At 41.8% G+C, this 61,899-nt stretch overlaps 1 protein-coding gene across 5 annotated transcripts; it reads left to right on the top strand.

Moving 5' to 3' along the window:
* Positions 1–2,776: 2,776 nt before the first annotated feature.
* Positions 2,777–58,514, top strand: LOC105932807 (SH3 and multiple ankyrin repeat domains protein 1; the record flags this gene model as incomplete). Of its 5 annotated transcripts, none has more annotated exon segments than XM_036133895.1 (23): positions 2,777–2,980; positions 4,104–4,175; positions 4,296–4,404; positions 8,234–8,388; positions 9,068–9,235; positions 12,180–12,296; positions 12,515–12,592; positions 13,268–13,334; positions 13,909–14,078; positions 14,267–14,388; positions 15,167–15,321; positions 17,851–17,964; positions 19,141–19,216; positions 39,052–39,134; positions 39,253–39,377; positions 45,026–45,161; positions 45,255–45,335; positions 51,050–51,058; positions 51,284–51,310; positions 51,402–51,458; positions 51,660–51,751; positions 53,201–53,321; positions 55,078–58,514. In XM_036133895.1, coding segments are annotated over 23 exon segments (5,604 nt in total), but the record flags the coding sequence as incomplete, so codon positions are not given.
* Between the last annotated feature and the right edge of the window lie 3,385 nt (positions 58,515–61,899).

Here is a 61,899-nt window from a genome sequence, read left to right as displayed (position 1 = left end):
TTGGAGAGGAGAGCTGCCAAAAACAGGCTCTCTGTGCTGTAACTTACTTTGCTGACTGAGCCCCTGAGCTGTTGGCCATTTAGTCTGTTTGTAACCCCACAAGAGACACGAAAGCAGAACCGACACCGGCCTTTCTGCTGACCGGTGGCACCAGAAATCACCCAGTTTACCTCGACGCTGTCTCCTCTCCCTGGCTAAATCCATCCATCCATTTTCTAACACGTCTATCTCTGTTGGGGTGGCGAGGGGTTGCTGGTGCCCATCTCCAGCGTTCACTGGGCGAGAGGCGGGTAGAACCTGGACAGGTTGCCAGTCTGTCTCAGGGCAGCACAGAGACAGACAACCATTCTCACACTCACACCTAAGGAGAATTTAGAGAATAATTAACCTAACAGTCATGTTTTTGGACTGTGGGAGGAAGCTGGAGTACCCGGAGAGAACCCACGCATGCACAGGGAGAACATGCAGACTCCGTGCAGAAGGACTTGAACCCAGGACCTACTTGCTGCAAGGCAACAGTGCTACCCACTGTGACACTGTGCTGCCCCTGGTTTATTTAATTCTATTTTATTTATATAGCACCAATTCATGGTGCATATCATCTCAAGGCACTTTACAAAGTCAAATTCAATCAGATTTTACAGATTGGTAAAAAACAGGAAGAACCTCCAGCAGAGCCAGGCTCAGTGTGAACGCTGGTCTGCAGCCTGCTGCAGTCACTGAAAGGATCTACTGACACGGGTTTTTTGTTTGGTTTAGTGCATAAGATCCAAGTTTGAGGTCAAAGTATGGAGATACATTAGCGCCACAAAGTTTGTTAATAAGAGAAAATTACCTGAAACTGAAAAATTTAAAAATACTGTGATAAAAGTATACAGAGATAAAGCCACACATGGAGCTAAATTCCTCAATCTGAATACCTGAAATTGTAATATGAAAAAATATAAATTAGCAATTGGAAGCTAAATAAGCATCAGATACTTAGTATTTTTCCAAGTTATATTAAACTAAAGAATGTGATTAAAAAATAAACAGAATTGAATTTCAAGCTTAGCTTCACTTCACAATATTTTGAAGGTATTTGTTTGCGTGTTTAACGCTGTGCTACCAGCTGGAGGAGTCATATTTCTCGGTGGACTGGAATTATATCAGAGAGCCTGCTAATAGCCGGCACATCTGCCACAATAATAATCCTCTGTCTGCCTGAAGCATCTTTATTTCTTTTGTCTAATATTGCAACTGTATTGTAAAAAATAAATAAAATAAAATCTGAACATATTTAAGTGAAACTTAAAAAAATTTAAAGTTTGATTAAATAAATTAATTTAATATCAATTGATATCTAAATATATTTTCGTTTCACTACTTTTTATTTAAACTCCATCTTTTGTTTTAGATTTAAACTTCACGTTTCAATGCTTCGACTCTTAATGATCTCAGTTGCAAATATTTCTGTTTTCCCCTAAAACACCAAGTCAGAGGCTCACAGAAGCCTTTTCCTGGATGACAACACAATTTGCATTCCTGAATATTTTACATTTATTTTAAACAACGATGATTTATCGTTTCACTTAAGCTTCACGTAGAAATATTTTTTTATAGAAAAATCCAAACATCACAGAAAGTAAACTGATTTAGTTTAATTCTAAGAAATGGATCATGACCCGGAAAGAGACGTACCATTTTGTGGAAACGTCAGAGCAGACCATAAACAGCGTAGCAGGGACTAAATCCTTTCTGCCCATTCAATATGATGAAGTTCTCTTCAATCAGCCTCTAATCAAGACGTGTGGGTTTCCCTCCTGAAGCTCTTTCCCCCGCTGCCCAACCTTGTGTAAGTGGAAATGGATGTAATCAGTTCCAAACCAGGCGTTGCAGCTAAAGTTGCATCAGGAATCCACATTCTCTGCAGTTTTGACCAGCAGTAAATACCGCGGCCTTAAATCAGGTTAGACCATTTAAAGGGACGGTCGGTCCAAACTCTCTCAAGACGCCGCGGCGTGAAGGTGTTTCTGTGGCGCTGGACTTCATGTCTTTATTCTGCCTCTGATGAGAAATTAAAGAAGAAACACAAACATAATTCTTTTCTTTGTCAACTATATGGACTTTAATAAACCTGAACTAAGACGGTTGCACTGGAAATCTTTGAAACACGTGGAACACGTCTGAAATATTCCTCAACTAGTCCCAAAAACTCTTATTAGCATATGAAAGGCGTGAAAACTAATGAGCTCAGGAGAAATTCATCACTTTGAGGACTAAATGATTTATTCCTCCTGCAGGCAGAGTGAAAAGCCTTAAATGTTTCAGATTAAAAGACATTATTACTCTGTTTGGCTCTAAACAGCTGATCATTTCCTTTTCTTCCTTTGCAAAGCAACGATTGAGTTTAGACTTTTTTAGATCCCCGAAGGGAAATTTGTTTCCACAAGTAACCGTCACACAATCACACAATCACACAATCACACAATCAATACAGACTACAGACAAGACAGAAGAATAAGAAGCGACTAATAAAATTTAAAAGAGATCAATCTAAGAGACACATTTGTAAAAGATATGACACTGGAGCTGAGATTAACGATGAAAGCTCAGGTTGAGGTTAAAGTTAAACCAACACGTTTCTGGCTTTGGTCACTGATCTAGACTTGAATAGGTCCATAACGTTTGATTATTATGAGCATAATAAACACATTTAACGCGTTTTTAATTGCTATTGAAATGTTAAGAGCATGCATTGCCCCCCACACTGAGCTCACATGTGTCTACCCTGCAGAAATGTCTGCGGTTTAACCCCGACGCCACCGTGTGGAAGGCCAAACAGCAGGTGCTGTGCTCCCTGACCGAGTCGCTGCGAGACGTCCTGAACTACGGCCTGTTCCAGCCGGCCACAGACGGACACGATGCCAAGTTCCTGGAGGAGGAGAGGCCCCTCAGAGAATACCCGCAGTCCTTTGAAAAAGGGGTGCCGTATTTGGAGGTACGCGGTCAGCCTCGGCACAGTGTGAGGTTCACCGTGCTTCCTGAAGATGTCACTGCTGCTCCTTGGTGGAGCCTCAACAGATGAAGGAGTGTGTAACTAATAAGAGACACATTCCTGACCAATTACGCAAACTACAATTAACTGCATTAGATACAAGCCTCCACATTTATCAACATCCTTGATAAAGAAGCTCAAAGAAGCCACGAAAATCTATGCAATACAGTCTTATTTATGCTACCTGAACCTTTTTCACAGTTTGTTACTTTCTTCCCCTTAATCTAATGTACTTTTTAGGGATTTGATACCCTGCAGACTCAGATAAGCTCCACTACAAGCAGTCGCAGATATATGTAGTTACATAATGAATAGATATAGTCCACCTGTGTGGGACTTAATATCAGCATAGACCAAGTTTTTAACTCCTCGCAGAGCTCTGTTGAGCCCATCATCTGAAAACCTAGAGAGTTCAACGCAGCTGCAACCTGCCAAGAAATGGCCACGCTCCAAAAATAAAGTTAAACATTTAATCACGGGCATCAGAGCCGTTAATGACTGATTCTGATCAACTGAACCTCTTTTATTATCAGTTTGTTGAGTTGATTTAAGGAAAACTAAAACGGATTTCATTCCGAGATTAATAAACAACTCCAACCAATTCGTAGTATGGATGATTTTCCTGATCTATTTATAACAAGCTTCTTTATGCCTGGTATTGATGAATGAAACAGTCAAACCAGACAAGGTGGTTTACTTTATTCTGTAGTTTTGTACTAAGAAGGCCTCATATTGTTCAGCTGAACACATTCAGATTCCACAGACTCTAGTTGTCTTTTGAATTAGTGTGAATATTTCTCTGGGTTTAAGGCACAAAGAAGTAAAATTGACCCTTTAATTTCCCCCATATTTTAAAAGCTATATCTGTAAATTCATCTTTGAAGTCCTACGTCAAACACAAAAGGAGGCAGACAGTTTATTTCCCCTGTTTGGCATATAAATGCTGAACCAGATAAAATGTGTCTCTACATTAAATCTGTTGTCTCCATTTTTGTGGCTGTGTGTCATCAGTTGGAAAAATCGAGGCTCTCTGACTTTCTCTTCTCTGTTTCTGTGGCCGGTGTAGTTTCGTTATAAAACCAGGGTTTACAAACAGACCAATCTGGATGAGAAGCAACTGGCCAAGCTGCACACCAAGGTATGAAATCTCTGCCTCTGACCTTCAGGTGTTTAGAAATACTGTAACATTTATGAGAAATCTGATGCTTTTTCATTTGCATTAGAGTTGACGCTTTGATTGCTCCCTCTTCTAATGCAGGCGAGTCTGAAGAAATTCATGGATTACATCCAAACCAGCGCTGTGGACAAGATGGGCAAGTTCTTAGACAAAGGCCTGGATCCTAACTTCCAGGATCCTGACACTGGTGGTGAGGAGAGCTGCACAGCTGACATTTTCCTTCATCCTTTACCAGCTTAAAGCTGAAGTAGTGACAACTGACCTGCATGGCTTTTTGCAAATCTTTGCAAGAACAAATCTTCCAAAAACTCTGAAGAAAAAGAATTTATAGCAGCTTTCTTTGAACAAATCATTTTAGGCCTTGCATTAACAACACAGGCTTAGAGCTGTGCAACAGATCGAACTGTCAGCGTTTGCAATACCACAATGGCAAAGGACTCCTTGGACACATTTGGCAGGATGCTATGTATCAGGTGTCATCAATGCTTTACCTTCTGAATGTGGATAACATATGTGACCGGTGGGATAGACTCCCCTTAATGCCCACCTGGTCCACACCGTCAGCTGCTGGGATGCTGAACCCTGTGGAGGATGCTGGGAACCTGATATACCGTAAATGGGACAGAAACACTGATTTACAGTGGCTGTCAAAAGTGTACACACCCCTGTTTAGAGGCCCGCTTTAGGTGATGTAATTATAGATCATGATAAATCATTTTAAAACTTTTTCTGTAAGAATGTGTCTTATCCTGTATAATTCAACCACAAAAACAATCAAATCCTCCAGGGGAGGACATGTAACACATTAAAAAGCTGCAAAAACCTGTTAACACTCTTAAACTAATACCTTGTTTGTTTGATTTCTTTGGGTTCTGCAGGGTAACCGCCTGACATCCATTATGCATTAAACTGAAATGAAAGTCAGCTGTCCTGGCTGCATTTCCCTGACATTTGCTTCCTGTAGCTAAAACCCAAACCTGGCTCTAAAGGAGCTCATTGCACAAAGGTATCAGTCAGGAGAATAATTCACAAAGCTCCACAGTGTCGTTTATAGAACATAACACAGCAATCGTCAATCATTAGAGAAAATATGGTATAAAAGGGACATTTTTAAAAGTATTGAAAAGGCAGGATGGAGGCAGATCGGGGAGTTTGGCGGCGACACCAAAGTTCTGTTTGTGTTCTGCATGTGGCGACAATCTGCTGAATACTTCATATATCTGGACTGGAGCTGCACCATATGAGCACAACATGACACTGATAATATTCTTGAATCTTGCAGACACCCTACTCTTTGATTTTGTGCATCATAATGTCCTGAAGCTGTTGGATCCTGGCCAGTTTGATAATTATCACTTCAGGGCATCCAAGTGGTCAGAGTTATTATTGGAAAGCGCTAATTTGATGCATGGCACTTGAAATGCTCTTGCATCAAGCCGATTCCTTGCAGCTGTGTTTTTGCACATCATAATATTGAGATCAGGTTTGTGAAAAGACATATTTTGCAGCTATAGTCAAGACTGACCGTTTTCTTGTGAAGAAACTATTCAGACCGTTGGCCTGGTGGGAGGCAGTGATTGGTGTTGCAGTTTCAAAAAGCAACTCTGGGCGTCAACAAAGAAGTGAGATACCAACAGTGAAGCATGGTGGTGGTAGAATCATGCTATGGGGTTCATTTTGTTCAGCCAGAACTGGGATTTTTTTAAATAAATGTAATTAAAATTATGAACTGTTTCAAATACCAAGAAACCTGAAGACAAAGATAAAAATTTTTTAGCACTACAATGAGTCCGAGCTTAAACCCAGATTAGCAAAAGAATGGCTTCATCAGTCCTGATCCAAACCTGAAACAAGCTCCACATGTGCCGCGCTGATAGACTCCCACCTAAAGGCGACTGAGTGCTTATCAAAAGATCATTCAATGAAGGATTAGTTCAGGGATGGGAAAACGTTTGCCTTCAGGATGTTGCTCCTGTTTTTTCTGTTCAAAGTTGTTTGGATTTCTGGATGCATGTCAAGTTATTTGAAGATGTTGGAATTATTTGTCATGTTCTGATTTTTGACCTCACACAAACCTGCTATTTAAACTGGGGTGTGTATACTTTAGAGAGCCTGAGTAGATGACCAGAAAGCAGTGCAATGGCTTTTCATTACCTTTAATAAAAATTACCTTTAAGAAAACTTAACAAATGACCTTTAATAAACAATTAAAGCTGTTTTGGCTTAAAACATTCAGTTCACTCAGTGACCAAAATCTAGATCTATTGTCAAAGAAATCTTTCTTTCTTTCTTTCTTTTCACTTTATTTTTGTAAATGATCCAACATTAAACACTGGAAACAGTAAAAAAAAAAAAAAAAAAACAACGATAAACAAACAAACCCACAATTTACCAAAAAAAGGAATAGGCTGAAGCAAAGCTTATTATTGCCTACCCTGTTTTATACTTACGACCTTTACAACCTACCAGGTTCTTTACAGTACATATATAAATATTATCAATCTAATTATAAATCTAATCTAATAATATAAATCTAGTCTGGGTATCCCTTTAACCTGTAAATAGTTTTAAGCAGCTAAGTGACCGGACGCCTCTGCTGTTTAAGCTTAACCTTTAAAGCGTTTCTAAGCCTGGCCTGGCGTGTTCTGCCCCTCGGCCTGTCGGATGTTGTCCCAGCAGTTTGTAGGGGATCAGAGCCAGACGCTGACTGGGGGCTTTTCCCACATCCTGTAGGTGTTTAAAGGCCACGGCACACGGCTCATTTACAGCCGGGGCGTGATGCTCGGATTCACTCCAACCGCTCTGAGAACAAGTGTCAAAACACAGATTCAGGCCTGTAATCAGGGGTGTGAAGCGTGCTCCCGCTGCACAACACCAGGGGGCAGCAGAGAGTCACAGTGAAACAGAAACAAAGTTGTTTTAAAGTCGCCAAAGAAACACACCAGCAAGGCGCTGATGGATAGAAATGAGAGAAAAATGGTCTCCCCCACCGACCCAGGCTGGTTTGTGTCAGAGGTGCCTCATTTCTATCTCATGGAAACAAAGTCCAGTAAGAGAACCATCAGAAGAAGTCCAGACCAAATATTAATTAGTTGTTTACCTGAGATCCACAGAAAGTGATTAAAGACAAAGTCTGCTGTTGATGGATGCCATCACTGAACACTGACCGCCTTTAAGTCCTTAAATGCTGGTCCAACATCATCCGTCTGTCCGTCCATCTTTGTAGGCTCTGGATTTAAGTCCCACAGTGCAAAAAAGGGAACTAAAAGTAAATTAAAAACTTCTTGAAATGAGTATAATTTCCCTTAATTTGAGCAGATAATAAGACTATTTGCTATTTTAATGAGTATTTTACCCCTAAAATAAGATAATTAGATACCCTGCTCTTGAAATAAGACGATGGAGATGAAATGCTCTTATTTTAAGTGCATGAATCTTATTCCATTAGCAAATAATCTTATTTACATGCGCAAATCAAGGACAAATACACTGATTTCAAGAGAATTTTATATGCTTTTAGTTCCCTTTTTGCAGTGTAATCCCTCTGGAAAACAGAGATTCACTTTTGTCACAGCCGAACAGTGATTTAAATGTTTATCGTGGATCGTAGGAAAAATAAATTAGGAAAGAACGAATGTTTGACTGAGAAGGTGTGTTATCTGTGGGTGTCTTAATGAGCTGATGTTTGGCTGCCACTGTAAACTTGCTGCATTTCCTCCTCATCTGGCGAGGGTCTCAGGTCATCCCTCAATGCAAACTCCTTCAAAAAGCACAGAGAACCGTTGATCGACACTTTGGCCGTGATATTCTGGACACACAGCTGGTTCATTCAGATACAGACCCGTGAGTCACCAGGAGAACAGGTCTCACCTAACCGCCTGCTTCTTTTCCTGTTAAGGAAAGCGAATGCAAACTATTGCTCCTTGTATGAAATGTAGACATTTATTGGCTTTGCAAGAGAGTACAGCATTAAAACACCTTCCAAACCAAAGCAAACAGCGGCCTTGTGTTGTGTGCAGAGACTCCTCTGTCGCTGGCAGTGCAGTGCGAGCCAGGTGGAGGAGAGGCCATCCGGGTCCTGGTGGACAGTGGCGCTCACATCGACTTCCGTGCCAAAGACGGACTCACGCCGCTTCACAAGGCTGTCCGAGGCCACCGCCATACAGCCCTGCTGGTAAACACTCACACACCGTTTTCATCTGATGTAACAGAACAGATGAGTTTTCCCCTTCGAATGCTTCAGCGTCTGTATTTGTGACATCCATGTTTGTGCTGAGACTGAAACAGGATTATCCTCGTTTGTTCAGAAGTTGAAGCCAGAAACACACAGACAGCAAGCAACGCTCCCACACTGCAAAAACAGATCTAAAAACAAGTAAAATTAATGTTTTTGTCCTAGATTTGAGCAGGTAAATATTATCTGACAATGGAATGAGTATTTTGACCCCTAAAATAAGATAATCAGACATCCTGCACTTTAAATAAGATGATGGAGATGAGTTGTTCCTATTTTAAGTGCAAAAACTTTATTCCATTGGCAGATGATCTTATTTACCTGCTCAAATTAATGACAGATACACTAATTTTAAGAACATACTACTTAATTTTAGTTCCGTTTTTGCAGTGCACAAAGAAAATCCATGTGATAGAAGATGAAACCACCTGTTTTAAAGAGCCTTTTACACATTAAGTTTTTTATTTTGGATGAAAATTCAAAGGAGAAACCGGAGACGGCATAAAAATACCTGTTGCTGTTTTGTTTTCTCCTTTTTTAAGACACTAATAAATGCTGATGATGTGGCAGCGTAGCGTCTGATGCTGCCTAACAGCTCCTGTCTGGGTGCACCCTGCAGGTCCTGATCTCTCTGGGTGCGTCTCCAGACTACAAGGACCGGCGGGGGCTGACACCGCTATACCACACTGTGCTAACGGGGGGCGACACCTCCTGCTGTGAAACACTGCTGTACCACCGCGCCAAGCTGGGCATCAGGGACGAGAACGGCTGGGACGAGACGCATCAGGTACATTAGTGCGTGCTCAGAACCAGAAGGTAACACCCACGGGGAGAAATCAAGAGATTCTGAGCAGAGAGTAAAACAAAAAGAAACAAAGCGGCTGCAGCGGTCCGTTTGGACTCAGATGTAAAAGCAACAGAGGAGTTTGTGTGCCTGCATCCCTGTTTCCATGTCTACCTTTCGTTCCAGTGTGTGCCGACATCATTCATCCACCTCTCACCCTTCATTCCAACCATCCTGCTTCTGTGATCATGTAACACGTATGAAGTGGACGAACCGGGAAGACAAGAAAGGTATCCAATGTTTAATCTTCCTGCGTTCGCCGTCAGCATTCATCTCGTCTGCAGTACTTGTCTGTCGCTGATTCGTCCTTCGCTTGATGGATGGATGGATGGATGGATGGATGGATGGATGGATGGATGGATGGATGGATGGATGGAGGGAGGGATGGATGGATGGATGGATGGATGCGTGCCTCTTAAATTCAGCTACTTCTGTTAAGTAAATTAACTTGGAGTGACCATCCCTGTTTTCTTTAGTTTTTCATGGTGTCCAACAAACATAAATAAATCACATTAACCTGTCCCATTAGTTTGTGCGTTTCTCCTTACCATTAAAGTTGTGTTTTACGCGTCCACAGAACTTGAATGGGCATGCTATGGGGTAAGATAACTGTCAATAAAAAGGTTCAGAATTTGTACGCCAAGTCAAAAACGTGATTAAATTTGTGTTTGTTCCTTGTCAACTCATATAAACGTGTCATATGTGAGAATACAAGTTTAGAAGTTACTAATTTACAAAGTTACAACTTTGCAACAATGCAAATACAGCTCACCAATTTACGAATCACAAAATTACAAGTACGACTCTACAAACTCTGATGTTACACAACTAACCAGTTGGTGGCGGTAATGACACGTGACATCAGGCATTTCATCATGTTCTGTTTTCTTTCTCTTCTTCCTCTTCTCGTTTATTGGTGGTTGGTGAACAACTGTCAGGTACAGTACCACCACCAACTTGAAGGTGTGTGACGCCTTCATCAGAGGTTGTAGATTCCTACTCCTAAATTTGTGATCTGTACCTGGATATATTGTAGCAAAATTGTAACTTTTAAAATTTACATTTACATTACATTTTACATTTACAAATCCAGACACCTACGCATACAGTTACCTTGCCCCATAATTCAGGTTCAGTACCACCACCAACTGAAAGGTGTGAAACTATGGAATAAGATAACTGCCAATGTAAATGTATGCACAGGTGTCTGAATTTGTAAATGTAAGTAAATAAATATGAATAAATTCAAGATTTGTGTTGGTTCCTTCTTGACTGATACATGTGATAGCAGATGTTTCATATTTGAGAATACGTTAAGTTTAGAAGTTACAAATACAAGTTACAAACAGTACATACAAGTACAAATCAGTAATTTACAAGAACAAAATTACACATTTACGAGGTCAAATCTACAACTCCTAAAGAAGCTGTTACACACCTTCCAGTTGGTGGCAGTAATGCACCTGAAAGTAATTCACCAACCACTATTAAACGAGAAGAAGAAGACAAAGAAAACAGAAGTTGTATCACTGAGCTATATTATACACTGGATTGCTGATTTTGCGGAAAAAATGAAGTCGCTGGCCGCCATCGCTTGCTACTCCCTACTCTCACAGAATCACATAGGATCTGGTTGCTATATCTATATATCTATATATCTATATATATATATATATATATATATATATATATATATATATATATATATAATAAAAAAATCCAAAATATTTCAGCACATGACTTTCTCAGTACTTGATAGTTTTAGAACATAACATAAAAGTATATGGCATTTGACATTTTAAAAGTTTTAACCCCCCCTGAACATGAGAAAATCCTCGTTATTCGTTGCTGTAGCGCACATATTCCCTGGTTACTGGAGGAAAATAGGGAGTACCAATATGGCGGCTGGTCGCTGTTAGAGCGACTCATTCTAACAGTGGGCTATTAGCACTCCAGTGTATAATATAGCTCAGTGGGTTGTATTCTAACAGATTCTTCAGGGGTTTTAGATTCATACTCATATTGCTGCAGAGTTGTAACTTTGTAACTTGTATTCTCACAGATGATATATGATGTCACACTATGTATGAATCGACAACTAGGAACAAATACAAATCTTAAATTTATTAATGTTTATTGACTAACATGTGCGTTTATATTGACAGTTATCTTACCCCATATAAAAGAACTTAATCAGGGGTTGTATATTTTTACTTGTAAATTTATGATTTGTGTTTGTATGTATTGTTACAAAGTTGTAACTTTGTAACTTGTTTTCATAATTTCTTAACTTGTATTCTCACAGATGAAACATATGATGTCATGTATGAATTGACAAGGAACAAATACACATCTTAAATGTTATCGCATTTATTGAATTACATTTACAAATTCAGACACCCACGCGTACGTTTATAATGACAGTTATCTCACCCCATAGAATGTCCAGTAAATGTAGCTTTGTTTTCTAATGATAAAATGAAAAATGATTTGGGGTTGAAGTCATTGCTTGCTTATAACAGTGTATTCTAGAATTAAATCTCTCTTCTGACTGATAACTTAGGAAGTATTCTTTTCTAATCATACTCTGGCTGCATGTATGCTCCGACAGATTGAAGGTTCCCGTTGTTCCTCATGATTGGATCTACCTTGAGTACTCTCATTGTTTTGTCGCCCGCTCGGATCAGAAGTGGTGTTAATTTAATCTGGTGTTACGTTACACCCTCTCACCTTGTGCCTCTCTCTCTCTCTCTGCTGGGTCCTTTCTTGCTTCTTTCCATTCAACTGTTCCTCTTTCCTGCTTCCTCTTTGTCTCTTATTTCCTCCTCTTTTGTCTCTCGGTGCATCCTCCATTTCTTCTCCCTGCTGCCTTCATGACAATGCACAGGCCTGCCAAAATGGGAACTCGCAGCATCTGGAGCACCTGCTCTTCTATGGGGCGGACTCCTCCTCCCAGAACGCCTCTGGAAACACTGCCTTGCACATTTGTGCTTTATACAACAAGGTATTTAACAAGAAGACACCACAGAACAGTGTTAATTTAGAAGAATCACTGAAAGCTGTACAAAGCTGTCTTCTTATAAGACTATTTTATTTACAAGTTACAGGACGTTTATTTCCTTTTTATTTTACATAATAATATAAGTACACAAGGAAAGGCTAAATCAGTGATTGATAATCATGAACGTATATTTCTCACCCAGAATCTGCTGTTTGTTGCAGGAAAGCTGTGCACGAATCCTGCTGTACCGCGGAGCGAGTAAAGAGATGAAGAACAACAGCGGGCAGACACCTTTTCAGGTGAGGGCTGCGTGCTGATTGGCTGATTGATATTTATTAGCTTCAAACTGTGAAGAGTTCCTAAACTGACTTTAAACTGTTATTATTGTCCGACACAAAGTCCTGGTTGTTATCAACATGCCTTTTAATTTAGATAAATCAACTTTTTTTTCCACAGAGAAGGCACTAATTACAAAGTTTCAATTTGGTTATACTGTAGTCGCTTGAAAAGAAAATGTTTCTTAATTGATTTCCAAAAAAAGGCACATTGGCACAGTAAATTAATCAATATTTACATATAAGTGGTCATTTAAATAAAATTGGAAGCACATAATGAACACATTCATGTCCAACATTTAAATTAAACAAATATTAGTGTCTTTTTGGCGAACTATGTTGACATTTTAAAATATTTCATGATGAAATGAGAAAAAGGGAAAATTAAATAAGATCTGAAATAATATTTGATTTCATCACCTAATGATTCAATTTCAACCTAAATTATTTGTGTTATTAAAAAATTTTTGCTCTGTGATGATGTTAAAAAAAAACAGCTTTTCTATTTTGACCAAAATAGTTCTGAGTTAAGGTTTTTAGAATTTACGCCTTTTCAGAGTTTTTGTTTAGAAAAAAAAAAATAAACAACCCTTTTTGAACATTAGCCATTTTTAAAATGTGCTTATTGTTTTGTATCAGGTGGCCGTTATGTCTGGGCATTTTGAATTGGGGGAAATTATAAAAAACCACCGGGATACAGATGTGGGTAAGTGCTGCACATCATCTGTTTGTTATGGTGATAAACTTTTTTATAATATTTTATTTACCTCATGATCTTCATGAACTGTTCCTTACAGGTCTTTTAGGGTTTTGGGCTGTTTTTTTGGACTTTGGCTGGTTTCCCCCCAGTTTTTTAAACACATCTGATTGTTTAGTGGACAAGGGGGGAACAACAATGGGAGAAAGGAAAAGATGCTTTAGAGAAACAGGAAATAAGTTGAGCAAAGACCTGACAAGGGACCTGAGAGACGCATCATCCTTCATCTGATCATCTACCTATGTGCTATTTATGCAAAGTTTTCAGCTAACACAGCATTAGGCGTTGCCTTATTGGTGATAAAATATTGTTTTCTGTCCATCAAACTGTGTAATTAAATGGTCGGGCACTTAAATGGGAAACGAAGCAGCCAAAGTCCAAAGAAAATGTTGAGAAACGCCAAGGAACTATTGATTAAGAATCTGGCTGCTTGGTAGCAAAGCTTAAGGAGGTGACGGCTAACTCATGATGCTACAGATCATGTCTGTGACTATGTTGAGGATGGGCTTTGTTTGCCTCCTAGTTCCCTTTGTGGAGTCTCCAAAGTACGCTCCCCAGAGGAGGGAGAGCACCCGGACCCTGGGGGTGCCCCATCCTCACCCCTTCCTGCGGGCCAACAGCGACAGCAGCATGAACCTGCCGGACTGGATGGCCGTGCCCAACGCTCCCAGCTCCAACATCGTTTCTGTGCAGGTATGCCGCTTCTGATCAGCGAGCTTAAGTAAAACACTTTGACTGACAAACGAATAGTACTAATTAAAACAAATTTATAGAGATTTACGAGGTGTAATTAGCATGAATGCATTCAGAACAGAAGAGCAGGAGGATGCTAAGCGTAAATATACTAATTGTGCTCACCTTCCTGCTTGTCTTTATCTCAGGGCTATAAACATACAGGAACCCTGCGGAGCTCCAGCAGTCCCAGAGGAGCGAGGACCAGATCCCCGTCCCGAGGCAGGATCGGAGACAAGGAGGACCGCAGCAGGCAGAGTCAGAGACGGGGGTGAGTCTGGCTGCAGGGATGGGCTCCTGGTTCCTCTAAACGCAAAAAGAAAACTCAATCTGACTCGGAGGGAGTTGTACTCAGTCCAAAGATTTATAGAAGAGAAGGGGGTGGCAGGAGATCATCCTGGCGGACTAATCGCTGGAGGTTTCAGAGATAGGAACTCAAAGTGAGGGTTCTGGTTTAGGAAGAACCAAGTCAGTGACGGACCTCTCCTGCAGAGAAGGGAAGATCAAGGGCTCTGCATGAAAAGATCTGAGAAGATGTGGATGATGAGAGGGATGGAGGGGAGAGAAAATGAGGGTTGGGGTGACAGAGGAAGAGGGTGTGGATAAAAGATGAAGGAGACAGAAATGAGGGATGAAAGAGGAAGGAATCAATGAGGGAAGGAAGGAAGGAAGGAAGGAAGGAAGGAAGAAAGGAGGCATGAATGAGGGATGAAGATGATAAAGAAAGGAAGAATAAAGGATGAAGGATTAACGACATGAGGATAAGGGATGATGAGATGGAGATGAGGGACCATGGTCCTGTTCCCAGACAGAAGTAATCAACTCTGTGCTATCGATTGGATAAATTGAGTAAGCATTAAGAAATGACATTAGCAGATAGAATAAGACTAATGAGCTCTAAAAAGCTTATGCTGAGTCCTTAAGTAAAGGTTTTTTTTTTTTAGATACTCCTTTCCCTAAACCTGAGGAGAGTTCAGTAAAGAAGTTAAACACTTGTATGCAGTTGGGGGGCATAAATCCCTCTTAAATCCTCTCCTGACTTTGACTAGGCCTCCCCCCACCACCACCACCACCACCATCCAGACGGCAGGCCAGCGCAGACGTCTCTACAGCGCCGTCCCAGGAAGAGTCTTTGTGGCAACGCGATCGCACTCTGCTCAGGGCGAGCGGGAGATAAGCTTCAGTAAAGGAGACCGAGTCAAAGGTGAAGCTCTACAACATTTCCACGCTGTGACAAATCTTTCTTCCTGATCATGTTCCACAGTTTCCCTCATAGGTGGCTTTGACCTGCTGCAGAGTTTGTAGTTTTCCTTCTTGCCTGTTACGACCATGCCTTCACTGATAAAGTCTAATGAAGAAGGCAGGGATGAAGAATAGAGGAGGCAGTGAGGAAGCAGCTACAATACCTTGTTAAAGTATTCACACCTCCAAACCTTTCATGTTTCATTTCGTAACAATTAATAACATCAGTATATCTATCTGGACGTACCACTGACAGATAGCAGAAGAGGCTGATATAATCCTACCAATGGCTGGAGAGGCTGGACTAGGACCGCCCTGAAGCTCTGATCATGGCAGCAGCAGACCTTCAGCATCAGATCTACCTGACCAGGTGTAGGCGATGCAGAGAGGCCCAGAAACCATCCAGCATCTCACAGCAGGGTGTAGGATACTAGCAGGGAAGGAATAGATGGAGCGCTATAACCAAGAGGCTGGTACAGTGGACAGAAACATCTGTTCAGAACACCTGGAGACCCCCCAGGTCAGCATGGGAGTCACCTCCCCAGGTGGTGGAGAACCACAGAAGATCCTGTGGGACTTCCAGATACAGACAGACTCAATGCTAACGGCCAACCAAGCGGACGTTGTGATCATTGATGAGCAGCAGAGGACAGCTGTGATGGATGTGGCCATCAGGATGGAAACATCAGGAAAAGAAGAGAAACTGGAGAAACACCAAAGGCTCAGGGAGGAACCAGAAAGAGCCTGGAAGGTGGAGACAGCAGTAGTGTCCGTGGCCTTTAGAGCAGTAACCCCCCCTCTGGAGAAGTGGCTCCACCAGGAACCTGGAGAGACATCAGACATCTCAGTCCAGAAGATCTGAGGAACAGCTGAGATCCTAAGAAGAACCCTCAAGCTCCCAGGCCTCTGATAGAGGACCAGAGCTTGTCCACAGATTTGACCTTTATGGAAGGTTAAAAACAAGAAAGACAACAGTAGTTTAACTTTTTACGCCTGCATACGAGGAGACTCACCGTAAATATCTCTTTGCATTGAACTGTTTTATAAGTGACACCGAGCTTGATGCGCTGCGCGGTGTGAATGGTGGGTGCCTGCTGGAAAACAAACGGCTCTAGGTGCTAAACAAGCTAATTAAGCGTTTTAACCATTCGCTGCCATCCGTGCTTCATCCCGCTGGCAGCAAGTGTGGAAATTGTAGGAATTTGTTACAATGAATGTAAGCTAAAGGTACGCTCGACTATAAAGGGTAAAAGCTCCACGCAAAGTCCTCTCACAGCTCATAGTGTGGTCTAGTATGTGGCAGCCTTCATGCTATGGGAATACTGTTCCAGTGCAGGGAAATTAAGCTGGTCAGAGTTGATAGGAAGACGAATGGAGGGACGGACCTAAGACCCGAGAAAAAGGTGAACGACCCAAAACATAGAGCCAGAGATTAAATGAGATTATATCACACCACACATGTGATATAATCTAATGAATAATGTGTTTAAAAATGGCTGAGTACAGACCCTCTTCATCTATTCTGACTGAGCTAAAGCTATTTTGAAAAGAACAAAGGACACAAATGTCCCTCTCCAGATCTTCAGCGTTAACTGCAGTGAAAGGTGGTTCTACCAGGTGTAGGATCAGCGGGGCTTAGTTCAAATGCACGCCACAGGTTTTTATTTATGAAACTAATATTGGAAAACCATGTTTTGTTTTTAATTGGGTGTCTCACATGAATTCCTAACAAAATGCACCCTAGTTTGTGATTTTTAATGTGGCCAAATGTGAAAAGGTTCAAAGGATATGAATACTTTTGCAAGGCAATGTAGGGATGGAGGAGAAGAAGAGTAATAAAGGGGTATAGAGTTGAAGGTTAGAGGTTAATGAGAACATGGCCGTGAGGCACCTCTTATTATCCTTTCACTGGTCTACATCTTGGCAATCAGACATCTGCTGGTAAACAAAACGGCTTCATTACTAGTCTAGAAAACTTTCTTTTACCTCTGGAAAAGCTTTTTCAGAGGTATGGCAGGGTGAGGATCAGCCACTGGGCTTTAACTAGGCCAAAACAAGAGAATAAGGCTGTGATATTTTAATAAAGGTGGCCTTGGATAAGTTTCTGAAACCAGCACTGAGTTCCTCCATCTTGGTCTTCTAACTCGGCGCTGTTTGGTAATTACTACCTGACCACAGGTGGTTTAGGTTTAACATGAGTTTGTTAACCAGTCCTAACGTGAGTGTAAGGTCTCCATATATGTTTGTATCTAATGTCTGCAGGTATGAATATTTGTGTGTTTGTGAGTGAGTCTAAAGTGTCGCCAGGTATGTATGTCTTGGTGAGTATGTAGGGCGTTTGCATGTTCGTCTGTGTCTTATCTGTTCTTTTATTTTCCAGTCTGCACACCTCTGGTTATCTTTTCCTTTCTGTTCTCCTCGTTGTCTGCGTGTGAGACTGTCTGGGCTGGTTGTGTTTTCTTTATTTGACTTCTTTCCTTTTGCCTTGCAGTGCTGAGCGTCGGCGAAGGCGGCTACTGGGAGGGGACGGTCAGAGGGCGCACGGGCTGGTTCCCCTCTGAGTGCGTGGAGGAGGTGGTGCTTCGAAGCCAGGACAATCGATCAGGTCATCGCCATAAAATCACACAAACAGCCTCACATCAGTGACCGCATGTGGAAAAATATTCAACGTAAACCATCGGTTTCCATTGCCTTCCACTCTCAAGCCCAGCATAAAGCTAAATCTTCATTAAAGTAACAATAATATGAACGTACAGAATAAAACAGAGCAAAAACAAAGAACAAAATTATGTTTTATTTGTCAGTAAAGATGGAAATGTGTGTTGCTATATCCGCCACTGGATCAACTGGACCAGGTACCTTAAAGCTTTAAAAAAGGAATAAAAGTTAAGCACGCAGAGTAACAGATACTGATGCTGATCAATAAACCCTGAAACAGAGAAATATCTCCAAATGTATAAAGATCAGAACACAATAATAAACTAATACATTAAACAATAAGGAATGAACTAATATGGAAATACTGCAGAGATCAATAATGAACACAGAGAAATAAACTTAATATGGCAAGACCTAGAGAAGCATAAATAAATAACCATAAAAGGATCAAAATAAAACTAAAACCCAAACACCTGTTGATCACGACACCATGCTTAGTTTTTCTTCCAAACTCTGGATTTGATCAACAGTTCCATGCAGTCTTTAAAAGTTATCTTCCTTTGCTTCTTTTTAAATTCATGACAAAGGTTTTCCCAAACCAGCACATTAGCCTGTTAGCATCTTACTCCAAATCATCAAAGGGCAAACCGAGGATGATCTGCTCCTAAAATAGAACTACCAAGTAAACTTCATCTTTCTGCGCTCTCTTTGTCCAGATATATTGTCCATTATGTGTTTATTTAGGGGAAACGTGTTTTTATGTCAATTACAGGCAGAGCAGGTTTCAATGGAATCTGTAAGAAAAGAACATTGCAAGGATAATATACCACCTGCTGAAACCTGTTGTTAAAATCTGAAAACAATAAAAAATTAACAACTTCTGCAATTAAATAAACCATCTGTTGCTTTTTTTCTACAGGTTCCCTTTCTAAACCTTATGACATACTGTACAGAGTTTAATAAACAAAACTAAACCAGACGGGTTCTGTGCCATGAATCCAGTGACGATTTGAAGCAGAAAACATTTGCATATTGCAACGTTTCATAAATCCCCCGCAGAGACTACAACACATTAGACAGACTTAATTGATCATATTGTGATCCAGGTCATTTTATGTTTCAGAGAGTCGTGGAGAACGAGCCAAAAGGTTGTTCCGCCATTACACTGTGGGATCATATGACAGTTTTGATGCTCCAAGGTAGGAACACAAAGCTGGACTTCTCCCTTATATCTGTAAGAACAAATAAAAACTGCCTTTATGCTGACTGTGGCTTCACAGTAGATCAGGAAATCGCTTTACAGAAAAATGAAGGTGGTTGTTGCCTGGAATCCTAACGAGTTGAGCTGAAGTGAAGGTTTGTCCATCACAACCTCATGTCATGCATCCTGTCTGTTTCTGCTGGGTTTTTTTTTTTTTGGGCTGGCTGTTTTTCACCTTTTGCTCTGCTCCACTCAGCTAATCAGTGGAGCAGCTTCACCTGCGCTGAGCCTGATAGCCTGCGCATGCTTCACCTGGTACTCTGCCTATTTATTCCAGCCTCTCACTGTCAGTTTTGGCCACAAGATGGTTGTGTTTAAAACGCTTATTTTAAAAATGAAGCCCTTATGCAGGCAAAACGCTGACGGTTCTGTGGACAGAGGCACACAGGCAACACAGGGCAGACGCTCTGCAGCCCAGATCTGGCCAGGTGCATTAAACTGATGCTGGGCATGATCCGTGGTGTAATGGCTGACAGAGGTCTAGGGCTAGGCAAGATCTGAGGCCGAGAGAACAGTCCAGGTCAAATCCAGGAAACAAGAAGCCGACAAGGTATCTGAAAAGGGCGAGGAAAGAATAGTGAAGTCCAGAGACCTGGTCTGAGAACCTGGAAGGCAGGAGAGGATGAACGGCGGGTTGTTCTCACACGGTGGGTTGCAACGACTGGCTGTGAGAGGCAGGTACCAGGTGAAGCATGTAAAGGCAGTCAGGCTCAGCGCAGGTGAAGCTGCTCCACTGATTAGCTGAGTGGAGCAGAGCAGAAGGTGAAGGACAGCCAGGAAGGCCAAAAGGCAGCAGGAAATGGACACGATGCAGGACACCTCAGGGTAAAATGCGCCATAAGATTGGTCCAGAGTACCTCCACTGGTTATTTTAAAAGGTTTGGTGTTTTTTCCTCCTCCAGGAATGGAGACAAAGGCCTCGTCCGTTTAAATTGATGTTTTGTCTTCTAGTCGAGAAGAAGAGAAACCTAATTTTGCTCAGGAACAATGTTTACAAACCTAATTTATATTTCAAGATAGACTCATGGTTTGCTTTTCTTAGGTGATCAGAATCGTTTTATGTAAAGATTTTTTTTCCTGCCTTACAATCATTAATGACCACAATAAATGTCCTGCATGCCACGTCTAAATAAAATGAATCAATTAATACCACTTTCATCATAAAACATTTGTAGTTAATTTTACCTACTAATGTGTGTTAAGATAATTGGATAATTGCAGTTATATTAAAATGCGATACACTGAGGAGCCTTTGTACCATCTGTTCTTTAGTGACCTGGATGAGGTGCTGACAGCGTCTGGATTCTTTCCCTATCCAGGTTTATTTTGACAAAATAAAAACTCATCCAGGTTTCTGAGTGATAATCAGTTGTTTATTTCTAAAACTCATATCCAGGGTTATCAGGTTAAATCAGCGCTGCCATTTTCATTATTTTTTAGTGAGAAACGTCCTGTACACGCTGTAGTTGTGTGGCTTCTCATAATTATATCCTCCTCTTGTAAAGTGATTGATTTTGTCTTGTGTTGCCACACAGTAGATCACATGTATTGTTCAAACTTTCTCACATTTCTCATTGAACCGTTCCTGGAAGCCCTGAGCCTGGTTTTCTTTTTCTTTTCCTCCCATCACTGACTCTAAAACTCTTACAGTATTTTATTAACATTCAGCAACCGTGGCGTTTCATGTTAGCGACCCAGTCGACCAGCAAACTCACCACCGTATGTTTGTAGACACACGGCCGCGCACGCATTACTCATCATTCCTCCGCTGTTGCAGCATAGATGGAGTTGTTTGGGAGTGAAATTCTGACTCAGAGCCGCCCTCACATGGGGCTACTTTTATCATTTCACCTATTCCTCCTTTCATCCCTTCATATTTGGCTGCTTCGCCTGGACATTTCTGCTTCCCGCCCTCGCCTTCTATTCATCGCTGGGCTTCCAGCCCCCCTCTGGCACTTTTTAATTTTCTTTCTATCACCCTCACTTCCCCGCGGTGTCTCCATCTGGAGGTCAGACTGTGAAGGGCGCTCAGAGAGGAAGAGCCTGAATGGAGGAAGATTATGTGAGATTAAGATTATTATGAGGATCCTGTAGAAGTTCAGAGACTTTCTGTAAAATATTGACCTATGTTGACAAATCTGGTGAAGTCCTGATTGTCAGCCTGAGGATGAAGATGAAGGAGCTCCTGCTGTCATCCTCCTGAGCAGCGCTAGAGATCAGCCATCCATCCATCCATCTATCCATCCATCCATCCATCCCTTCATCTACCCGTTCATTAATCCATCCATCCATCCATCCATCCATCCATCCATATATGCATCCATCCATTCTTCCATCATCCATCCATCCATTCTTCCACCTGTCCATCCATCCATCCATCCAGTCTTCCATCCATCCATCCATCCATCCATCCATTCTTCCACCTGTCCATCCATCCATCCGTTCATCCATCCATCTATGCATCCATCCATCCATCCATATATGCATCCATCCATTCTTCCATCATCCATCCATCCATTCTTCCATCCATCCATCCATCCATCCATCCATCCATCCATCCATCCATTCTTCCACCTGTCCATCCATCCATCTGTCCATCCATCCGTTCATCCATCCATCCATTCTTCCACCCGTTCATCAATCAATCTATCCATCCATCCCTCCGTTCATCCATCCATCCATTCTTCCACCCGTTCATCAATCAATCTATCCATCCATCCATCCATCCGTTCATCTACCCGTTCATCCATCCATCCATACATACATCCATCTATGCATCCATCCATTCTTCCACCCGTTCATCAATCAATCTATCCATCCATCCCTCCGTTCATCCATCCATCCATTCTTCCACCCGTTCATCAATCAATCTATCCATCCATCCATCCGTTCATCTACCGTTCATCCATCCATCCATACATACATACATCCATCTATGCATCCATCCATTCTTCCACCCGTTCATCCATCCATCAATCAATCCATCATTCATCCATCCATCATCCATCCATCCATCCATCCATCTATCCATCCATCCATCCATCCCTTCATCTACCCGTTCATTAATCCATCCATCCATCCATCCATCTATGCATCCATCCATCCATATATGCATCCATCCATTCTTCCATCATCCATCCATCCATTCTTCCACCTGTCCATCCATCCATCCATCCATCCAGTCTTCCATCGATCCATCCATCCATCCATCCATCCATCCATCCATCCATCCATTCTTCCACCTGTCCATCCATCCATCCGTTCATCCATCCATCCATTCTTCCACCCGTTCATCAATCAATCTATCCATCCATCCATCCATTCATCCATCCATCCATCCATTCTTCCACCCGTTCATCAATCAATCTATCCATCCATCCGTTCATCCATCCATCCATTCTTCCACCCGTTCATCAATCAATCTATCCATCCATCCATCCGTTCATTCATCCATCCATTCTTCCACCCGTTCATCAATCAATCCATCCATCCATCCATCCATCCATCCATCCATCCATCCATCCATCCATCCCTTCATCTACCCGTTCATTAATCCATCCATCCATCCATCCATCTATGCATCCATCCATCCATCCATATATGCATCCATCCATTCTTCCATCATCCATCCATCCATCCATCCATCCATCCATCCATCCATCCATCCATCCATCCATTCTTCCACCTGTCCATCCATCCATCTGTCCATCCATCCGTTCATCCATCCATCCATTCTTCCACCCGTTCATCAATCAATCTATCCATCCATCCCTCCGTTCATCCATACATCCATTCTTCCACCCGTTCATCAATCAATCTATCCATCCATCCATCCATCCGTTCATCTACCCGTTCATCCATCCATCCATCCATACATACATCCATCTATGCATCCATCCATTCTTCCACCCGTTCATCAATCAATCTATCCATCCATCCCTCCGTTCATCCATCCATCCATTCTTCCACCCGTTCATCAATCAATCTATCCATCCATCCATCCGTTCATCTACCCGTTCATCCATCCATCCATACATACATCCATCTATGCATCCATCCATTCTTCCACCCGTTCATCCATCCATCAATCAATCCATCATTCATCCATCCATCATCCATCCATCCATCCATCCATCCATCCATCACGGTCTGTGTTTTTGCTCATATTCTGTATTCATTACTCGACCACTGCAGAAATATCTGCTTCTCAGTTTTTGGTGATTTTTTTTTTTCTGTGTATTTATACTTAAAAATAAAACATTGACTGACTGAGAATGAAGGTCTGGAAAGTATGGAAAGAAAAAAAAGCACATGGAAACTCCTGATGTTGAGACTTTTAAAGGAACTAACTCCGAATTCAGCTCAAATAGAGGGAATGAACCAATGTTCTAGGAGTGAGACATTATTCCCATTATAAAATAGTATTCATTTTAATGGATGTTTTATTTACCTAATTGTATTTCTGTTACATTCCATAGCCGAATCCTTCTTTCAAACAGTGTGTGTCTGTGTCCCGTTACGATGGATCCATTTAGGGGAGCTGCAGAGAACACCATGTATCCGAACACAAGCATGTGATCATGTGGACCTTCTGGCAACATTTGCTCCACCCAGCCCAGCTTTCTCTGTCAATGCACTCACAATCACGGCGGCGCAGCCTGAGAAGCGGGCAGGGAAACAAAAAAGCCTGAGACATGAGAGGAGAGAGGGCAGGAGCTGAGATCGAAGGCAGGAGGGAATTGAGAGGATGACAGGAACGGAGAGAAAATGCAGAGAGGCGAGGAAGAGGGCGGGAGGGCGAGTTGGCGAAGGACGGTTTAAACGTACATGGAAGGAAGCTCTGACGGAGAGATGATGTGAGTGCTTCAGAGAGGATCTCTATGCATCTATCGCTCTTTCCCCTCCTTCTTCTCGTCCTCCTCCAGCCACTCGTCTCCCAGCTGTTTCTCTGTCCTCCTCTTCTTCTCTGCATCCTCTCATTCATGCTTTGTTTACATCAATTGACAGGAGTTAGCAGGAGTAGTTTGAGAGCGCATGGAGGGCCCTCTGAGGAGATCGGTGCAGGTTGAAGGTAAACGCAGAGGTCTGAGCTGTAGGGCTGACAGCCTTATTTTGGAGGATTCTGAGGAGGAACACTCTGCATCCTGACCAGACTTCTTGCTTTCAGAAGTTCTTCAGCTTTCTTGCATTGCGTGGACGTCTCTTATCTCATATTTAGTTTTTCTCTCTGGCTTATCCGTTCATGAACGTAGTTTTTCTAAGAGAATCTCTCTTCTGTATTTTTGGGTGAATGTTTGGACTCACTGTGACGCTGAAAAATAAAACCTTCAGTGTTTTTTAGTCAAAGTTGACTCGCATTTGGAGCTGTTTATATTTCTATCCATCTTCACAAAAAAAAAGGAAATGTAATCCCAAAGCATGATGCTGCCACCACCATATTTCACATGAACATGTTTCCAGCAGCTCTTTCAGTGTTGCTGACGGTTTCTTGGCTGCTTCCCCATCAGGTCTGTCTTTTCAGTAATTTTGGAAAAGAATCCTGTCTTTCATTTCCTTTTTGTTTACATCTTATTACTGATACCTTTACACACCTTTTACATTTTTTGGTTCTTTTTAACCTCTCTGCAAACTAAAGATAAATTACAATAAATATATATTACAAAAATGAGAAATGTATTAGCATTTTTGATTGTTTGACTAATCTGTAAAATACGCAATTAAGAAAAAACTTTAAAACCATTATTTAAAAACGTATTAAACTTAATAAAATAAATTATAAAACAATTCTCTATGTTTTTAACATAGATATCCCCAATTTAAATCTGTATTGTTTAAAACATTTCAGTGTTTGAATAAATGTATTTATTTTATGTAGATATTTCCAGTATATTGTATTTAAAAGATCACATGTGGAAATAATTATTTTAACGAACATATCAATATAGTGAATTTTAACACCATAACTGCAACCTCAGCTAACAGGAAGCAGCTCAGATCTGCCATTCACTCGTCCACAACCTGCTCCACAAGTTAACAGCAACCTCTGAACATAACGCTGCTGATTATCGGCTCAATAACACAGATTCAATTAATCAATTATTCACGTGATAAATTCAAATGAGCTCAGTAATTTCAATTATCACAAGGAGGAGTGGACTGTTGCGTCAGGTAGATGCTGAACACTTTGGATTTAAACCCACTGACACGTGGTAAAACACTTAACCTGTGCAAGCTGGTGTGTCGCATTTGTTGTAAAACAGTAACAACTAAATGTGCCAATGCAACAAACATTCATCTACACCAGGGATGGGCAACTGGCGGCCCGGGGGCCGCACACGGCCCTCTTCATCACTTAGTGCGGCCCGCGAATAGATCAATAGTAATGTAATAATGATAAAAAAAAATGTTGTGCGTGCTACAACAGTTATTACGGTAGCTAGCCACGCTGCTGTTAGTGTTACAGATAGACGGTCTCCCTGTTCCCTCATTAATAAACTTTGAGATGGTGTGCTTGTGTTATTATGCCATTATATAACATAATTAGTTAAAAATTATATACAAACGACAATGTTATCATTATCGCAATAATTTCAGGGACATATTTTCGTCCAGCAAAATTTCTTAGTGTGACGAGCCTACTGTTAGTTCAGACCAGCAGTTTCTTTTCCATCAACTCCTTATTCTACTATATATATATATATATATATATATATATATATATATATATATGCCTAAATCAGCTTAATAACTTATTGACACTGAAGCTGAAACTACAAACTTCAATGTTTAAAAACAACAACTGGGATTTGATGTGATTGACCAATACCAAGTAGCACATTAACTCTGAGGAGGAAAGAAAAGATGCAAGATTAAACAGATATGCTGACCCCTGACACCCTGCATGTGCATTGTGCAAGAGACTGAGAGTCCTCCGTTATTATTATTATTATTATTATTAGTAGTAGTAGTAGCAACAGCATTTATCAGCTGCTTTAGTAATGGAGGATGCTGATGAACCTGATATTCAGCCGGACATAGTTAAGTTTAAGTTTATTGTGAGGGAATGAGTAACGGCAGGAGACAGGCAAGCAGGACCAGACTAGACCAGATGATTTAATGGCTGATGGTGCAGGCAGACAGGGATGAGCAGGGGACTAGAGGATGCAGGTAGTGACAGAGCAGAGCAGGCGATGTGGACCGAGGAACCAGCAGAACGGGCAGATCAAGCAGCTGGAAGTCATGAAAAAACAGGCAGAGCTGCAGAACCCAGACACAGGCGACGTTCTGCAGAAAGGAACAGGAGAGTCCAGCTGGCTGAGCACACAGGAAGCGTAGAGTCAAAGCACATCACACGAGACGAGACGTCTTGTGTGATCTATCTATCTATCTATCTATCTATCTATCTATCTATCTATCTATCTATCTATCTATCTATCTATCTATCTATCTATCTATCTATCTATCTATCTATCTATCTATCTATCTATCTATCTATCTATCTATCTATCTATCTATGACTTGTGCACTGTGCACCACTCTGAACGTGTCGTTCTCATTGTAATACACGGCGGTGGCAGCATCATGCTGTGGTTGTGGCTTCTCTTCAGCAGGACAGGGAACAGCTGGTCAGAGTTATGGGAAGATGGTTGGAGCTAAATGCAGGAAAAGCTGTTAGAGGCAGCAGAAGACGGCTCTAATATACGGTTTACATCAACGTGTTCATTAAGTTTGAACCATTTTAGAAGAATTGGCAAAGAAATCCCATGTGCAAAGCTTTTTAGAGACATTGGAGAGCTGCGACCGTCCACCATGCAGGCAGTTCTAGAAAGCTTGGACTCAGTGGAGGCTTAATACAGATGCCTCAAGATTTCTATTCAGGAAAACATCCATCCTTCCATTTTCCATCACACTTATCCCTGTTGGGGTCCTGAGGGTTGCTGGTGCTCATCTCCAGCTGCCAATAGACAAGGTTCACCTGGACAGGTGTGCAGTCTGTCCTAGGGCAGCACAGAGACAGACAACCATTCTCACATCTAAGGAGAATTTAGAGATTAATTAACCGTCATGTTCCTCCCACAGTCATGTTTTTGGACTGTGGGAGGAAGCAGGAGTACCCTGAGAGAACCCACGCATGCACAGGGAGAACATGCAGACTCCATGCAGAGGGTGGGACTTGAACCCAGGACCTTGTTGCTGCAAGGCAACGGCGCTACCCACTGATAATTATGACCTAAGGTGAAATAAGGTGAAAAGGTTCAGGGACCAGAGCTAGGGACTGTCAGGGATGCCTATAAGCAGGGAGGGGCAGGAGGTTCTGGGTTTGAATCCAGGCTGGGACTTCTCTGTCTGTATTTTCTGGCCTGAGGTTAGCGGCTCCCTCTAAATGACCTGCAGGTGTGTCTCTGGGTGAACTCCACCTGTCCTCCACAGACCTGTGGAGATGGCCGGCAGCCTCCACCGCCCTGCTGGGACTCATGGAGGTGTTTCAGACTTGTCTCAGTTACGTCTAATCCAACCAACGCTTTGCTGAAAGCGTTTGTCACGGTGAAGAAGAGGCGAGAACTGAAACGGGACGAGGAGATTGAAGGCAGCGTGTGTGTTGCTTGGCTGAGTTCTGCATGGATTGTGTGTGTTCATGCTCAAAAACCCCTGTAAACAATCTCAGTATCTCTTCTACTTCTTTAAGCCACCGTCTTCCTCTCCTCCTCCTCCTCCTCCTCCTCCTCCTTCCTCTCTCTCTGTGCCGCAGTCACAGCTAACCATCTCAATCCCTCAGTCTCTCTCCTATTCCTCCTCCTCCTCCTCTCCGTCTTAAGCATGAAGGGGCTGGGAGAGCTTGGCCCTCTCCCTTTCCCTTCCTCCGTCTCTCTCTTCTCCTCTTCCTCCTCTCCTCCTCCTCCTCTCTCGCCGCTCGCGCTCACTGCTGTCTCACTGGAAGACGAGAAGGAGAAGGACCAGGAGAAGGAGGAGGAGGAGAGGGAGGGGAGGAAATGGCGATGGGGGCATGCGGCGAGGAGGATCTCTCCCTCTCCCTCTCCCTCTCTTCTTCCTGGCCGTCGCTGGGCCCTGTGAACAGGAGCGTCTGGTTCATTTACAGGTACCTGCCGTGGCTTTTCTTACCCCTCAGCCTCCTCTTCCTCCAGCTGCCGGGGGTGATTGATGAGGAGGCGGGGGGCAGAGGGAGGGATGCATGCATGCAGACATCACGGATGACTAGATTGGCAGATGTTGCAAAGCATGCCTGCAGACAGATGTGTTTGATTTGGAGAGAGCGGGAGGATGAGCTGCTGCTGCTGCTGCGCAGCCGTTCCGTGTGATTCGCTCCCCGAACATGTGTGAGTGTGTCGCTTTCTCGCTCCCCGCTTTGAATCGCTCTCTGAACAAATGTCCTCTGGCGGTGCTGCACTGGCACGAGTGATGCCTGCTGCTTGTCCGCGATCTGCAGGCTGATTGCGTGTTTGTTTATGTCGGTCGCATATACCAAAGTGTGTGTGTGTGTGTCCATGTGAGGGGATGGCGTGTTTGCTGCTGTCCTGCAGAGGAGGGAGAAAAAAAAAACAAAAAAAAAAAAACGGGAATGAGAAGCAGAAGGGTTCATTTAGGCAGATTTCTCCAGCTGTCACGTCACCCAGGAACCGGCAGCACCTCAAACTTGGGTCCGGTTTGACGTGCGGCATGTTTCTGTGTGAGGGAGGCAGAGAGAGAGAGAGAGAGAGAGAGAGAGACTGTCTCCAGCTGTTGGCGAGGGAGTTTTAGCGATGCGGCATCCGTGACAACTTCCAGCTTCTTTCTGACTCCACCGTGGAAGGCTGCTTGGGCCAAATCTGCTTAGAGCCTTGGCCTGCTCTGTTGGCTCTTTAAAAAATAAAACACGATGTCCCAGGTCAACCAGTTTATCTTCTGTAATATATAACCTACAAAAGCTTTACTACAGACCTGCACTATTTTCATTTTACCTCATTTTTTAAGCTTGAACCCTTCTTCTACATGCAGCAAAGCAGGTTTCCTCTGTTGGGGTTGTGAAGCAACATGTGGTTGTCTGGAGATCTTCAGAAAATGAAACTTTTATATTTTCTATGACATTTAGAGGATTACTCAGGCTCAGTGCTCCCAAAACCTTAGTTTTTCTGTAATGAAATCCCTTTTATACCAATTTTAAAGAATGCTTAGACTTCCTTTGATCCTGAAAACTACAATTTTCAGCTTCTAAGCAAACATCTGAAGGTTTTAGCACAAAGCTGAGCACTGTTAGTGGTCCAGCTTGATTATAGCCCAGTTCAGCCTTGTTTAACATCCACAGAGCATAATGCTGCCACCACCATGTTTAGCTGTCAGCATGGCGTTGTTCTAGCAAAGCTCAGTTTAGTTTCAGTGCCAGACCTTTCCTATATAATTAAGAGCCAAACTTTAATTTTAGTTTCCTTAAACCACACCATATTCTCCCTCAACGTTCTGGTGGGCTTTAGCCAGACCGGATTGTCTTTTTATGAAAGAAATTATTTCTGTCTCACAACAAAACTCATTAGTTCAGACGTCTAGAAAACAGAAATAGTCATTGCTGGAAATTGCTGACTTTGGAAAGTGCCTTGAGATGACATGTTTCATAAACTGGCTATATATAAATAAAATTTAACTGAATTGAATTGAAATCACAGCAGCCTCCCTGATCAGTTTCAATGGACACTTTTCTGTCACAATCTGATACTTTTGATTTATTGAAATCACCCTGCAGACTTTGGCTTTAGGTAAATTCTGAAAATAATAAAAATAAAAAATCTGGAAAATTCAAGTAGCTCATCTGAACTTTATGTTCCTTTCTAACAGTAGGTGTAAATGTATGAATACTAAATGCTGCAATTAAAGAGTAGTAGTTCAAGGTTATTCACAGTATGAAAGCAGTTTATTGGATGTTTCAATATTATTTATGTTTCCATTGTTCACAGTCTTTGGACCCAGGACGTCATTCTGTCAGTCCCAAAAGTATGTTCAGAGTTTAGAAAAATGCAGAATAAAACATGCTGCACTAACGCCTGGGACTGCTTGCAAAAGAATTTTCTCAGAATTTGAGGGCAGGTCTCTTTGAACATTTCTAAAGCTCTTGTCGATGACTTGAAGGTAGAACCATCTAGTTATAAATGTTTTGCCTACGTAGATTTTGATAAAATGTGGATTTTCTGCGCGTCTTAATCTGTGCTGCAGCCTGTTTCACCTAAGGCGCTCCTGCAGTGTTGTAGGATCTCACAGGTCAAACTTTGCGGGTGGGAAGCTCTTCAGTTAATTGTAAAAACAACATTTAAACGATAACGTATTTTAAAACGATCACAGTCAATTGTTCCTCAAGCTTTCTGAAGGTTTTTCAAATTTCCTTTGGAGTTGGGCAACTTTTACTTAGATGGCCTTCCAGGCCTGGTTTCAGTGGCTTCAAGAGACTCTTTCCAGATATAACTGTGTTCTTTTCTTTGGTTTATGAGCCTTTTATCGGAAGGTAGGTTTTGGTAACAGATGCATTAAGAAGGATTAACGAATATGAACCGAAACCAAAGGAATGCAAAGGAATTTTACGTTTGGTGCCCAGTTATTGTACTTTTCTGACTCGAACAGCATATTGGGAAAACAAAGGAAAGTGAAGGTTAAGAAGAAACTGTAGTTGATAAATAGTATTCAAAAGTTGTATCTAAGAAATCAAGGGGAGAAAAATCATCTACTGTGTATCCAATGCTGAGCTAACAGGCTGTTGTTAAAGGTGTTTTTATGCAGCTAAAGAAATGGAAACACACTGTGGCTTTGTAACAGGCAGCAAATAACAAAAATCCTGCAGATTAGGGGTTTAATCAGGTCTTTTTTATATTAAAACATCACCATATTCATCTGGAGGATTTCTGTCTATAGCTGGCATTGCTTTGCTTTGCTAAATTAGTATTCCAAAGCTCCCACCACTTAAAAGAGCCATTGCTTAGTTATATTTGGCTTTGAAGGAAGAGGACTTGTGTTTGATATGTGGAACTGCTCTTTATCGACACTTTTTGAGGCCTAAATTCCCTCAAAGTTTTTCCTTGGAACTTGGCGGTAGTCTCAATTGTTTTCTGTCCAGGTCTTGGACCTGTCTAACCATGATCACCTGTTCCTGTGTGCTTACAAAATGAGCAAAGTGCAGGAAAAATGATGCTGTTTCAGATCTAAAAATACATCTCAAGCAAATGACCAGCGTATGCAAGTCATACCTTTTAAGAAATGGGAACCAAATGTTGCTAAGGTGACCCACGACTTGAAGTTTTCAGTTAACGACTACTTATCAATTACCATGCTGGTGTTTAAATCATGTTTATTCAGCTAAATGGATGGGGACAATCTCTGACTTTATGACAGGCTTCTACTAACAAATTGCCTACAGATATGGTGTATAACAAGAGCTTCTGATAAAACGTGACAATATTTCCCATCTAGAATATGTCTCACAAAGACCTAGCTAGCATGGCTTCATTTAGCTAAATATCCTTTCCTTCTAAGAAGCAACACTTTCTTTTAATAGTTAGAAGTTAATATGGTCTGAATGTCTGTAAAAAAGTGCTAGTTCTGATGGCCTTATTTGGCTAAATTATCATTAACACAACCCTCACCGTGTATGGGAAGTAATTCTGCTCAGGATTGCTAACAAAGCTGAAGTTAGCATCCATTAGCCGGTTGCTTTTCATAGTTTAAAATCTAAAGGATTTTTTTATTTGCCAAACCTAAACTCCATTATCCTACACTGGTTGGGTTCTGTGAAATACAGTTTATGCTTTGTTAATAATTTATACCATTTAGGTGAGATACAAGAAAATGTAATGTCAGTCCCAGTCTGCGCTAAAGTTAAGAGCTTTAAGTAAAGACATTTCTCATCAAAGATTCTGGAGAGCATTTGATTAACATAGATCAGTTATCAACATAGGAAATACTGATCAACCCTTAATTGGATGATTCTACGATGAAAAGAGATTTTCCTAATTTATAAAATCAAGAAGGTGAATTTAGTTGTGTTTCTGTGCATTAGGATCACATTAGTCTGGAAACTGCAGTATTCTGAGAAGTCAAATGTGGGCTTAATTATTTTAAACAGATTTTTTAAAACAGTTTGTGGATTGGCAAAATAACAACACAAAAACAAAATAGTGGAATTCCTACTGGGGAATACCTCCTATGCATTATTTCTCAGTCTTCAACTTCCTTAAACATTCATCTGAAGACATTCAGAACCTCTAGAAGGAAAAAGTCAAAAGGAAAACTTTCGAAACGCTTCAGAAAGCTTTGAAAACTTTTAATTAAGACAGATTAAAACACTGAGACTGCCTGGTAGCTTCTGAAACTAAATGTTTGACCTTTGCACAGAGCTCTAGAAACAGGGTGGTTGTAAAACAAAAGTCTAAAGTTTGGTTTCTTTCATTCATGTTGCTGTTTTGTTTCTTTTTGTAGCATTTTACCACAGCATGATGACTGTAAGGTTTTCTCATGTCACACGTGTAAAAAGTCTGAAAGATGGCAGCGAGACCCCGTTGGTGGAGAAGACCCAGCCAGTCAGTCGGGACGGCTAATGTCACTTATGGTTGATGACAGCAGCAGAGCCTGAGTCAGAGTTACTCCGTTTGGATGTGATGTAACCGCTAAAACAGACAGAGCGATTATGAGTGCAACATTCATCTCCCAGCGGCCAGCTCATTATATATTCTAAAGCTGTTTCTGTCAGTGTTTGTTCACACTGTGGGCGCACGTGTCAGCTTGTGAGTAACGCTCACCAAGCGCAGAATGCATTGATACGACCATCTTTTCTGCCTTGTTGTTGTTTTCCTTGCAGAATATTGTATAATTCATAAGGAGCTTTGTTGGTCTGTAAATAAAAAAACACAGATTAGCTCATAGCCTCATTCTTACAACGGTCAGGGATGCAGTATGTTGTTGCTGTTGGTGTTTTTTTCTCTCACGTCGTCCCTAAACAAGCAGATTACTTAAAAGGTTCTTTTTTTGTTTCTACTTTGGTAGGTTCTTCCACGTAAACTTCAGAGTTTTTAGGATTTTATGGATAAATCAACACATATTGCTGAATGACTGATGTGAAAGGAAAGCAATACGGGTTTTTGCTTTTTGCAAATGAATATTTTGCTGCAATTGAAGCAGCAAATCTTTTGGGATATTGTTTTATACCCTAACCCTTCATGATTCTTTTTGTTCTGTGAAGAACCTCTGAGGACAGAAACAGAACCGCTGCATGGATTTTATTACGCACATCTGGGCTCCGGTCACTAATAAGGTGACGTCTGACTCTTAAACAAAATCCGGCAACATCAGCTGCTTTTCAGAGTAAATGGAGCTCGAGACCATTGCGTGGCGTGTTTTTTTAGACTTAAAAAGTCAAAACCATGTAGGATTTTTCTTCTACCTCATTTTTTTTTTTACTTTCTGTTAGTCTATCACATAAAATCCCAATAAAATACCAAAGTTGGTGGTTTACTGGGTCAAAAAGTTAAAAGAAAGTTAGACGTACGTGATTACTTTTGTCAGCTAAACTGGTATTGATCTCCTGAGTTCAGGAGATTGTTTTTATTGCTTGATGATTCATTATTTCACAGTTAAATACGTTAACTAACAAACAATAGCATTGTTCTAAAACTGGTCAGGAACTGGGCTGAAAATAATAAGAAAAAGCAGCCAAAGTCTTCAGCATAAATCTTGAAATGCCTTTAAAAAGCCTGAAGCGCAGCTGATTAAGACTAAGATTACAAGAAAGTCTGGTTGACTGGAAGACATGTTTGGTGACTCTGGGCTTTTTTCTACGATCGTTTTAGGAGAGAAAAGAAGACTTATTAATGTATAAAATACAAATTGTGGCCACAGATGTTTATCTTATTGTTCCTGGGTTTACCTGCAGCCAGAAATAGTCGTTATCGCTGCTCGTTTGTTGGGTTGAAGCTGAGTTGTTGGGGAACCTTGTGCTCGATGTCAATTTAACCCTTCTTCTAATTACATATTAGGGCCAAACACTGAAGTACGTGTTTCACTCAGAATATAAAATACATGCACAGAGTTTAAGATCAGAGCTCGGCAGCAGAAGTGGACAAAAGGGGACAAGAATGATAGCGCTGGGGCAGAGACGGAGTGGCTCTCACAGCTCATAGACAGAATCACACACTTAATGGAGTGAATGGAAAAGATCTCAGGGTAGGAAATGTGATTAGAGGGGGGGGGGGAGAAAACTAACTCTGTGATGAGAGAGGGATCAGTAAGGGATGGGAACGAGTGAAAAAAGAAGAAATGACTGAACAGATGGAGTGGGCTGGGACTATTTTGGTGCATAATGGGATTACCGGCATGTGGTTACAGTATGTTACAGCACATACTATATATATATATATATATATATATATATATATATATATATATATATATATATATATATATATATATATATATATATATATATATATATATATATAATATGTATGTGTGTGTGTTTATATTTACCTTGCTGAGCCAATCATTTGTGTGTATGGGATGTCCATTCATAACAAGAAAACCACAGCAGCCATGTTACAGATGCTAACAGTGTAAACCTGTGTGAGGTCGGCTGTCCATGAAAAGTCTAAATATATAACTTAACCTTTGAATACAAGCAGTCATTTTTTCAGACTATACTGGAGTTACTCAGTAAAAAAATAAAAAGTAATGTCTGCTATATTTGATTATTATGGGATTTACATGATCACAGTTTAAGTTGAAACTTCTCTTTTTAAACTTTTATGGTGTTTCCTAACTTTAATCTGGATTATTCAGTTTATAACCGGACAAATCTCTGATCATTAATGATATTAAAGAGTTTTTGGATCATTTTCATGTTACTTGAGTTCAACCGTGCTGAATATCTTTGAATTAATGTCTGGATACGGTGCTGCATAAAAGTAACTTGCCCCATTTAGATTTCTTTTGTTTTGAATTGTGTTTTTTTTGTTGTTGTCACACTTAGATGTTTCAGATGACAAAACAAATGTTAATCTAAAACAAAAATAAACTAAATGAATGAAATGTCGTTTAGATTATGATTTTATTTATTGAAGAGAAAATGTATGAAATCCAACCTAACCCTATGTGGAAATATAACTGCGTATTTGTGCCACCTTTAGCAGCAAAAACTAGCATAAAGCGCTTGTGATAACTGCCAGTTAGGTTTTTTTTTTTACGTCACTTTGGAGGAACTTTGGCTCTATCGTCTTTACAGAACTGTTTTAATTCAGTCACACTGGAGGGCTTTGACTTGGCCACTCCAAAACCTTAGTTTTGTTTGTTTTTTGCCAGTCAAAGGTGAACTTTCTGATCGTTTCCTGCTTTATGAACCAAATGTGTTTTTGCCAATTTACTTTTTGATTTTCTGCGAGAAAGCAGACTTCATGGTTCCGTCCATCACAGAAAGTCTTCCAGGACCTTAATAAGCAGGAAATAATTGACTGTTGTGCGAATGATTGTCTTTTTCAGTTGTAAGGCAGGTCTATATCTCCCATAAAGTTCTACGTTCTTCTTGCCGGACCTCAAAATATTTCTCCAAATGTCTCGGGGGATCGATTTTCACCTTGAAACTCTCAAAATAATGACATTGTTTCCCAGCCTCTCAATCATGAACCTGATCTATAGCCTGCGCAGCTATAGTTGTTGTTCTGGGATCTTTTGTGACCTTCTGGACGCGTCATTAATGCCCTCCTGGAGTAATTTAAGAGGGTCGGCCGTTCCTCGGCATGTTCACCACTGTTTGATTTACCTGGTTTCTTGATTCTACAATTTTACCAGCAATTAGGTGTCAGTGTGGCTAATGAGGCTTTCACTGTTGCCTTGCAGCAATGAGGTTCTGGGTTTGAATCCAGGACCTCAGTTTCTGTCTCAAACTTGCATGTCCTCCAAACGAGTTCTCTTCAGGTATTCTAGGTTCCTCCCACAGTTCAGGAACATGAACATTAGATCAACTAGTTATTCTAAATTGCCTTTAGGTATCAGTTTGTGTCCCTTCTGTTGTCGACCTGTCCAAGGTGAACCCGCCTCCCCTGGAGATGGACTCTCCTACGCCCCACCCACATGTTCCTGTGTAGATAACCAGGGATAAAAGGATGGATGGATGTGACTGAAATGTATAAATGTGGTTAGATTATGGTAAACACGGGTTGATTATTATATTTTCCACATATGACCAAATTGGTAGCACGGCAGGAGATCTTTAACCCAGAGTTTGCTTCCCAATTTCAGTTCCCTTGCTGCTTGTCTTTTCCTCTTTTTACCCATTTTATGTCTGAAATACATTGAATAAAGGCCACAAGTGTCACTAATTAAAGCCATGAATGCTGGAATGTCTAGTCTGGATTAGTGTGGAGTTTCGGCTTGCAGAACCTGTAGGATTCTCCCTCTTAAACCAATATAGATGTTGACAAAGGTAATAAGTTGCCATCTCGGAGAAAAACAGCTCGGTCTTCCAGTGGAGTTTTTGTAACAGGCGAGAAAAGCCCAAGACAAGGCTAGCTGAGTGGAGGAAAAGTATTTTTCCTCTTAAATCAGACTCTGCTAAAGCACTCTGTAGTTATTTCAGTAGAGTAAATGCACGTTTCATTACACGGCGGATACATCGTTTGTTCCACCTGGTTCTGCTGTAGCGGTGCTGTACACTGAGCTCCACCTGTAAGCATGCAGCGCCCGCTCTCTGCTGTCGGTGACTAATGGTTTACCATCAGGCGGCTTGGCTGCGCCGTGCGGACCTGCCCGACTTTCCCTGCGTCCACTTCTAGCTGTTGCTGAGGCAACAGGCAGTACCGCATATAGCATGTCCTGTCGGCGGTTCTGGTAGAAACCGGGTTTAATGTCAGAAGCATTCAGGAAAGTGAGGCGCAGCTAATCCCAGCATCAAAAGCATGTCAAACAGTTTTTATGTGCATCTTATGCTGAATAGAAAACGCATCTGTTGGCAGCTTTGAGCTGCAGCTTTTCACCATCAGGTGAAATCCAGCTGTCGACAGATGGATCAGGAATAGAATAAATCAAACTTTATTATCTCTTTTTTTAATTGTTGATTATAGTTTGCCTCATTTATTTATTTACAGGCTTTTAAGATGACTAGAGTAAGTATCAGAAAATGCAAATATACAAATCACAATGTGAAAGGATCCGATGTCTTTATAAGTTTCTGACAAGGAGTCAAAGTTTTTGAATTATTGTCACTGTTGGTTAAAAGTCTTTTTTTTAAGACTGAACTCAGAAAATGCAAAAAACATCTCATATTATGTAAAGTCATGTTTTATCAAATGCTATTTTTTAAGAATTTTTAGTGCATATTAATCAAGACTAATGTAAACGTTAATCAATAGAGGTAGTTTTCATAAGCAAACAAAAGTTAATAAAAATGCAAATACTTTTTTTTAATAACAGCGGTGATACGTCATAATTATTGTAATAATAATAATAATAATAATAATGGTTTTCTGAGGGTTTATGAAGTTTTTGTACTGAATCATGAATTCATATAATGCATTGTTGGTTGAAATGGTGATAAAATTGGACAAGTGGAGGATGAAAAAAAGAGTCGGACTTAAAATATCTGTCAGTCTAGTCTTAAAGAAACAGTAAACATAGCAGCTTTTCCATTGCAGGGGCTTCACTGCAAAAACTGAATTAAAAATAAGTAAACATTTCTTGAAATTAGTCTTATTTACCTGCTCAAATTAAGGAGAAATATGCTATGTGCCAATGTAATGAGTATTTTTACACCTAAAATAAGATAATTAGATAAACTACACTTGAAATAAGATGATGGAGATGAGTTACTCCTATATTAATTTTATTCCATTGGCAGATTAACTTGCTGCTCAAGGACAAATACACTGATGTCATGAACCCATTATTTATTTGTAGTCATGTTTCGAGTCAGAAAAGACCTCAAAACAACCTCAAAAAAGTTCCTTCAGTGTAAATTAATCAAATTAATTTAGTTCCACATTGTTAGAAAAAACTTACTCCTACAAGACGGATCCAGTTCAAATCCAAATACTACAGAATCTAGTTTGTTCCTAATTCCATTATAATCAGTCCAATTCATTGCAGTAAAATCCAATTTGACAGATTCAGATCCAAATACACACAGTTTAATGTAATCCAAGGTGTCATAACATCATTTTACTGACCCGACCCAAATAAGTCGCTCTCTTTGCAGCAATCCCTCGTGGCCACCTTGCACTGATGGTTTGGTTCAGATCAAGGCCAACAACTTTCTAGCACACACATGGAAGACGGTTATTAGTTCAGTGAAATGAGCACAAAACCACTTGATTTTTTTTCCCCTGAATGTTTTATGGGTCCGCACCGCAAAAAAAACAGAACTAAAAATAAGCAATATTCTCTTAAAATGAGTGTATCTGTCCTTGATCTGAGCAGGTAAATAAGATGATCTGAGTAAGATGTTTGCACTTAAAACAGGAACAACTCATTTCCATCGTCTTGGATGTCTAATTATCTTATTTTAGGGGTCTAAATACTCATTCCATTGGCAGATAATTTTATTTACCTGCTCAAATCTAGGATAAAAACACAAATTCTAGAAACATTTTACTTATTTTTAGACCCGTTTTTGCAGTGCGGTGTTGTTTAAGTACTGATGGATAAACAGGAGTAAAAACATCCATTAAAAAGGCTCTGAGCCAGACTCACTAATTCTGTATTCTCTTTATTTTGTGTTTTGTAATATTTCTAACTGTGTGACTCATCTCCTCTCTCTGCTAGCGACTACATAATCAAAGAGAAGACGGTGCTTCTGCAGAAGAAGGACAGTGAAGGATTTGGCTTTGTGCTGCGAGGGGCCAAAGGTAAGAAATCTGAGCGGGACTCAAAGTTGTCCCACTGATTCATGCTCAGCAATAAAGTGCTTTCACAGCCTCCTCTTGGAGACCTAATGCTGATCTTAATATTTTATGGTGTCTCCAGCTCAAACTCCTATTGAAGAGTTTACTCCTACTCCAGCCTTCCCTGCCCTGCAGTATCTGGAATCGGTGGACGAGGGCGGTGTGGCCTGGAGAGCCGGTCTCAGGATGGGGGATTTTCTCATAGAGGTGATGGGGGATTTTCTCATAATTTAGACTTTCAGCTGAAAATACTAACATTGGGCTGCATGCTGGTGGAGTCAGGATCTCTGTTGCTGTGCAGCAGGAAGGTGGAGTCTGCATTTTATCCCTGAATTTATGGCTGAATTCTCTCTGGGTACAGTCAAAAAACATGACTTTGGGTTTATAGATTAAGCTACATTGCCCTCAGGTATTGGTACTGTTAAAGGAGCAATAAGTACGAATATAATGTAAAATTAACCAAAATCTTCCTCATGTGCCACCCAGGAAGGAAGTAACATTTCCTATAAACAATCTCTCCTCTCCTTAGTCAGGATTGTCTCCTGTCAAGAGTAGAGGTACGGTGAAACTGCTTCGGTGATGTGTGTAGCTCGTGTTCCCTGAGCCAAGCAGGGAAAGTTCCCTGGGTTCCCAAAACAGAGCGCAGCATTTGGTATTTTATCTTGGCAAAGGCAGCAGCAGCAAACATGGAAGCCAGTAATAGAAGCGGACCAGAAATAGAACAGAATAAAACATCATGTACCTGTCCTGTGTTAGTCAAAAATATCTGTGGGGTTCTACGGCAGCAACAGACCGTTGAGGAAAAGGCAGGCTGTCATGTATGCGTTATTCCTATTTGAACCAGTAGGTGTCAGTATTACTTATTCCTCCGTTAAACCTTACTTTAAGGAGTAAGAGCTCCTTCAGAGACAATTTTAGATGTCTGTGTGAGCCTTTCTTGACCGTGTTACTGGTCATACTGTGCTGCTAAAATAGATTTCCATATAAACTCAAGGCTTTTAATGATTTATGTTAAATGTTCTTATAACAGAGTGGAACGGTTAAACAGCATCAAAATGCAATGAAACGGCTGCACAAGCTCCATCATTAATATTTGCTTAATTTCCGTCAGCAACAGGCATCTCCACCACACAGTTTCTGTAACCACCAACAGCCTTCAGGTATCCATGCGGCTGGATATCGACTGTCAGAATTAACAGAGCTCATTTAAACTGATTATCTTCATGGCACAAACCCCATTTTTAATAATCATATGGAATATGTTTCAGTATAGATGAGGTCCAGGCTTTAATGTGCCTAGTGTTGGCCTGGTTTAATGTGGGTTTGTGATCGCCGTCCTGTTGGAAAACCCAACTGTGTCCGAGTGTCAACTATCCAGCTGTTGATTTTGGATAAAGGGAAAAAACGTCTTCGTTATTCCAGTTGGTGCAATGCACCTTTACTCCTAGCAGTGAGTCCCACGACATGATGCTACCACCACCATGCTTGACAGTGAAGTTAAAACTCTCACCATGACTCCGCCGTTGTTCTTGTTTCCTTTCATCTCTGGGGAAACGCTTTGGGTCGTTTCCGGACCTTGGCCCTGTGGCAACACAACTGAATGACTTGGTTTTATTTAGACTGATGAACTTGGTATCTGCTGTTGTTTAGAAATGGCTTGAAAACTACCAGCTGTAGTCAATAATGGTAAACAACAAGACGTTATGTCATGTTACGAGGTATTTAACTGAGCCCAACTTATTGAAAGATTTAGGTTAATATGTGTGGAAAAGCATTTTATTTCCCCATACAGATTTCTTCAATATTGCCACAAATTCTAATACCTGACCAAGCCAGCCTGGGTAGACACAAAATGCAGATTTCAGATCCTGATTTAATCGTCAAATAACAGATTTGATTTGCTGTGATTAACTCCATCATTTGACTTTAGAAATCAAGGAAACACATCAAAGGAACCAATCTGACAACATGATGTTATATTAAAGATGCAGCATTCCTGGTTTTCCAAACCAATACCGGTACCTGGGGTGAGCGTATCGGCCGATCCTACTGCTGAGTGAATGAACCGTATATCTTGCCATGTGAGAGAAGGCATCAGGTTTGACAAAAACATTGTTTAAAAAAGGTCTGCATGTTCTTTGGCATGGTGCTTTTGAAATTGCGTATTTAAGTTTGTGGTGTTTAATCCACCAACTTTATCACCACCCCTCGTTGCAGACCTGTTTGTGTATCACGGTTGAAATGTTTCCAAATGGCAGACTTGGCTCGGTCCAACGTTCGCTCCGTGTTGCTCTGTGTTTGCTCATCACTAGCAGCTGTGTGTGTTCTGCGTGATGACGCACCCAGCGTTGCAAACATACAATTGAAGTGACCAGATCGCTGTAGCTGCATTGCTGTGGGTGATATTTACTGTGACTTGTTCTTGATGACGGAAAACAAAAACGAACCTAACCTATGAGGAGCTGCTGACTGGCTCTTAGCTGAAGCGTCGTCCTCATGGATCCAACGAATTAACACTTCTATGATTGTACAGCATTTATTAATTTTGTGCTCTTCAACAAGATATGAAATTTACTGTTGCACCCTTACAGTGAACTTGCACATCAATGGCTTCATATAATTGCCACAACGCAGTGATCAACAGCGAATTATGACCTCCACGACGACGGTCATAAACTGTATGTGTCCGCCGCGGCAATTAGCACACCTGCTGAGCGGTTACCTGTGACTCCGTTTAACCCTGAGGCCACCTACGGTTACTCTCAGATAATACAATAAACAAAAAAAATAAACACATAAATCCCAAAAATACGGCTCTAATAATACTAATTAAAAAAGGAAATGAGGCATCAATTATCCGATAGTCGTTCCATCTAATTAGTCAATGTTGGAGCCAATATGCGACTCTGGATTGGTGGATCTCTACTACAGAGTCCCTCCTTTTGTGCACAAACTTGCCATCTAAATCTGATTTTGTTTCCTAAAATAAAGAACACCACCTCAAACCCTGATCTTAACCAAGAGATGATGAAATGCAGGATTTCTGCCATTGAACTTTATGTAATACTGAAACATTTCTAAGGTTGCGGGACAGTCAGCGTCGTTATCCACAATTAGAGAAAACATGGAACGGTAGAGAACCTTCCCAGCAGGAGTGCCTGCCAGACTTTCTCCTACTACTCCTCCAGGATGTCACATAAGAACCCAGAGCAACGCTGCAGGCCTCACTTGCTTCAGTGAAGGTCAGAGGTCATATTTCAACAATAGCAAAAGAGGGAGTTTCAGGGTGAAAGCCACTGTTGACCAAAAATAACATAAAAGCCCATCTCACATCTCCCAAAACTAAGGCAGCACAAATATGTTGTCATTGTAAATGTCTGTTGGCTAATATATTCCAAGTGCTATGAACCTGCATTTTATTTGCTTATGTAATATTTACACAGTTGGTCAGAGACTCACGGCAGCAGATGCTCAAATAACTTTGCCCAAAATGCTTAAGGTCACAGAGCACAGGAAGCACAGAAAATGTGCATTAATTGCACCTGATATTGTCATTGCAGTTTTTAACATTATCACACTGTAAGATTTTCTGATATTGTGCAGTTTTAGCCAAAACCCATCTTGATGATCCCCAGAACTTTAAGGGATCTATTCTTTGGACTGATGTGACTAAAGTGGAACTAGTTGGAAGCTCTGCGTTGTATTACATCTGGCGTAACATTTCAGAAAGTGAGCGTCTTACCGATAGTAGTGGTAGCATTTCTTAAACAGAGGTTTAAGCACACTTGTGCCATGCAGAAGGACTGTGATTAAAAACACACCAGCAAGACCACTGTTGCACGACTAAAAACTAAAACAAATTGAAGGTTTTGGAGTGGCCTAGTCAAAGTCCAGGCTTGAAGCCCCAGTGTGTAAGATTTTCACACTGGGACATCATCTAGTGGCGCCCTAAATAATTTACAAACGATCTCGCCGTTAAGCACGTAATAACTACTACAGAAGCCACGGAGTGTTATAAATGTGACAATGTCAACATGTCCTCCATATATTAGCTACTGCTAAAAGCTAAAAGCTAGTAGCTACGATTATCATTTGATTTTTGGCACTGTTGACAAGTCTGTTCTTTTTGAAGAGCAGACTTGTCATTTCTGAATATGAAGTCGCTTATTTTCCCTAAAAAATCCCTAAAAAAGCGACTATAAACACGAATAAAGAGACCCGGTCACACTGCTACGCTACGGACAAGAGAGAACCGGCTGATATCCCTCCGCCCCTCCGTGTACACACTCACACACACACTCCCTGAGAGGCAAGACGAACAAACGAGCCGTCTCTGCCTAGAGGACAGAGTAGCTGCCCTGTTTCTAACATCCATCCATTCTTACTCGCTTTATCCCTCATGGGGTCGCGAGTGGCGGGGTTCACCCTGGACAGGTCACCAGTCTGTTGCAGTGCTTCTAACATAACACCAAAACTTCATATTTATATTGAATTAACTTACCTGTCCAGCAGTAAGCTGTAACCTCCGCATCAGTTTTGAGTCCGTGCTGCCTCACGGTAATAATAGCTGCGCCCATTTAGACTCCTGTTTTCTCCCGGTTATTACTACTTTTTCTTTTCTTGGATACTTTCTCCTCCATCTTGCTGGGCAAAGAGTATGGATGGTCCTCCTTTTCAGCAGAAAACGGCAAATAGAAAGATCTACGGTCGTCTTTGCTTGTTAATACTCCTCCACTGACAGCACGTCTTCACATAGAAGACAGAGAGGGGAAAACGCGTACGGCTGACAAGTTTGTCCCGTTTCGGCTGCTGAAATCAGAAATAGCGACACAACATGGCGCCTCCCAGTGGCTGCACCGACATCTATGTATTTATAAACTACTAATTCTAAGTTATGAGACCACTTTCATTTTTGATGTGATGTTATTAGACTTTGCCAGAATATGTATTTATAAAAGCAATACTTGATTTTTGCTAATTAAAAGCCAGATTAGTTACACACTGGTCCCTTTAAACCAGACGTATCCAAAGTGTGGCCCGGGGGTCATTTGCGGCCCCTGTGCTGATTTAATGCGGCCCTCCGACTGCATTTGGAGAAACATTTAGCCACACAGCACATTTTAAAGTTAAGATGTTACAATTGAAGGTTAAATATAACACGAAACATGTGTCTTTTAATAATCACATTTTACATGCTCTTTAATTTCATAGTAAATAGGTACATCTAACCAATCTATTTTGCTTAAATGCAGATTTTGGTGCATTAAAAGCTGATTGGATGTCATTTATTAAAATTGGCAAAGTACAGAAAGTCTAATTTAGTTTATTTAAATGTTCATATTCTGTAGAGCAGGTAAAACAAAAAAGCAGCAATTGTTTGCTTGTTATTTTATTTGGACACCCCTGTTTTAAACCCAAGTCGGATACTGTGGCACGACTTTAAGCTGAACATTCATGCTTGAAAACCCCCCAATGTGACTGAAGAGTGGGTCAACATTCCTCCACAGGGTGTAAAACACTCACACCCAGTTATCACAAACACTTGATTTCAGTCATAGCCGCCAACATAGTCATCTTGCACCTGGAAGGTTGTGGGTTCGATTCCAACTTCCCCTTGTCACATGTCGATGTTTCCCAATCTGCGTATCGGTGTACAAATGTACGAGTGTGATTGGGTGAATGTGGCTCTAGTGTACAGCACTTTGGGGGGTCAGTATGAGTGGAAAAGTTTAGTCCCTTTAACATTTACCGAGGCTGATGCAACCATTTGTTAAGTTTATGGGGCGAATACTTTGTGTGGTTTTGATTCTGTAGTAAAAATGATGTCAAACACTAATAATTGGTTTGTGTCTCAGGTCAATGGTCAGAACGTCGTGAAGGTTGGCCATCGGCAGGTCGTCAATATGATCCGGCAGGGCGGCAACAGCCTCATGGTGAAGGTGGTCATGGTAACCCGCAACCCTGACATGGAGGAGGGCGCCAGGAAGAAAAGTAAGCGTCGCCGTAATCACTCGCAACAGCTGAAGCTTCGCGTTGAGCAGCTTGACTGACCGCAGCCGCCGTCTCCCGTTCCCTGTCTTCCAGTCCCACAGCAGAGCAAGAAGCTGAGCACTCCAGCTATCGCTCTGCGGTCCAAATCAATGACTTCAGAGCTGGAGGAGATGGGTAAGACGCAGGCTTAAATTAGCTTCTTTTGGCAGATGAAAGCAGAGGGACGAAGGACCATATTGCTATGGAGATGCAGAGAAAGAAGGAGGGCGTTGTGCTGGTTAGAAACAGACTCAGGTACCAAGGAGCGATGGAGGCAGCGTGAAAGCAAGAGCGCAGGGCTTTCAAAGATTCTGAAAGTGTGAAGCGAACTTCAGCAGGGGATAAATTTAGACGATAGAGAGGAGAGACGGCAGTTATTTAGTAAGAAGAGTGGCGTCAGATGATGGTCTCAATGCGTTTCACTGTTTTTTCAGAGGTTCCACACTGTCACTACCAGCACCCCCACTACAGGTAACCCCAGCCAGAAAAGTGTCGCCATCCACCGTTGTGATCCCCCTCTCACTGCCCGCCTCTCTTACCTTTAAACCTCCTGCACCCCCTACTCCTCCCTGGTCCTCCCCCAGCAGAGGACCACCGAACCGCCCCTCTGCTCAACACAAACACTGTCAGAGAACGGGTGTCACCCGAGGAGAGGTGCCTTTTTTTTGGCTTCCTTATGTTGAACAGTTTTGTTAATTCCTCTGGAAGAAAGCCCACCAAGAATAAAATTATTGAGATGAGTAATTTAACTTTGCTCCTGGTCTGTTCCTATGGTAACAGCATTATGTGCGGCTAAGCCATCTCTATTTGAGGCAAAATTGTGGGAGGAGAGTGCAAAGCGAGGGTCAACGCCCCCACTCGCAGATCACAATGTTTGCCAGGGTTTTAATTGCGGATGGCTTAAATCTTCTGGTGTTTACCGCTTCTGCTGGGCGGTTCTGAGCATGCTCAGTGAGCACCTGCTGGGGAATAAAAGACAATGACAGATAGAGCTGCTAGGGTCCGTCAGATGGCCATTCTCAACTGCTAACAACCAAATTAAAACTTAAAGGGATAATTGAAGATTTTTTCAAAGTGAGGTTAAAAGGTAGTGAGCCGTTAATATCTTACCTGCAGCGGATAACTCTCTTGGCATCTTGATTCAGTATAAATCCAGATTAGTGGAGCCAAAAGTAAGATAACTACAATCTAAACTATGTTTTATGAACTTTTGATCTGTCCTCACGTTTAAATTGAAATTTTGTTTCTGTTGTTGCTTTCATCGTTACCCTTAAATGTTGGAGATAATCAAACTAATTTCAAAATAAGACAGAGATAACCCAAGTGAATAAAACATTTTTTTTTTCAAATTACAATTTAATTTATTAACAAACAAAAAGCTGTCCAAAACCAACTTTGCCTTATGTGAAAAAGCGATTATCTCGTTTTTCCACGCTTGACAGAAACCACTGCAATCAAGCATTTGCAAGACCGGAGTGTTTTCCATCATGGTGTAGGGACTTTGAGCCACTCTTCTTTGCAGAATTGTTTTAATTCTGCTACATTTGAGAGATTTTCAAGCATAAACAGCCTGTTTTAAGGTCATGCACAAGCATGTGAATCAGACGAGATGTTTGTTTCTTTGAGCCATTCACACATGTGGACTAACTGCTGTGCCTTGGATCGTTGCACTACTGCAAAAACCCCAAGCAGGGTTGCCAGATCTGACACAAGGTGAAACATAAAACCAGCCCAAATCTCAACCTCTCTTGAAACTCATGTTAAAAACGTAAAACTATTATAAGAGTGCGCTACAAGCACCCAAATCCTCTAAAACAAAGCAAACATGTTACAGACAGGCTCCAGTCAAGCAGCCAAACAACCAAATAAATAAGGCTGTTTTAATATTAATAAAATATATTGAGTTTAGTTTATTTAGTTAGAGTATAAAAATAAAACATCAATCTCACGTGAACCACTTGCTGCTTTTCACACCGCTGTACCATTCAGACAGTGACTGAATGGAAACTTCTGACATGTTTCGCTCTATTCACGTGTTTTAAACAGAGCATCATTATTAGTGCAGCTACTCCAGGTCCCATGCTAAAAATTAGCAGCTCCTGTGTTAATAACCACCCAATGCAGGTGGTTAAAATGTCATGAAGTAGTGTTTGCAATAACTGCTAGGAGTTTTTTTTTTTTTTAAGTTGAAGTTTTAAGGTGGTAGAAGTCTGCTTTGGGGCCAACTAAAGTAAAATTATACTAAATGAAGATGCCAGGAAACTTATATTCTGCAGGTAAGATAACATAAGCCCCCTTAAAAATTCTGAACTGGCCCTTTAAGATGAACCTTTTGCCTAATTGTTTTCCACAGCTCCTCCTCTTACCTGCCTTCTCTTGGTGTTTTGACCTCACCTGATCTGCACAAAGCATGAACACCCAGTCTGGCCCACTGGCACAGGTTTCCTGAACCCCACCAACCCTCTATTCTGATGTCACCATCCTCACTATAAACTCCGGGAACATTTTCAGTTAAATTATTCCTGGATTCAGTCCAAAGTCCTACTCAGGATTTTCTGACAAATAGTTGATTTTGCTTCTGGTGAGCCAGACCTTCTTATAGTCTCCTAAATTGGTCTTTGTCAATAGTTGTTCCATCTTTTTCAGAGTCTATATTTGGACTTTAGCTGCATTTGCACTAATTATCAGTTCCTTCTACCTGAACATGAGAATTAAATGTTTAGAAACCTAAAGCTTTAATGGGAATTAAACTGGAAATATGTATTCTCATACACTGAATGATGATCAGCTGTCTGGATTCAGCTTGATTAGTTAAAACAAACACTGCTTCTACCATCACATTACAGGGATTTAGAAAACTAAATTTAACTGCATTGTATTAACTGTGAAGGGCACATAATTGATTAGATTAGTGTTCCCTGTGGTAAATTAAACATTTACTATGGCAGATTTAACATCCAGAGTCAAATCTAAAGCACCAGCAGGAGGAAAAAATCCAATGCAAATCAATAAAGTCTAAAGAGTAACTGAGCTAACTGGCTTTAATGTTTACTGGATAAAAAATGTGTGAAAAAGATCCACAGAAAGTATGTGATCATTATTTATTAAGATCACTATAACATATAAAAAATACAAAGAAAAGAGGGATAAATCAAATGTTGTTGTTTTTTTACATTATAACAACATTTATTTTTAAAAGCAATAGGATTTGGGGGAAAACTGATAATTATTTACAAAAAAGAAACAGAAGTAGCCAAGTTGTTTTCTAACATCATTATAAAACTAATGAATTGCTCATATTTATGTCAAAATGTAAAGAGTAATTTGCAAAAGTATTCCTAGCCCTTGTACTTCTACATTTTGTCATGCTGGGACCACAGGTTTGGATTTGTCGTGATTATGTGGCAGACTAACACAAAGCTGAGCATTAAACTAAAGTGGAAGGAAAAGATAACTGGCTGTCAGTTTTTATGTCTCTAACCATTCTTTTCAAAATAACTCCCGCTCAGATTGGAGGGATGGTGTCTGTCAACGTCGGGTTTAATGTTTTGCTTCTGATTCTCTGGACTTTGACTGGACCGTTTTACCATATGAAAACCATGAACACATCACTCTCTTCCCCTGCTGAAGGAAACCATTCCCATAGCATGATGCTGCCACCACCTTGTTCCACAGTGAGGATGGTGTTTTAAGGGTGGTGAGCAGAAGGCATTGTTACATTTTAGTCGTATCTGATTCAAGCATCATGTTCCACCTCGCTGCCAATTACAAACCAGACTTCTTATGGCTTGTTTGGATGAAGCTACGTCTACATGGATAAAAGTAATCATAATAAAGGGGCGATCAGAATAAAAACGGCTTGTAAACAAGCGAATCGGAATATTGTGATCGGATTAATTGGAACAAATTTGTAACCCGAATGAAACGGGTGGTTTATGCTGATTGATAATCCGATCAACACGCAGGTAAACGTTTGTCAGGGTCAAATTATTTTGAATGAGGAAAAGTGACCAGAGTGTGGATGTGCTTTTTTTTTTTTAAAATGTGATGTGTTTCCATGTTGGTGAGTGGTGGAAATAAGTCAGGGAGTAAAACTGTCTGTGCTCCCAAAATAACGTTTCTATTTGCAATATTAAAAGAGCCCAAAATTGTTATTTAATCAGCAACGTTTCAACCGTAATTAGAAGCTGGTGCAAGTCCAGCCTGGCCTGGCCCAAAAGACAAACTCCTATAATACGGCTTTATTTACTATTTTTTGTTGTTCAGCAAACACAGAAGTTCTTCTTTTGTGTTTTTAGGGACATTTGATAACTGCGCATGTCAGAGTGCTTCTATTCTGAATAAAGCCTGGTGCATATAAAGGCACATTATGATCAGATTAATTGATTGAGTGCCCATATAAACGGTACAATCTGATTATTTATTTGGTTTTTAATCCAATTACATTTCCATCCAATCGTGACATTTTGTGCATGTAAACATAGAGTTGTTCTGTAAGCAGATTGGCTGCTTCTCTCATTAATGCTCTCCTCGCCAGTTTAGGTGGACGTCCGTCTCTTGCTAGGTCTGCAGGAGGTCCGTCCTCTCTCCATGTTTAGGTGATGGATTGAACAGAACTCTGTCGGATGTTCAAAGCTTTGGATGTTGTTTTATTCGTTAATGTTCTCCAACAAACCTCTGAGGCCTTTAAAGAACAGCTGGATTTATACTGAAATTATGTGACAGACATGTGATCCGTCTTTTCCAGCTGTGAATTTCTTTGAGGGGTTCTGTTTTGTTTTTGTAAAACATTTCAACGGCTTCCGTCCACTTCACAACTGTGCTCTGCTTTGTCTTGGTCCATCACATAAAATCCTGTTTTTGGTTGGGAAAACTGGTTTAAAAGTCCTAAGGGTATGAATACTTTTGCATTGCAGTGTTTACACTGCAAAAACGGATCTAAAAATAAGTAAAATGTTCTTAAAATTAGTGTATTTATGCTTGATTTGAGCAGGTAAATAAGATTATCTGCCACTGGAATGAGTATTTTGACCCCTAAAATAAGATAATTAGATATCCTGCACTTGAAATAAGATGATGGAGATGAATTGTTCCTATTTTAAGTGCAAAATTCTTATTCCATTGGCAAATCATCTTATTTACTTGCTCAAATCAAGGACAAATACACAGATTTTAAGAACATTTTACTTATTTCTAGTTCAGTTTTTGTGGTGTAGGTTTAGAAATGCCTTAGTATTGCAGGTTCAACATTTACTGGAGCTAAACACTAAGATTTGTTGTTTTTTCCCCCATAAAGTATGAATATATGTTTGCATTAGTGAATTAAAATCCTCTAAAAAATAATGAAGCTGACTTTGTCTGACAGTGTGAGGCTGCATTGCTTGTTTCCTTCCTTGAATCAAGGTGAAAAGAGCAAACTGTGATGAAGCCACGTCAGCCTGCGGCCATATGCTGCTTCTGATGCTAATAACTTCATTTGGTTGTGACGCGTGTTCAACTTTCCCCCTCTGTGATTGGTGCAGTGTCCCACTTCCCATATAAGTCAAGCAGCAAGATAACAAGAACATTAATCCTGCACAGGGTGTCCAAACTGGCTGTAAGTTCATGGAAAATGTTGCTTCGGTATGTTTGGAGTAAACGAACGGCGATAGAACCTGCGGTTTATCGAAGCCGTCTCTGTCGTATTTACGCCAAACACCAGTCACACCCCTGAATGTGAGGGTCACCCTTAACTCCTCCTAATCACTCCTCTCTGCACCTCTCCATTTACTGGGTTAACCACTAACTGTGCCTCTCCTCTGTCTCCTGTGTCCTCGCTGCCCGCCGACGGGATCCTGACCGTTTGACAGTGGAGAGAGGTGGGAGTCGCCTCCATAATGGCGTGAAAGCGCAGCATATGTGTTAGCGGCCCGTTCACTGTACCATGAGTGTGCATGCTTTGGCTGCATGCTGCGGGGGTGTGAATGTGCGTTTTTCACGGGGTGACTCAGTTCGCCGAGCTCGGGGGAATATGATTAGTATGCACTGTAACAACGCGCCTTCACTCCTGCCAAAACTTAAGTCTCCTTTTGTCCTCCTTCCAGCTGCTACGCCTTGGAAAAAAAAGTCAGGTACGCTCGGCTGCTCTCCTGGTTAAAGACGCCGTTCTGTTTGACCAGCATGACTCGGCACTCTCACTGCTTTCTTCCTCTCTCCTGTTAGAGTTCGAATCCTCACAAGTTGCAGAGAAGAAGAGGACGGTGTATCAGATGGCTCTGAGTAAGGACGCTGCCATGCGTGCTGAGCGTCTCTCTCTTTGTTCCATCACACGTCCCGTCACCTTCTCCCACCTTTCTACCTGTTTTATTGCTGTCTCTTTCTCTGTTTCATCGTCGTGCGTCTCTTTCTCTCTCCCTGTCTCTCCGTTTGTCTCTTCACTCCTTCTTTCCCTCCCAGATAAACTCGATGAAATTCTTGCAGCGGCTCAGCAGACAATCAGCACCAACGAGGCGTCGGGGACACGGGGACACGGGCCAAAGAGGGACAGGGGGAGAAGTTTCTATGGCAATGAGGTTTGTATTGCGACATTAATTAGTCTCCGGGGGGAAAAATGAAATTGCTGCTCTTTGAGCAGTTTCAGTCAACTTGATTTTTGAGATTATTATACTGGATTGCACTTTTTCAGATGAAGTAGAGGAAAAAACTTTGGTCTGATCCCTGCAAACCAGTCTGCTGCTTAGGAGAGAGTTTTGCACACATTAATGAGGAGTTTTTACCTGGTTTATTGAAGGAAAAAATGGTCCAAATAAGCAGAGCTGCCATCTGAAACAATAGAAAGGATTTTAAACATCCTTAAAGAAGGTCAAAGATCAAAATAGAGTGTGACATCCACAGTAATTCCAGTGGTAAATTGTCGAACATCACTATAGATTTTCTCACTGGTCTCCTCACTTCCCAAAGCAAACCAGCTATTCTCACTCCAAGGCTTCTTCAGACAATTAATTCATACAAAACTTTTCCTTGTTGTCTGTAATTGTTGCCTGCATGAAGGTCTCAAGCAAAGCAGTTGTGGTTTTAAATTTTTACCTGTGTCCAAACAAAACGAGCAACTTGTAAAAATGAAAACAAACAGGTGGAACCAAACAAACCAACAAAAAAGGATTCAAAAAGCAAAATGCCTTAGAAATAGAAAATGCACCAAAAAAGTAATGGGCAGAAACTGAGATCAATGTTTAATAAACAAAATAGATAAAATCAGCTGATTCAAGAGAAGCCAAACTTGAACCATAACTTACTGCTAAACAGGAGAACAGACGTTCCAGGGGGTCGTAGAGATGCAGACATGGTTCTCTAAGAATCTGCTGTGTTTGGTGCCACGATCCTATAAAACCTGCTAACTGGCTGCTGAAAACCAGCACAGTTCATCTACAGATGATCAGAACACCAAAGGCACGTGCTGTTATTGAAACTTCAGGAGCTTTCCGCAGTCCATTAGTCCAGGTAGTTTTGGTGATAATTAAATCATTTGTCGGGATGAGAACGCATCTCAATCCAACTAAAGAAATGTGGAAACAAAAAATAAAAGCTTCTTCGTCTAATAAATAATATTGTTTTGTTATTAGTGAAGCCGGGGCCTCAAATAATTAAAGCTGCCATAAAAACCAGATTAATCAGGTTTATGGTGGCATATTTTCCCAATAAGATTAGAAAAAAAAAAATTAGAGATTAGAGAGTAATTAGAGATTCTAGAGTGAACATTGTTCTGGGAATAAAGTTTCTGTATTTTTTATTTCTTCTCTGTGAGTTTTCTTTACACTAATAAGTTTTAATCCCCCCCCCCCCCCCCCCCAACAACCCAAGAAGGTTAACTGGGCATAACCAATAAATGGATGGATGGTATTTGATTTCACTGGAGATGAGGTCATTGGTAAAACGGGCCAATCGTTGGCTTAAAACTGTCAGCTGGAAAAATTTGAAATGAATAAAAGTGTGGAAGTGCATTTTGTCGTGTATCGTTTCAGCCAAGCTACGGGGATCAGTCTGGGACGGGGATGATGGCGGGACTGGGACTTGGCTACGAGCGTGGACAGTACAGCTCGGCTCACGGCCCACAGCACGGTATGCTGCGGCAGAAATCCATCGGTGAGGCTGTCTGTTTTCTCCGTCTGCCCCTCGTCCGCCTGTCTGTCTGTCCTCTGGTCCAGTAAAGCTCCATGATGTTCTGACCTGTGTCTGCGACGGTGTCTTGTCTGTGGCCCAGAGTATGTACTTCACCTGTATCTGTATACTTTATGAATTTGTGGCCTAATTAAGTCACAGTTAGTTTGTGTGTACAGATTATTTATGGTTAGTCAGCATTTAATGCGCAGCTTCAGAGGGATTTCAGTTTGAACAATCAGGAAGTCACTCATATCAATGATAAAAGCAGCAGGTTGCAGACATAAGTTAGACAGTCAGCAGCAGTAAAATACTTTTTTAGGGCTTTTCACATTTCTTTAGCAGCGCTGCGTCCTCCTATCTTCCCGGAACATGAAAATGAATCCATGTGATGTTTTAAATCCTGGGAACAGTAGATAAAAAAGAAAAGCAACATCATAGATCAGGCACTATTTACACAATAGAAAATAAGATGAACACGAATGACTCCCTTATAAAACTGTATTGCAAGTGTATGAATAACTGAAATAATTTGGTTAAAATTCTAAAAAAAGAAAATGAGTTTGAGTTGTGGTGTAAAGGTGCTCTGAAATGTCACAATAACAGTTTTATTCCTTTATTCTCCAAACTGAGATCACTAGTTGTGACTATTTGTCAGTCAGAAGTAAGATGCTAACTACTCATATCTGGCTCACATAACCACCCTGAAATGTAATGTACTTACCAAAGATTTTACACACAAGGTTCCTTGCAAAAGTATCCCCTGTCCCTTGAACTTTTCACTGTATTTTAATGCGATTTTATGCGATAGACCATCACAATGCATAGCTGTAATCTGGACAAAAATAGTAGTTTATTTTTGAGATATTAATGTAACAAGTGTGGCCTGCATTTGTATTTAGACCCCTATAGTCCATAATTTGAAGAGCAACCCTTTGCTACAGTTACAGTCACTTTTGGGGTATGTCTCTACTTTGCACGTCTAGGCACAAGATGTTTTACCCACTCGTCTTTCCAAAATAGCTGAACCTCAATCAGATTGGGTGGAGAGCATCTGTGAACATTCATTTTCAGGTTTTGCTATCAATATTAAGTGTTTTAGCCATGAACTTTGGCAGGGCTATTGTAAATGTGTGTAAATGGGATTCTGTAGTAAATTTTTCTCAACAATCACTTTCTTCTCACCACTTCTCCTCAAATGCCAAATTTGTGGAGTCTTTGACTGGTATGTGTCCTTTCAACAGATTCTACCACCTGAGCTGTGGATCTCTGTTGCTCCTCCAGAGTTACCATGGGCCTCTTGGCTGCTTCTCTGATTAATGCTGTCCATGCTAGGCCTTGTCATTTAGGTGGTCGTCCGTGTATTGGGAGGTTTGCAGGTGTGCCAAACTCTTTCCATTTTCGGATAACTGGTTTGAACAGGGCGTTGTGAGGTGTACAACTCGTCTCTTGTTTCTAAAGATTTCTCCCTGACCTAACCTGGGTTCTTCATGATGCTGCTTGTATACTGATGCTCTCTAAAAAGCCTTCAATGCAATCTGTTTAATTACTTTTTGTTGTGAATACGTGGGACTAATTGATTTACACACAAATGGAGGAACTGAGGACAGACTTTCTTGGGCAGGCAGATTCAGACAGACACTCACAACTTATCCATAAACAGTTCATGCTTGTTTCGGTTTGTTGAAAGCCATCACTTGTTAACTTTTGTGGATTGTTGTTTTTGAATCCTGTACTCCAGGTGTGCCTGAGGAAGAGAAGCAGTTCTTGCATCCACCTGCCATGAAGTTCGCGCGGAGTCTGTCAGTGCCTGGTCCAGACGACATTCCTCCACCTCCTACCACCGCTCCCCCGGAACCTCCATTCTCCTCGGCTCCGCTGCTTGGTTGGAGAACGAAGTCGTCCCAGCAGCCTTCTGTCTCCGTGTCCCAGTCAACGTCCAGCTCTGCGCACTACCAGCCCTTCTCTCAGTCAGGGCATCTAAGCCAGGGTGGCAGGGAGAGGGCTGGTGGTCCCAACACAGGCCCTGCTGGTGGAGCAGTAGACCACGCGACACCTTATGTACACGCATCTGCACATACAGCTCAAAGCAGGACTGCATCGCGAAAGGTTGCCTATACTGGGGAGCCTGTTGGAGCTGGGATGGGGGCCGGCACAGGGGCTAAATCAGCGGGCCTGAGGAGAGGCTACAGCACAGCCGTGCCCCCGTCCAGCATTGCTACTGTAATGCCCCAGCAACAACAGACCACCCAGAGTCAACCCCAGCGGGCAGACCGCAGTGCAGCCGGGGCTGGTGGCTCTAAAGGAGGGGCCAGGAGAGGCAAAGGACCTCTGGTAAAGCAATCTAAGATAGAGGAGCTGCGCTTAGGCCAGGGAAGCCTAGGGAGCAAAGACTCTGTGGAGAAAAGCTCCATTCCTATCCCCACCATCATTGTCAAGGCTCCCTCAACCAGCAGCAGTGGACGGAGCAGCCAGGGCAGCAGCGTGGAGGCTGATGTCCCTGCATCAGGGGAGACAAGTGATACGAAAACACCTCATGGCCCTCCTCCGTCCACTCCTGCCCCACAGCCGCCTGCTCCGCCGTCCATTCCAGCACCACCACCCCCATCTTTGCCTTCTGTTCGAGCCCAGGATAATCTGGACTTCACCAGCCAGTTTGGGGCCGCCATCGTTGGTGCGGCTCGCCGAGACAGGGAGAGATTTCTCGAAGCTCGTCGAAAGAGTGCCTCCTTGTTCATGTCTGCTGAGGAGGACCTGAGTCTTGGGATGAGTGAAGCATTAGGAGGAGCATCAAGGACTCAGGTGTCTCAGCAGCAGCTAAACACTCAGCCTGAAAGTTCATCAACACGACTGCGCCCTTCCAAGTCTATTGATGAGGGCATGTTCTCTGCAGACACCTTTATCCAACACACCCGGAGTATGCCTCCAGCCTTCGGCCTACCGGAGTACTCCTCTACGGCCCTGGACTATCAGCCCAAATCTGTGCCTGCTGATCTGTACACCACAGCAGGCAGACAGCCAGCCCCCTCTTCCAACACCACCTTTATTCATCCTCTCACTGGGAAGGCGCTTGACCCCACGTCACCTCTAGGCCTCGCCCTGGCTGCCAGGGAACGTGCTCTGAGGGATGACAGCAGGTTAAGGAGGGGAACGGAGAACCTCTTAACCCGCCAGATGTCAAATGTGGTGTTCTCTTCGTCCACCGTCAACACTCAGCCAGTATCATCCATGACACAGTCTTCAAGCTCCTACTTGGTCACCTCCTCTTCTCTGGCAGCTACCACGCCCACAGTCGGTCGGCCACCCTCACCCAGAATCCTCAGGGGAGTCGGGAGTACATGGGGGGAGGAAGGTGGGGAGCGGGAGCGTGAAGGGGGAGGAGCTCGTGAGGGTCTTAGAGTCCGGTTCTCTGAGGACAAAACGGTACACACACACCACTATCAGTCCCAGCCATATCAGCCATCTTACAAGGAGCGGGAGAGGTCGCGGGAACGGGAGAGGGACCATTCGAGAGAGAGGGAGAGGGACAAGGAGAGAGAAGGTTACATGAGGAGGGCAGATCAGGCTGCTGAAAGTTCAGGCCAGCAGCCCCGCAGACCCTCTTTTCTCAGGATGGAAAGTCAAGCTGATGCCTATATCCGGTCCCTCACACCGTCTTCTCCACCAGCCAATACCCAACAGGCAGTGAACACTTCTGGAAGCACAGGGACAGGTCTGATGGTTCTTCCTCCTCCTGCTCCCTCAGTTGATGCAGACGATGAATTTGTCTATGCAGACCCCCTTCCACCCCCTTTAGAGTTTGCAAACAGCTTCGACCGGGGGATATCAGGATACTCTCAACACGGGATTCTTTCCAACAGCTTGATCCACCGGCAACAGCAAGTCCCTCCCCCACCGCCTCCTCCACCACCTCCTCCACCACCACCACCCCCGCCTCCTCCTCAAAAGGAACATTATATAGGTGGCTTTCCTGCTCACACACCTCTACCCTCTCCTCAGGCAGGGGACTCCACTGCTTCCAGCCTCACATCATACGACAGTGAGGTGGCAAATCTGACTCAGTCTGCTCCTTCCCCTTCCCAGACATCACCAAATCCTCCACCCCCTGCTTCACCCTCAACTCTTCAGCCAACCATGGGTCCTCCTCCTCCCCCCGCAGTCTCACCTCCACCTCCTCCTGGATCCGGTTCCTACCACAGACCCTTTTCAGTGTCTCACCACCTTTACAACAGCACTCACACATCCGGGCGATCTTCACCAACGCCTCCCCAGCATGCAGTTGCACCTCCCCCAGCTTACCGGGGCCCCCCGGCTTCCTCTTGCAGTGTTGCCACTTCTGTCCCCCACAGGGGCACTACCTCTCATGCCATGACCGCTAGCTGTACTGCCACAACCACCACAACAAGCATCTCCACTCAGCTCCATCAGGAGCGAACACGTCCGGCTCATTTAACATACTCCACCACCATCACAGGAAGGACAGGTGAGCATCATCGTTCTCATCCCACTGCCAAAAAAGGAGAGTCCCAGGAGACAGTTGTGGACTCTGGGATTGAGGAACTCGATAGTCGCAGTAGCAGTGACCACCATCTGGACAGCATTTTGGGTCTGAGTGGGGCTGGCGTTCGAGGGGAAAGGCTGGAACGAGGAGAGAGAGCTGGAGGTCCAGGCCGCATGGGAGGTGGTTTAGGAGAAACAGAACGAGGAGGAGGGGACTTTCTGGAGTCGTACATGAGCTACCTTGATGGGCAAACCTTTGAGATGCAGAATGCAACTGCAACAGCTTCCACCTACCCAAAAACCAGCAGGTTCAGAGACGGCAGTCATGCTGGCGACTCACATCGACAGACCAGCACCGCTCCTGCATCCTACCACTCCCACAGGCAAAGAGATGGCCAGGTAGAGGACGAGGTAGAGGAGGGACTGGGAGATGACGAAGGTGGTCAAGACGGGTACGGGGGGGAGGGACATGCAGAATATCGGCCGTCCCACATCACCGTACTTTGAGCGACCGCGCACTCCTGAAATGAGGCCTCTCTGGGGCGACAGCCAGATGAGCGGCGATGGGGGAAGCCAGTCAGGTTCGCTTTTAGAAGGAAAGAAGATTTATCCTCCTGCATCTAGTATGAAGCCCAGCATTATTAATGAGCTGAGCAGCAAACTGCAGCAAAGAAGTAAGACAGCTGGAGCAGCCATAGACCTCTGAGCAGACACAGGTTGGTGGAAACTTCATCGTGTTATCAGCCATCAACATCATTTCCATCAACGTGTTTTAAGCACATTTTGAAGTATTGCATTAGATAAATGAACGCTGCAAAATTTGGAATAACTTAGATATTAGTTAATAAGTTTTTACGCTCAAGGAAGATTTTGGCTCGTGAGAAAAAGAGTTCATGCACAAAACAGGAGATGGAAACACATTTTCTGAATACGTTGTGACGTAGCGAACATTCGCCTCACATGACTGATCGACTGATTCTGCTGTCAGCGTCTTGCCAGACATTTTTAATTTAGCTTTTTTTGTTTTGTTTTTTGTAAATTCATTAAAAAAAATTGCATGACAATCAGATGGAAACATGGCCATTGTTGGCATTTCTGCTGCTTTTTCATAAGCCCAAATTTTTTAGAGATTTTCTGATTTTGGGGTTTTGATCTGATTCCGATAGGTGTAATTTGATATCTTTAGTTAAAAGCTTTACCTTCTAGAAAACCTGTCAAAATCAGGCTATGACATCTGGATCGGTGGCCTCAACCTAACATCAAGCCCAAGAATGACGTCAGTTTTGGGTCTAATACCCCAAATGTTGCCTTGGCCTAACTCTAGCCATTCCATGATTATCATTTTATCCCTCCATTTAGTAAATATACACTTTCATACCCATGTACTTTTGGTTCTGATCCTCATTATGTAACAATATGACTCTAAACTTGCTTGTGGTAGAGTTTAGTTCTTGGACTCCTAAAACTGCATTTGATATGAAGTAAAAGATGAGCTGCATTTAGAATTACTTTAAATGAACGATTCTATCATTTAGGTGAGTGTTTGGCAGAAATGGTCACTGCACTTTCTGCCTTTTCTCTGATTTTTCTCCATATTTTCTCTTTGAAGGAGGAGCAGGTTTGTTGTCTCAGTAGAACATTTTAACCTGACTCTGACTGAAACAATGAAAGCATGCAGCACAGTGGATGAGTCTTCTGTCGTTCTTTGGTTTCACTGAGTCAGAATGTCTTGCTATATTTCAAAGTCCCAATTTCCTGACAGACTTTAAAGGTTTGAGCTCACACTGTACGATATGCTTTATTGGTCAGGAAGAAGGACTGGATGGGATTGAAGAACTTGGAAAAGTAAACTACTCATAAAGAGCACTTCAAAAGATGTTGAGGGTTGTCCAAACACTGGAAGTCCAGTTTTAGTGGAATTATATTCTTATTTGATCACATTTATATTAGAAAACATTGATACAATATTGTTAGACAATATTTTATGTTCAAATTTAATCTACAATCAATATTGAAAGTTGTGCTTGATTTTGACATTTGATTGAACCAACAATTGTATTAATCTGTTTTAAAAGTCTTGACAAATCATCGCCACCTTTTCTATATCCATCCATCCATCCATCCATCCATCCATCCTCTTACTCGCTTTATCCCTCATGGGGTCACGAGGGGTGCTGGTGCCTATCTAACTTTTCTATATTTCTTTAAATATTTTTTTTCTTGGGATAAGGGACACAGAGTTAGTCTCCTTCATCTAGCAGGGTATTGCAAACTGCACAGTAGCTCTAATGCCTTGCTGCAGGACTGTTAATTGGTCTCTCTAAATTGTATAAGTATTACTGTGCATTCCTTGTTGTCTATCCTGTAAAGGACTGGTAACCTGTCCAAGGTGTGCTCTGCCTCTCACCCAGTAATCGCTGGAGATTAGGCACCTTGTAAGGATGAGTGGGTATAGAAAATGGATGGATGGATCTTCTGTGTTGTAACCACCTGAGACTTAAAACATTTTTAGAACACAATAGCTAGATTGTTCATGCTCGTAAACCTACAGCATTTGCATCAAATTTAGGAAAAATATTAACATCTGCTATCTTAATTCAGAGGTGTTCAATCAAGTGTGCGGTAGTCAATTCTAGTTCTCATCGGCTTTAATAGAAATACCATTTTGGGTTGAAGGTATGGACATTTACATTACAGTTCAATAAGACGAGTCAGTTCAGGTATTGCTTCACTCTATTGAGAAGCCATAAAAATAAAATCCTGGATAAAACCTAAAGCTGAGTCTGGAGGCATGACAATAATCAGACTGCCAAGTGTTGTGTAATAATCTTTTTGCTGCCTTCTCCTCCCATGACTGGATGGACACGCGGTTCCCACACCAGCTGAGCATATCTCTGAAGCTCCTGTACTGGGAGGTTCCTCGTCCTGTAATACGCTGTCACATCACACCACACACTCTGTTGAAGGTTGTGAAGGTTTAAAGACCTAAAGTGTGTGGTCCTCTTCAAGACCTGGAGCATTATGTCCCTGAAATTAGTAACTCTCAAGTTGTGATAATGTTCTCTGGGTGGTTCATGTTCTTTTTACAGAATTGCAAAAGCATTAAGAGTACAAGAGGTTGAATATACAGCGTACTCCTTTCTTAAAGCCTCAGAAATAGCTGAATAACTGTCACACATCTCTAAAGGGAAGAGTCTCTGTGAATGGTCTGAACTATTGCTGCCCAAATAAGCTTCAGTTTTAGCCGGATTTTTAATCAAGTTAACCAATTCCTGAATCTTTTAACCATGTGCATTGATAATGAAACTATTCCCATCATTCTGCTCATCTGGAGCAAGCGGAGGAAACTACCAACAGCAGCCTTCTTCCTCTCTATGTCTGCAGAGTTTATTACGTGTGCAGCTTTATCTGTGAGGGATTCTGACTCCATCATCCTTGCTGACGTTACAAAAACCTCATGAAACAATCAACAGCACACAATCCAACAAACATATATTGCAAACATTTCTATGTGCGTGTAAAAGCAGGCGCACGGGTTGATGACTCAACCGGTGGTGTGATGACACAATATATTTTAAGGGTTAAAATATCACTCCTTCCTTCGAGGAAATATTAGCGATTTAGCGCTATGATTCACCCACCAACCCTTTGACAGAGTGGGCTGGAATATAAGATTAACTGGGAGACTTAAATCTGGCAGCAAACCATGCAAAACAAAATAAAATACATAACGCTGCTAAGGTAAATCCAGTTGCAAACAGCGTTTTTATGCAAAACATCGCATCTGGATACAGAAGTGCAGCAAATTAGGATTAGACAAATTATGGTCTACACAAAACAATCTAGAGTGAGTCAAAGCAACTGGATATCTTCCTATGAGCTAAAGTTAATTATCACTAGCAAAGGAGACATGATTGGAGTTATTAATTTTGACAAACGTCTAAAACATTGAGCTCTAGGAATGTCAAAGGTTATATTAATCACATGGGAGCAGTACTTGTTATATTCTCATATACGGGCAGTGCAAGCTATTTATAAACGCCTCAGAAGGGAGCACCGTAAA

Source organism: Fundulus heteroclitus, unplaced genomic scaffold, assembly GCF_011125445.2.
Source record: "Fundulus heteroclitus isolate FHET01 unplaced genomic scaffold, MU-UCD_Fhet_4.1 scaffold_698, whole genome shotgun sequence".
NCBI lineage: Eukaryota > Metazoa > Chordata > Actinopteri > Cyprinodontiformes > Fundulidae > Fundulus > Fundulus heteroclitus.
The sequence above is the reverse complement of the archived record's forward strand: the minus strand, read 5'-3'. Positions and strand labels throughout refer to the sequence as shown.